Source organism: Haemaphysalis longicornis, unplaced genomic scaffold (assembly GCF_048455015.1).
Source record: "Haemaphysalis longicornis isolate Haplotype H1 unplaced genomic scaffold, Haemaphysalis longicornis Haplotype H1 scaffold_6, whole genome shotgun sequence".
NCBI lineage: Eukaryota > Metazoa > Arthropoda > Arachnida > Ixodida > Ixodidae > Haemaphysalis > Haemaphysalis longicornis.
The window spans coordinates 111708928-111781016 of NW_027526407.1; the positions used below are offsets into that span (position 1 = coordinate 111708928).

A 72089-nucleotide genomic window follows, 5' to 3' on the forward strand; every position below is an offset into this window, starting at 1 on the left:
CCGAGGTCAAATGCATTTTCTTTTACCCCCAATGGGGTGGATATATTGAGTTACATGCGGAACAAATTTCTGACGCGTGCTATAACTGAACCCCATGCGAAAAGTATGGGAGACACCCACAATTTCTTTCCAGCTCTCTTCGGACTCATCCTCTTCAGTGGTTTCCTTCGACGCATCCTTGAGGTGCAGTGCGATGTCACAGTGCAGTGTTTCAAAACGCCGAAAGCATTGGCATTATTGAACACTACAAAACAGATTTACTCTGGAGAGGGCCTCTGGTTTTTAATGGAAACAAGTTGGTTGTAGGATTCAAGCTTAGAATGGGAACGGCAGCTGGGGTATGTTTTAATTATCCTCGGCTTTGTACATTGCTCGTTACGCGTGCGCCCACAGTTGGGCTCCTCATATTACTACTATATGTATAGCTGCCGAAAAAAAAGTTTCTGTTTCTGCGCCACAAATGTAACACTGCCACCGCCATTGGTGAAAATATCTGCCTATTTAGCAATTGTTAGGCCACCATTAGAGAACGGTAGCATCACCTGGCATGCGTTTTATAATATATTAGTTAGTATTGAGCGATAAGCCTGAGAAAGTGAAAAGAAGGGCTGCTCGGTTTGCATTACCCCGTTACTCGCGCACTAACTATGTTTCAAATATATGATCGAAATTATTAACCAGCCAACCTTATCGGAGCGCCGTTCTGAAACGCGACTCAAGTTTTTCTTTTCACTTCCCTGGGATACCTGCAGGATTAGAACTACACAACACCAAATTTGAAGACAAAGCATAGACATCCGAGGTACAAATAGCCACGCTTACAGAGTGCCGGAATATTTGTACTATGTTATCTGATACTATAGTTCGTTCTCTGATCCAGGTAGCTCGTTCCCTGTCTCTGAGAGCAATTCCTAACATTATTCGTTCCATGGCCCGTTTTGCCGACCTAAGTTTGCTTTCTACTTGTTTGGTAAGGTGCCAAGTATCAGCTCCGTATGTCATCACCGGCAGTATGTACTGTTCGTACATTTTTCTGAAGAGTGACAGAGGTAGTTTACTTTTGCTTATTTGGGAGTGCTTGTCGAGTGCTCCCAACCCATGCCTATTCTGCGCCAGATTTATCTCTCGTGGTTGGGTCAGCACTAACTATCTGTCCGAGGTAGCTATATTCTTTAACTCCTTCTACCGTTTAGTTTCCTAAGCTGAAGAGGGCGTTTCTGGTATGCTTATTTCTTATTACTTTAGATTTATTCATATTTATTTTCAGCCCCACGGCCGTGCTTTCTGATTGTAGTTCATTAAGCATTGTTTGCAAGAGTTCTGCAGCCTTGCTAAGCAAGACTATGTCGTCCGCAAACCTCAAATGGCTCAAGTATTACTCGTTCATCCTTAATCCTTTGTTTTGCCAATCACGGTTTCAAAATACCCCCTGCAGACATGCTGTGAAAAGCTTTGGGCACATGGTAACTTACTTTCTTGTTCCCTCTCGGATAGAAAATTTTCCGCTTTATTTGTGGGGGGTAATCCTGCCCGTGCATTCCTTATATATGTCTTCTGGGAGTCTTATGTAGGTTTCTTCTATTGCCTGGTGTTTTAGTGCTTCTAGCACGGCTGTGGTGTGTACGGAATCAAACGCTTTCTAATAATTTATAAATGCCATGTAAATGAGTTTAGTGCACTATTTTTCTGTCCTTTATTGACGACATGAATGTGATCCGTACCCGTTCCTAAACCCCGCCTGCTAACTGGGTTGTTGGGAATGCAGCCTATCACCTATACGGTTCCCTTAACTTTTGGTAAACAGGTTGTAAACAAATGAGAGTAGGCTGATGGGTCTACAATTTTTGAGGCCTTTGGGATCACGCTTCTTATCAATCAGAATAATGCTGACATTTTTCCAGCCCATGGACACTTTTTGAGTTTTCAGCAAGCTTTTACAGCACAGTATCTCCTCCCTCTTTCTGTAGATACATATTCATATTGTCGCGACCTGCAACGTTTTCTATTTTCATGCTTCTGAGAGCCTTTACAACTTCCTTTTTAGTTACTAGTGGGGCATAGCAAGTTGAGCTTGTACTCTGAGTAATTTCCCCTGGTCTAACGTCGCTGGCATACAGCCTGGGGTAGATCTTTCTGCTACCTGATTATGTCGTCTGAGTTGTGCGTAATGTTACCTTGCTCGACTCTGAGTGCGTGCACCCGGTCTTTGATGATGGCTAGCACTGTGTTAGTTCTTTTCAAGCTTCCTATATTTGCAGAGTTTCGTCGATCACTGCCAAGTTATAGGCACGAATATCGTTTGCTTTGCTTCTGTTAATAAGTTTTGAAAGCCCGGTTATTTCAATAGGACCTGCTGTACTTGACAGTCATGTTCTTACGTTTGGCAATTATTTCCTTCGTTTTCCTATTTTTCCAATTTTATTTACTACATGTTGTTTTCCCACAGCGGCTGCCGATTCATCGAGTGCCGATGTTAGGTTGTCATTTAGCCTGCCTACACTGACCTCGCTCTGCTCGTTTCGAAGCTAAATTTGTTTTGAATAGTTTAGTTAAACTGCCGCTATCTGGCTGTCACTGACTTTATGCGGGGTTTCTTAGTTTTCGCGACTTGTTTTCTTTCTTTTTTGAGATACAGCCTTAGCTTGCATCTAACCTTTCCATGATCGCTGCTCCTAATCTTACTTAGAACATGTACGTCTTGCACGATATAGGTTGTCACTTAAAATTAATTCAATTTCGTTATTTATAGTATCATTGGGACTTTTTAATATCCATTTACTATTCCTTCCTTGGTAGAAGAACCTGTTCATCAACCTCAGGTTATTTCTCTCTGAAAATCCTACTTGTATCCCCTCGACTGTTGCGATTGTCTATTCCGAAGTGTCCCTCTGACCACTCTCCGATTTGCTTCGTACCTACCTTTGCGTTAAACTCTCCATTACAATCGTGAACTGCGTTGTTGCCTTCTGCATTGCTGCTCCGACGTTCTCAGAGAAGCTTTCTATGACATAATCATAGCTGGTTGTTGGCGCATAGGCCTGTACTATCTTTAACCTGTATCGCTTGTTTAGCTTGATAACGACAGTCACGACTCTCTCGCTAACGCTGAAAAACGCGCCCATGTTTTCTGCTATGTCTCTAAATTAACGCCCCCCCCCCATGTTCATTGTTCTCTTGGGGTCCAATGTAACATAGAATATGACCGCGAGTGAGCTCTATAAATCCCTTTCCTGCCCTTCTAATTTCGCTTAATCCTATAATATCCGACGTAATATCCGAGAGCTTCTCTAGTAGTACAGATAAGCTGACATCATTAGAAAAGGTGCGTAAGATGAACGTTGCCATGGCCAAGTTCCAACGGCGGCCTGTGCGGACCCAGAGATTCGTAGCACGCTCTGCGGTATCGCTGTTCTGACCACCGCTGCGGACAGGTGCTCTACAGATGCTGTGGGCTGAGGGCCGAGTGTTGAGTTGGTTAGTCACGGGAGGTGGCGGCCAACTACTACACCAGGGTGGCCACATCCTTCTCTGCTCAGGGATTGCTGCTTATGTCCCCAAGAACCTTCTTAGCACGGTTGAACCTTTTCTTGTAGCGTCTTAGGTATCTAGGATGATGGTTACGTCCGAAAAAGGCCGCAGTCCATGCCTGAGTGGGTTGCTCACAGAGAGCGCGCGAAAAAAGAGAGAGAAAGCCAGAGAATTTTTGTGCGGATGGCGTCGCCGCGCACGCCTGCGGTGCTATTGAGCCAGCGTTCGGGTTTGCTTTTTACATGCGTGGTTCTGAAGGAGTAAGCTGACACGCTGGCTTACTCATGATATTCACTGACGTCTGGCTGTTGGAAATGAAAGCCACTGCCTCGCTCAAATCTATAGCTACAAAAAAGAATGGGTAGTTTCAAGCTCAGTTGGCCAAAAAGGCCGCTGATGTTGTGTTACAGTCCTTCCTCGCCTTTTTGAGGCTGCATTATATCCGCCTGGACGCAGACACGCTGATATATGAGCATACCGACACCTAACCTTTGATGATGAGCTCTGTAATTGTTATAAAATAAAAAGTTGCCGAGGCGTCACAGCGAACGTAACAGGGAAAAATTCTCAAACAGCTGTGAATGCCACATGTGTGCCTCTTGCACTTGTTACATCAGATACATATTTTGTGGTGGAGTACAGGGGGATCACATATAAGCAACGCTAGCGAGTTGCGACCGATATGTGGTTGTACCTGTTCTTATTCCGAATATTTTTCTTGTGCTTTGTTTGTTTGCTTTCCTTAAGATCCTGCAATAGCATTTTGTAATTGTAGTTGTGGAACAAATGGACCGTAATAATTGAATTTCCGCTTTGCGTTTTGTTTCAGTGCGCTTCTCACACGTTTTACGCAGCCGTGGATTTTCAGTTCTATCTCATTTCACCCCCAATCCTGTACGCTCTGTACCGGTAAGGCTTCATCATTGCGTCTTTGTAATCGCTTAAAGCTTACCTCGAAAAATTTGCAAGAACTAGTTATGTTGACGACGTACATGTTGCGCCATCCGTTAAGGTTCGGCTATGGTTTACGCGTCGTTGAATGCGTGAGGCATATGTCCTGGTTACTACACATTTATCTGTAACTTTTTTACGACAATCTTATTGCAGGCGAAAGGGATGCCCTCAAACGATTTAGTGACAGCATATCCCGAAGGGTGTATGAGATTTCGGCCCTCGTTAGAGATTCCCAGGTGGTCAAATTAATCCGAAGCCCTCCACTACGGCTTCATCGCCTGCGTTGCGTTGGCATGTCAGACCCTACAATCAATCAATCAATCAATCAATCAATCAATCAATCAATCAATCAATCAATCAATCAATCAATCAATCAATCAATCAATCAATCAATCAATCAATCAATCAATCAATCAATCAATCAATCAATCAATCAATCAATCAATCAATCAATCAATCAATCAATACCGAGGGGTAAATTTAGCAAGCGAGGTTTAGTTGCAACAATAAACGCGTAAATCTTCTGCATACAGTTCAGCCTAAGCAGTGGTTCATGCTGGTTAAGAATTCAGGAGTTATCAAGAATGGATACGAGGCTCATCGGTCAGCTGGGCCTATTCATGAACGTTGCAGCTGGAAAAGAGGGAGGAGAGCAAAACTCACTGAAAGCTAAAGTTAATTGCGTACGCTTTCCCTGACACTCACTCTTGCCGCTGGCGTTATTAATTATTTTTCGTGCATTTAAGTATATATATATATATATATATATATATATATATATATATATATATATATATATATATATATATATATATATATATATATATATATATATATATATATATATATATATATATATATATATATATATATATATATATATATAGAAATACACTAGAGGGTAGACACACGTATGAAAACGATGATGGAACTAACGTTTCGACAGGGGTCCGGTCGAAACGTTAGTTCAATCATCGTTTTCATACGTGTGTCTACCCTCTCGTGTATATATATATATATATATATATATATATATATATATATATATATATATATATATATATATATATATATATATATATATATATATATATATATATATATATATATATATATATATATTTATATATACAAACATTACTTGAAAGTTTCAATGCGATTAATGTTCGTAAAACTAATGTTGCTTTCGAAGCGGTAGCAATAAGTGGCAATGCCGATATTTACGAACGACAGGCTCTATCCAACCAATTTAAATAAAACTGGCTTCATACATCCACCCGAAATAGTGCATACAGTAAACTTTACGCTAACAGATGGAGCAAAAAATGAAGCAATGCAAAAAAAGCCTCAAAATTTGCGCACAAAAACGACCTAACATTTGAGACGCTTTCCGCTTGCATCTCATCCATCTCTGAAGTAGCCATTTTCAAGTCAGTCATCAAGACGGATCCGCGACCCCTAACTGTATTAAGTTCACATCAGGTGTTCAGTTCATGTCACTCATTTCTTTAATGCGCTGCACAGAGAGATGATAAATAAATGAAAAATTACGCCCACCTCCCCTCGCGGTAACCCTGGTGTGATGCAACGCATCTCATGGGGGGTTCCATTGGCGTTTTCCATTGTATTGATTACGCTTATAGCAGGGATTCTCACGCGAAGGGGAGGTGGGCGGACGACCGTCGACTGAGACCGTCGGAGCGCGGCATGCCGCTTTATATTCACAGCGCCCGAAGGAGAGGAGAGCGCGGAGAGAGAGAGAGAGTACTGCACATGCGCAGCGCGCGCAGCGCCGAGCGCAGCGCCGCCCACCGGCGCCTAGCAACGGAGTGAGAGCGCGCTGCGCCAACCAGCAGCTGTTTGGGAGAGAGTGTTCGCTATCCGAGAAAGGAGAGGAAGAAAGGCGCAGCTGTGCGGACAACGCCGGACAGACGCAGGAAGGACAGAGGGGCGAGCATGAGATGTGTGGCATCTAATACATAGTGAATTATACAATGCCACAAGATGCAGTGCTTGGCGGCAGCGTTATTAAACGGGGAGCTGTAGACAGTCAATAGATGCTAGTTTATTCTAGGCCATACCGACTGATACATGCAGAAACTCTTTGGAGAACTTGTCAAGTTTTAATTCCCATCTTAAATTTTGAAATCGATATTAGCTATGAGAGTCAAAAATAAACTCACGAGGTTTGAATGTGGAATATCTTTTCAGTTAAATTACGGTAGCTGTTTATTGCCCTTACCAAAAAATAAATTAGCCCGCCAAAATGCACTGTGACAATTCGATGGCCTCATCACGGGAGAGACGTGTATCTCACTAGTTCAACCATCCGTACCTTCTCATCTTCTGGCCAACACAGTGCCGACGCACTCGTGGGTTGAAAAAAAGCAAAACCAAAGTTACGAGTTGCTGAATTCCGGATAAATTTAAGCATACATTGTCAAGTTTTACCGCTATTAGAAATTTAAACGATTCTCAAGTTCATCGGGGCTTAGAATAATTGAATTACCTTGAAAAATTGAAATGCCCTGTCAACTACGTTTTTTCGCATGGCCATGCGGACTGGAATGCAATTTAGTGCCGTGTTCCGTGAGAAAAAACACGCATGATCAATAGAGGCGAAACGTACGTTTTTATTAACCTGTTGTATGTTATTTATCTACCGTTCGGACGGAGATAGTCTGTAAGCGCGCAAATGTGTACACGAGGCTTGCAGAGACGTTCGGTCTGCATGGAAATAAATTGCGAGATGTGAATGCGGATGTGCTCTGAAAATGAATATATGTGGGACAAGCGCCTTTTAAAAATATTCGCAATTATGTTTTTCCTAACTTATTTATTTGACACATTGAAATAGCCAATTACTCGCACTGGTTCACCTTTGATTATACTATAAAAACTGAATTGCTCGGGCTGCCCTAGGGGGAAGTGTGTCCTAATTTATTTTTGATGCGAAATGGCCTAGTGCAGCCGCAACGCGTTTAGTAACGCACCTAATTACGTAGAAAAAAATGGCGGGTAAATGTTGGTTATATTGTAGCTGCTGCTAGCGAGGTAACCAGGACTGCTCACTGTAAAGTAACCTGCCACTCGTCCAGAGCTCAGCTTGTTTGATTCAGAAAACCTTACGTTCGTGTTTATGTCTTGGGGTGTGGTTGCTAAACTGTAATGTTGATGAATTGTCAGTAACATGCAAAATCTATTTTTTAGGATGCCTCGTCTGGGGCTTGGCATAATTGCTGTTTTGTTCATTCTGAGCACATCATATACGGCCGTCTACACTGGACTCAATGGACTACCTCCAACAGCACACCCCGCCTTTTACAGGTAACGTGGCCAACAGAATTTCGTCTGGTGGTTATTGTAGCATAGGTAGAAGCGTTTAGTTTGCGGTATAACTCGGTGAAACTGCGAATAATTTTAAAGCACTGAAACTGTGCTATGATCTGCGTTGCTGACAAGAAAGCTTAAGCGCCAATAATCCCTTCACCCTCCAAAAAAATCTCGCAGAGAGCTGTGTTTAGTGCAATATTTATGACAGCCCATGGTGTAAAGGTAGTTTGACCGAACTTGTGCTGTATATGCTCTGTAATGTTAAGCTAATCTAATTGCTATTGTGCCACAATAATCGTGAAAGTAAAAAATTCGGGGGGAAACCCCGATCAAAATACCAGTCTGCAGGTTATTTAGGCCAAATATTAGCCAAGCCCTTCTTTTTGGGTTCTTTGGAAAATTATCGACGTAAACATTACTTTTACAATCTCACCGACCCGACTTCCTTGTGTACACAAAGGTACAAACATCGGCCCTTTTAGAATAACAAAAATATTTTTGTTCTAAAAGAAAATTCGGGGAATACAGCCATTTACGAAATGCCCCTTCATTTTAACAAGACATCATTTCCTATGTTTATATTCTCTTTATGAACACTGTCCAAGCAAAGACATTGTTGTTATTAATTGGAACCGTCTAGGGAAAAATGAGATTGCCTATTTCTTGCACGGGCTTCATAACGCTTGCTAATAGGGCAATAAATTTCTCTTTTAGAGTGGTAGCTATAGTAGTGCTGAAAATGAAAGCTCCTCTCATTTGCGCGTATTGCTCAAGGTTGGTTGTTTTGACCGCAGACATTTTGTGATGGTCGTAAGAAAGCCAGCAGTTGCATAAATCGAAGTCGCGCACTATGACTGATAGGACCATGTGCATTGGACTGGGCTGGAGAGGAGAGGTGTTCGCAAAGCTTTTGGCCGGTAGGTTAAAAATGGGCACAGCTTGCAGTAATGGAGCACGTCTGGATAAACAACAGAGCTAGGGGTCGACCTAGCTTCTCCCCACCCTGACAGCGGATCTCAGGAGAGAGGGAGCATCTGAGCCCCAGCCGTGCAAACACGTTTGGAGGGAGGTTCTAGAAAGCAGAGACCGTTAAGGTATATACAGTGTTTTATTCAGTAGCAGTCGTCGTCATCCCTTTCGTCGTCTTCCGATGGCACAGAAGCCTAGGGCAATACGATGCCTAGCTTTTTGCAAATTAACCCCAGGAAATTTTGGCGCGTCGTTAACCCTACGGAATATTCTCGAATTACGCTAATTGACGCAAAGGGCAAACCAATGCTCGATAATGAGTGTGCTAGTGCGCTGAACAAAGTATTTTAATATGCTTTCTTCTCCATTTCCACCTCTTCTTTACCCAACTTTAAGGGTCGGGCCTATGTAGGGATGTACCCTTAGCAAATTGACGCAAATGTTATAATTAAGATTATTGACTCACTTAAAATTCCTTCTTCCGCTGGCGTTGATGGTATTAATTTCAAATTCCTTAAAAGTACCAAACACAACTGTTCTATTATCCTAGCAAACTTTTTGAGCAATCATTAGAGCAAAGTAATATTCCTGCTGATTGGGAAATAGGCAAAGTGGTACCCGTATTTAAATCTGGAGATAAACAGTCTCTCTTTAATTAGAGGCCAACATCTATCACTAGCATAACGTGTAAAATCTTTGAACATATAATTTATTCTCATGTTGCCAACTTTCTTGAATCTAATTCATTTTTTGTCCCCGCGCAGCACGGTTTTCGCAAGTCTTTTTCATGCGAAACCCAGTTAATTTTATTTACTAACAAGCTACACTCTATTCTTGACAACCGTTCCTTTGCCGACTGCATTTTTCTGATTTCGCGAAAGCGTTTGAAACAGTACCGCACCCGCTACTTCTTCACAAACTAAGAAATATAGGTCTCGACACTGGCATAATTAATTGGATTGAGTGTTTTCTCGTGCATTGCCAGAAATTTGTCACAGCCAATGACACCACTTCATCTCTAAGCCCGGTTATTTCAGGTGTACCCCAGGGAACCGTTCTAGGTCCCCTACTTTTTCTCATCTACATCAATGATTTGCCTGAGTGTGTCTCATCATCAGTGCATTTATTCGCTGACGATTGTGTCATTTTTAGGAAGATTGATAATGATATTGTCACGTGACAACGCAGAGATGGGTAGTCAGGAAGGAGGTGCATTTACAAAGGACACCGTAGCCACCGGGCGAAAAGACGGGTTGATGGCGCAAACCCAGCGGGAGCTCGGGCTTCGTCTACTTCATCTTCATTCTGTTGGACATCGCCCAGCGTCTTTCCACTGGAGCACATACCCCGATAGGGAGAGATTGCCCCGTGTACGTTTCTCGGGAATCTGTCCGAAGTCTGTGACACAACTCCCCCGCCGCAGAAGCACCGTCCCGGTGCCTGTTATGAGGGAGAAGCAGTAGCAGGTAGACTCCGTCGGTGGTACGGCTTGAGGCGGCTCACGTGAACGAGCTGAGGTACTGAGTGCCCAGACGAGGTCAGAGGCAAAACAGGCACGATTTCGTAGGTGACGGGGGTGACAGCACGCTCGACGCGGTAGGGGCCAGTGAAGGGGGACATGAGCTTCTCAGACAGACCAACTCGGCGAGAAGGGGTCCACAGAAGAACCAAGGAGCCAGGAGCAAAGTGTGCAGGGCGGTGACACTCATCGTATCGAGACTTCTGGGATGCTTGTGAGGCCAATAGTCGTTCTCGGGCAACCTGGCGCGCCAGTTCAGCGTGGGCGATGATGTCACGAGCATATGCAGTGGTCGGCTCACTTGAAGTCGGTAGGGTGGTGTCGAACGGTAAAGTAGGCTCACGACCAAAAAGAAGGAAGAAAGGAGAATATCCAGCCGTGTCGTGCCGGGAGGAATTATAAGCAAATGTGACATAAGGTAGTGTAACGTCCCAATCTCGATGGTCTGTGGAAACGTACATTGCAAGCATGTCAGTGAGCGTTTTGTTGAGCCGCTCAGTAAGGCCATTTGTTTGAGGATGGTAAGCAGTCGTCAGTTTGTGCTTTGTTTCACAAGAGAGGAGAAGGTCCTCGACAACCTGTGACAAAAAGTACCGGCCACGGTCCGTGAGCAACTGTCGCGGAGCACCATGACGCAGGATGACGTCCTCCAGGAGGAAATCGGCGACATCTGTAGCACAACTCGTTGGGAGCGCACGGGTGATAGCGTAGCGGGTAGTATAGTCTGTGGCTACCGCAATCCAACGATTCCCGGAGGAGGACAACGGAAAGGGGCCTAAAAGGTCTAAACCAACACGATAAAATGGTTCGGTGGGAATGTCCAAAGGTTGCAACTGGCCGGCGGGACGTAATGGAGGCGTCTTTCGACGTTGGCAAGGATCGCACGCCGCGACATAGCGACGCACAGTCCGGTAGAGCCCTGGCCAGTAAAATCGTCGGCGGACGCGGTCATAAGTGCGAGCAGCGCCAAGGTGGCCAGCCATCGGGACGTCGTGGAGCTGGCGGAGGACATCCGAGCGAAGTCGCTCGGGCACAGCCAGAAGCAGGTCAGGTCCATCAGCCCGGTAGTTGCGGTGGTATAGGATACCATTCCGCAGCACGAACGCGTTCAGAGAAGGGTGCGTTGGCTGTGATTGGAGACGGTCGATAATAGGCCGAAACGTCGGATCACGGCGCTGGTGGTCCCCGATGTCTTTGAAGTCCGACAAAGAATAGACGCAAATATCCGTGTCGAGCTCATCAGTGGGAGGCTCGCCGACGGGATAACGAGATAAACAGTCGGCATCTCTGTGCAGTTTACCGGACTTGTACACAACTGAATAATCAAAGTCTTGGAGGTATAGAGCCCAGCGAGCAAGCCGACCTGTGGGGTCTTTCAGAGAAGAAAGCCAGCATAAGGCGTGGTGGTCGGTTACAACGGTAAACGGCCTGCCGTACAGATATGGTCTAAATTTGCCGACGGCCCACACCAGAGCAAGGCATTCACGCTCGGTGATTGAGTAGTTGCGCTCGGATGGAGACAAGAGGCGGCTTGCGTAAGCTATCACCCGGTCGAGGCCCGCCTGTGTTTGGGCTAGCACTGCCCCTATTCCGTGGCCGCTGGCGTCCGTGCGGATTTCCGTCGGAGCAGAGCTGTCAAAGTGAGCCAGGACTGGCGGGTTCGACAGGTGGCCGATGAGCGCGGAAAAAGCCGACTCGTGCGCTTGGCCCCAAGAGAACGCTGCATCCTTCTTAAGAAGATCAGTGAGGGGGCGAGCGATGGCAGCGAAATCCTTGACAAAACGGCGGAAGTACGAGCACAGCCCTATAAAGCTGCGCACGTCGTGCACTGAACGCGGAATGGGGAAGTCTTTAACGGCGCGTATCTTCTCAGGATCGGGTTGAACACCGGTGGAGTCGACTAGGTGGCCGAGAATCTTGATTTGGCGGCAACCGAAATGGCACTTTTTGGAGTTCAGTTGCAGACCGGCTCTACGAAAAACACCCAGAATGTCCGAGAGACGTTGCAGGTGAGTCTCAAATGTGGGCGAATACACAACGACGTCGTCAAGGTAACAAAGGCAAGTTGTCCACTTGAACCCACGAAGAAGAGAGTCCATTATCCTTTCGAATGTGGCCGGCGCGTTACACAGTCCGAATGGCATGATTTTGAATTGGTACAAACCGTCAGGTGTTACGAAAGCGGTTTTTTCTCTGTCTTTTTCGTCAACAGCTATTTGCCAGTATCCGGACCGCAAATCGATGGATGAAAAGTAGGAGGCACCATGTAGGCAGTCGAGGGCGTCATCAATTCGAGGGAGCGGGTATACATCTTTCTTGGTAATTTTGTTCAAGTGCCTGTAATCAACACAGAAGCGCCATGAGCCGTCCTTCTTTTTCACCAAAACAACCGGTGATGCCCATGGGCTAGAGGAGGGTTCAATGACATCCCTTCTGAGCATTTCGTCAACTTCCCGCTGAATGACACCTCGCTCGGTCTGAGACATGCGATATGGGCGTCGACGTATCGGACTTGCATCCCCGGTGTTTATGTAATGCGTCACAACGGACGTCTGACCTAAGGGCCGGCCGTCGAAGTCAAAAATGTCACTATGGCTGGCAAGAAGGCAGCGAAGCTCGTGAGCATGGTGCGCTGGAAGGTCCGGGGAAATAATTCGTACAAACTCCTTTGATTTTGCGAGGTTGTGGTGGTCTTCTTTGTCAACTTGGGCTGATTCAAGGGCCATGGCAGAAATCTCGCAGTTATCCAATGGCGAAAGCAGGGTAAGCGCTATGTCTTGCGGAAGGACTTACGTCGAAAGTCCGAAATTTAGTAACGGCAGTGTGATCCGTTTTTGGGCACCCGTTACGACCGAAAACGGGAGAGCCACGAGGCGGTCGAGCAACACGTCTGTAACCAGTGAAACGATGTGCTCACCATCCGGCACGGGCGGAGACGAGGTCAGCGGAAGGTAGGTGACTGCCTTTGGGGCCAGGCGAATGTGCTCAGTGGAACGAAGCCGGGGCTAGTGTTCGACATCAGTAGCAAGGGGGCTCGGTAGCTCGAGCCGAAGAACACCTGAGGCACAATCGATTAAGGCTGCGTGGTCCGCGAGAAAGTCCAGGCCGATAATAACATCATGAGGGCACGTGTCCAGGACAGCAAACATAACAGGGATTTGGTGGCCGGCCAGTCCAACACGCGCAGTACACATTCCGGCTACGGTGGTCACCCCACCATCGGCAACTCTCAAAACACGGGACGGGGCAGGCGTGAGGACTTTCCGTAGGCAGCGGCGAAGGGACGAGCTCATGACGGACAACTGCGCACCTGTATCGACTAAAGCAGTTACCGGGACATCATCGACATGAAGGGCTAATAAGTTGTGCTTTCCAGAACGAGGAGGTAGAGGATTTTCGGGCCGGGTCGGGAATGCAGCAATATTGACATATGCACACTCCAGTCCGACATCAATTCTATATCCCATTGGTGCAGTACATGGCAGATGACATAAAATACAAATAAGTGCAAATCAATTCGAATTTCCCGCAGCGCTACTAACCCGCCACCGTGTTTACTTAATAGGAAAATCCTCGAAGCTGTTACCTCATATAAATTCTTGGGCGTTCATATCACTACTGACCTATCTTGGAATCTTCTTATCGATTATATCACCAATAAAGCCAATCGAATGTTTGGCTATGTAAGACGTAATTTTCATTCCGCTCCTTCTTCTGTAAATCTGCTCCTTTTCCAATCCCTTGTCCGTTCGCAACTTGACTATGCTTCATCTATATGGGACCCATGTACTGAAGTGCTCAGTAACCAGCTAGAAATGATTCAGAATAACTCCGCCCGATTTATTCTTTCTATCTACCAGCGAGCAGGGAGTGTCTCCAGAATGAAAACTAACTTGAATGTCCCATATCTGACGTCAGGACGCAAAATTGCACGTTTGTGCTTATTCCATAAAATATATTCACGCAGCATGCTTCACAACGCACTACTTACTCCCCCTTAATACGTATCTTCTCGTTTAGACCATGCTCACAAAGTTGACATTCCTACTTGCAACACTAAAGCCTTTTCTCATTCTTTCATTCCACGTACCTCTAGGGACTGGAATCATCTTCCTACTGATGTCGCTACGATTAGCAACTTGGACTTGTTTCGTTCCGCAGTGTGCAACGTCATCACCTAGATTTGTCTATTGTCTGTAGCGATACATTGGTTCCTGCCCATTAGTCTTGTTTTGCGGTTTTATTTTATTTTTATGAGTGTTGCCAGGAACTCCAAAACTGACACGAAATTGCAACTGACCTCCCGTATTACTCCATACAACATGTATACCTTAGCCGCATTTCTCACGTTGTGAAAGAATGATTACAACCTTATTTACTTGATTTATGTTTGTTTTTAGAGGTGATATGTACTCGTATTGTGTTCTTTGTACTGCATTTCTCTTATTTCTTGTTATGTATTTACCCACTCCCCTCTCCAATGCAATTGTGTTGATGGTAAATAAATAAAAAATGAAAATGATCTCGTAGCGTGTCCTCACCCCGGAAGACTTCGTCGGGTGGTCTGGTGTCTGTCCCCGCACAAGAATTGTAAAGAATGGCTCCAGAGATTTGTCATCTTCAGCGCGGCGGACCTGTGGCACGCCGGTGGCTACACGACGACGACGACGAACGCGGGAGCTCCTCACGCGCAAGCCTGGACGACGCCGGGCGGTCGCCGCAAGGCACGCGCTCACATGCTCTCGCGGTTTTCCGTCTACGCCGGACACATTTGGCCAGCCTAAACAGCACCGCAGTTAAAAGAAAACTACAAACAGCGGGCCGTAATTATTCCTTTGTACAATAGTTACAGGTTGGTGGCACTGTCAGCAGGGGAGCAATCGGCCCTTTATTCGCAGTATGAAGAACAGCGGCAAGCAAGAAGGCAGCAGGCAAGCGAAGCTGAATCGGCCACTTCAGATCAAAAATTACTTCGTCCTCCGGGATAGCGTGTGCCAAAATACCGAAAAAGAAGAGCTCTACACGGAAAGAAAGGGCATGACACTCCTGCTATTTCAGTTCAGTGTAATTTGGAGAAAAGCAAGCAGTAGCGCTCGTATGTTCTTTCCTACGTGGTCTGTGACTGTCTTATGTCCTTTAGAGGATGTGCTTTAGTAAGGTAAATACAGTCGCCAGGGTGTGCAAATATGCCGTTTGTTCCGTAATAGCCATTTATCCAACTTTATTTCGATGAAGAGGAGGCTAACGAATATGTTTCACCCCAAACATTCTACGACGCCAATTATGCAGCAATTATGCAGCAATTTAGTAGCGTAAGCTACACTGGCCGAGGTTGAGCAGTTTCGCGTGGACCCTGAAGGGTCGTGCTGCGCAAGCGCGAGGAGCATTGGATTGGTTTGGATCAGATGGGATCGGATTGGATTGGATAGGATTGCAATTGGATTGGGTAGGATTGTATTGGATTAAATTAGATTGTATTAGATTGGAAATCCAATTCAATTGTAGTACGGGTGCGTAAAAAATTGGGTCTGCACATTCTCCGGCCTGCGCATTCCAGAGGAGGGACGTCATAGCCGTGGCAGACGCACTGGCGCGTACGCGTGACCAGCAGTGCGCCTCCGTTGCTCAGTAGCGAAGTCTGACGTTGCGCGGGAGCCGCTTGATAGCCGTTTCGCGTGGCTCCTGGAGAGCCGTGCTGCGCATGCGCGAGGAGCAGTGACTGGACTGGACTGGACTGGATGACTGGATTGGATTGGACTGGACTGGACTGAAGTGGATTTAATTGGATTGGATTGGATTGCTGAACCTTAGCTCATGCTACGTGTATCCTGGCATAGCCGAGCTCAGCCACTGCTAATTTTTTTACTGTTTAAGATTATTGAAATGTTATCCAGCACTAAAAGGCATTGCATTCATTACATCTCTGCTCTCACGCGTAGAAAATAACGTTCGGCTACAGGACCTGTTGTACTTTGATTACAGAATCCGCCAACTGCCGCTCGTGTGAGGTCACGGAGCCCAGCGTCTAATGCGTTTGTGCAAGACCTAATGTGTGCTCTTGTTACTTAGAGATGTCAGACATCTGCTCATTTTCAGTAGTGAATGTGTCGTGAGGGCGTTGAATTTTCTTCAACAATTCCAGCCCAGAAGCCTTATTCATCAAGTATGGCCATGACGTTTACCTGATGCCTCACACTCGTATCGGACCTTTCCTGGTGGGAATGGCTGCAGGCTACTACTTGCACATCAGCCGTGGCGCCATTAGCATACGAAATGTACGTGGAAAAACATTTCGAAATGGTGGCATCGTAAAAAAAGAAAGTCCGCTATTGCGCGTATCAATGCATACTCAACATCAATCCAGCAAGTTGTGGTAAAGGCTAAATAAATATGAAAGTTATCGAACTCTAACAATGAAATCTTGAACAATTACAGAAAGTATTTGTTGGTGAGTAAGAGTTGGTGTAGATCCGCAATTATAATAAATAAAAATAACAATTTTGATAAATTTGTACCGCTGAATATACAGCACCTTGTTTTGTTAAGAACGTCACTGGAAATGAAGTTGCGTTAATTTAATGGAGGAAGAAACCGTTGAAAACACAAAAACAAATCACCCCACACGCTCAGTTTTTAATGTGTAAAGAATCCTATGTATGTATACGGCCACTTCAGAGAGATAAATTAAAAAGCATTCACAAATAATGCATTTTTATTACATTGTATTCGGGAACTGGTGAAGTAAATTTTAACCGACGCTCGAAGACCGAGTCATTGACAGGGTGATAGGCCGGTATTCCAGGAATGCTTAATCGTGTCAAATACACGGTAAATTTGACTCAGAATTTGTAGTTTTCATGCTGTTGTTGATTGGTATCATTGATGTTTGCGCGCAATGTTGATAAGCCACTGCGGAGGCCATTGTAAACGATTTAAGTGCATGTGTTCTTCGAGCTAAGGCTCCGGATAATGTGACATGAGCAGTAATACAGGGTTTATTGTTTCGAGGTAGCGCTCAAGTCCTGAGTAAAATTATGGTGAGGACGAGTTGTGTTCAAATAGCTTGGTTGGTTGACTCATTATTAAAAATAATTCAGCGAAGACGAGACCGTAAAAGATACGACAAACGCAGTGATAATACCTGTCGTCTTTTTGACACTCGCGTCTTCCGAATTTCTCTCGTCGTTGTCCGGCTTAGGGCAGACTATGTTAATGGGAAATTTAGGGTATTTACAGTTTTTGTGCGGGATTTGTGTTAGGTGAACTGAACACCATTCCAGGAGACTGGGTTTGGCTAAAAACAATTTGAGCGGCCAGTTACCTTAGTGACCGGTGCGTCATTTGCACGTCTCTGATTACAGCACTTCGTGTATATAGGGTGGACCATGTGCACCGTGCTGATGCTGGCTGTTCTTCTGGGCATGTGGCCCGTGGACGCGGCAGGAGGACGGATTCCTGTGTATGCGGCGGCCCTGTATGGTGGCTTTGCGCGGTCCATTTGGGCCGCCTGCGTGGCTTGGATAGTGATCGCCTGCATCGGAGGCCATGGAGGTGGGCATGAAAACGGATATGACTTATGGCGATTATTAACAATTGACTCAAACCTAGAAACGTGTAAAGAAAGTTAAGAAATCTTCCACTCTGTAAGGACAGCGATTGTCTGGCCAAGTCAAAAAATCAAAAGCTTGAATCCAAATAGAAGAAACGAAAATATTTTGGTTTGGGCATTTGGTTTCTCGTCTTCGGCTTCAGTTTCGGTGTCCACAGAGTGGAAGATCTTCAATCTTTCGTAGTTCTTCTAGGGCACGGATGACTCTACGGTGCCACACGGCTCCCTCGAAACTGTTCTTTGCCTTCCCGCCATAAGGCGGTTGGTTTTTTCATAGTAACGCTTCAACCGAAATGTCAAATGGCACAGCTGGCAGCACGCGCTGCCTCTGCGTTCACTTTCAAATTCATGCGTGGTCGCAAAGATGCAGCTGTTATCTGCGTTGCCTTTCTCGGAAACTAGGGCGCACAAAAGACGGAGTTGCCGCCGACCAACGAGCTGCGTAGTTTGCCAGAAAGAGTAAATCGTGATGCCCACCAGATGGCGAACCAAGTCTACGAGTTTTTGTTCTATATTGGTGCGAGAACTCAAGGGACTAGATATTTGCAGCTTCCGTCAACAAAATAAGAAGTTTCGGATCCCATACGGGAGCTTTGTTACCGTCTTCGTTTCCAAAAGGTTCTTGCTCAGTGTGAGATTTTAGTTAGGGTCATGTGTTTTCCCGACCAGACAGGATCCGATCACACTGTTTATTTTAGCCTCATACTTAATTTTTCGGTGTTGCTGCGTTATACTGCTGGTATACCAATACAAATATGGTCTAGGGTCAACGACATGCACATGCTGACTATTATAGCGTACCCTGCAGTTACAAAGTGTTCAAATGAATTCCCGAAAACTCGCGCGGATGGCCAGCATCCGATGTCGTCAACAAGATCACTCGACTTGATCGCCCAGCCTCTAAGAAGCATGGGAAGGTTTATGAATTGTGCTCTCATCGCAAATATAGCAGGTGGCGCACGTTGATTCTAGCATGGCCACAGGGGCGTATTTAGAATAGGTAAGTGTCGATATGAGTTACCAGGGTACACAAAGTAGCATACGCTTCCGCAGAAAACGGGAAGGCCTATATTATTGTAAAATTCATACAGGGTGTCCCAGCTATCATGAGCCAAGATTTAAAAAAAAGAGTAATGGCGTAACTCGAATAAAACCTAGTACATAATGTTTGCAGTGCTGTGGGGAAACTGGCAGTATTTTTTCGTTAATGAGAGCTAATTAATTAATTGTAATTATTATCTAACTCGAGAAGTACTGTCCTAATCACTAAAGTGTCAATGAGGCACTTGTAGGTATACCCACGAGGGGCATCTAACTGCGGTATTTTCAGCGGCGGACTAATTGCGAACACATTTATTCTGACTGATAAAGGAAACCCGAAAAATATGAAAAATACAACGTGACGGCGCCTCCGCGCGCATCCTAAAGCAACTCCCTCAAACAATCTGCCTCTGAGTTAGCCAGAATGAAATAAATAAAAGAAAGAAAGAAGATATCGCGACCGAGTTTGTGTCTTATTTGCACACGCGCCCCGCGAATCTTGCTGTTGCTGCTCCTTCCATGCATGCTTCGGGCGGGTAACACGCGAAGCAGTTGCTTTCAATCAGCTTATCTGGGGACGCTGCTTTACAATGCGCGCGGAGTGAGTGAAACACTTTATTAAAGACGAGAGTCCATAAGGCCCTGCGGGGAAGTGAGGATGGGAAGGGGGAGGAGAAAGCGAAAGGTCACAATTCACACAATGCACACAGTTCTAGTCTTGGGGTCCAATTCACAGAAGGCACAGTTCACCAAGTCATGAGTGGCAATGTCGCTGTTGACATCGGACGTGGATAATTAAGGTCAGTCCAAGAGAGTCTGTGAGACCGCTACACCAATTTGTAAAGACCGTTTTCAAGGGCGTACTGCGTTATTATTTCTAAAGTAGCGGGGTCGTCACGGACACGACTAACGTGCTCCAGTTCAGTCACAGGTGCAGGACCTACTGTTAGCAGCTGATTGCGGTTACGGGCGAATACAGGACAGAGCCAAATAAAGTGGAAGAGATTTAGTATGGCATCACTATTACAGTGGGGCAATCGGTGCAATTGAGAGCCTGCTGGGGCTGTCCACTTATGTATAATGTGTGGTGTATAATCTGCATTTGCATACTTTTTATTTCCGAATACCTCGCCCGGACGCGAGAAGGGCTTGAGCGGTGCAAGGATGCCAACCGGTGTTTCATCTTGCAAACGCTTCCTGCTTTCTTTCTTGAGGAGCCGTAGCTGAAGTAGCCAATCTGCTTGGAGGGGAGGGACCAGCGTGGCGGGCACCGTGGAAGGGGATTGAAGCCTCTTCTTGGCAGCGTCGTGAGCCATGTGGTTGCCTTGTGCGCCGGAAGTATGTACCGGAGTCCAAACAATGCGGATTTTGAATCCTTCCATTTGTAGGTCTCGTACTGTGGTCAGGATATTTGTCGCCGTAGTGTTCGGGGAAAACGGACGATTCAATTCACGGACAGCAACGTAAGAACCCGTGATAATGCGAAATTTCTTCGCGGTGAGGTGGGCGGAACGGTCATAAATTTGCCAGGTGGCTGCCAGAATGCCCAGAAGTTCTACTTCTTTACGAGGCCGTACGTGTTGGAAATTTGCCGGGATCCGTTCAATTCTGGCAAGTCAGTAGATGTCCAGGCAATAGCCGCCGTCATTCTATTCAAAGACGCGCCGGCGTAAATGTCAACTTCGTCGCCTGCCTTGTCATCTAGGAGCGTTCGAACGTAGTGTTCGCGTACTCTTCGGTTACTGCACCAAATTGGGCGGCGGCGTGGAATACCGATGGAGGGGCGCTGCCACGGAGGGATTTGTGGCGCCGAATCGGTGCTGTCAGAGTCGCCATTTAGGTGGTCACAGTTCTGCAGTATTTTTCCTTCGGGCGAATGGTCCAGATGATATTGAAAACGTAGTTTGGTCTCTTCGATGAGGTTAGTGAGAGGCGGAATAGGAACTGCTTCGTGGGGAGTATCTACCTGGATGTAGGAGGGGAGGCCGCTAATCGCACGGAGAAGGTGCCGATTCATCTTGTGAAGACCATTAATACGTGACTGTCGCAGTTCATAGATCAGGAAGCCGTAAGTGAAACGTCCTTGTGCCACGGCACGGGCGAGCATAGTATAGGCTGCTTGGTGCGCTCCTCCATATTTATTAGATAGCCGTGTAACTAGGTGTAAGGATGAACGCCAGGATTTCTGAAGTGAGGCTATCCACTGTTTTGGACTATTGCAGCTGCTGACTGGAACGCCCAGCAGTCGAATTGTACCGTTGCGAGAGTCAAGGAGTGTATCCCCCACTTAAAGGGAGATAATCTGTTCCTTATTTGTGCCACGTTTACCATCGACGCTGAGCAGTTCTGTCTTTGTCGGGGATAGCTGTAGCTGGAATTGGGACAGCGTATGCTCCAAGCCCAGGTCTGCTGCTTGCAATTCTGTTTGCATAGCTTCTTTCGTGTCATAGTCTGTGCTTCTGTCCATACCACAATATCGCCCGCATAAAGCGCAAACCGGGCGACAGTGTCCTGTTCAAGGGTTCGAGCCACTCGGTTCATTGCTAGCTTAAAGAAGAGAGGAGCCAAAATGGACCCCTGTGGCACTCCTCTATCCAGGTAGAACGTAGTGGGCTGGTGCGTTCGAGGGTTAAGACGGATCAGTCGATCATGAAGAAAGCTGCGTATCCAGGCTTGAGCTTTTTGGCTAGGGTAGGCGAGGGAAGGTTATTGAAGGATTCCTGATTAGCTGACATTGTCAAATGCCTTGTTCATGTCTAAAGCGAATACGTCGTCCGGCAAGGCCTTGCGCGAGGTCCAATTAATAACCGTCCGGAGCAGCCAGAGACATTCACGGGTAGCAAGGAGGGGGCGGAAACCCGTAAGGGAGGGATGAAACCAATTTGTACCCGCCAAGTGGTGTACGAGCCGATTGTTGAGCATACGCTTGATAAGCTTACATATTGATACGCGGTAGTCTGGTATCTACAGAAGGCACAGAAAGACTGACTAAGCGCCGTCCAAGCAAGAGGCCGAACTTCACGGGCGTCCCTCTCAGCGTCTTCTTCTTCTACCCTCCTTGATGATGATCCCGACTTGATGGTGATGTCTCGTAACAGAACCCCCCTCCCGTAAGAGCACCGTCTCGGTGTTGCTCAGGGCAAAACTGTAGGCTGTGGACGATAGGGCTTTAGACGGACGACATGGACGATGTCAGTCTTCGGAGGGCGCGATAAATCAGCCGGAACGACAGGGGTGATTTCATAGTTTACAGCAGTCACTTGGCGCAGGACACGGTAGGGGCCGTAGTAACGGGCGAGCAGTTTCCCAGAACGCCCTACTTGGCGCGCAGGACACCAGAGAAGCACGAGGGAACCTGGCTCAAAGTGACGGGTGCTGTGGCGTCGATCGTAACGGGACTTTTGAAAATCCTGGGATGACGTAGGCCTGGAATGCGCTATGCTGCGGGCAAAGTCAGCCAGGGCAATGGCATCTTGGGCATAACCAGAAGGCGGCGTGTTGTGTTCGATTAACGTGTCCAGGGGCAAGACCGGCTCTCGACCGAAGAGGAGGTAACAAGGCGAAAATCCGGCGGTATCATGACGGGACGAGTTGTATGCAAATGTAATGAAAGGTAAAGCAATGTCCCAGTCGCGATGGTCATCCGAAACATACATGGAAAGCATATCCGTTAGGGTTCTGTTAAGTCGCTCCGTAAGACCCTTGCTCTGCGGATGGTAGGAAGTAGTAAATTTGTGCGTGGTTGCGCAGGAGCGAAGGATGTCGTCGACTACTCGCGACAGGAAGTTTCGTCCGCGGTCAGTCAATAGCTGAAGAGGAGCACCATTATGGAGGATTACCTCGTAAAGGAGGAAATCTGCGACATCAGTAGCGCAGCTGGTTGGAAGGGCCCGTGTTATTGCGTAACGGGTCGCGTAATCAGTTGCAGGTTGGCCTGACGGAAAAGAGCAAGGATTTCACGCAGGTGCTGGAGATGAGTCTCGAAGGAGGGAGAAAACACGATGACGTCATCGAGATAGCAGAGGCAAGTGGGCCATTTAAATCCGCGCAGAAGAGAGTCCATCATGCGCTCAAAGGTGGCGGGCGCGTAGCACAAACCGAACGGCATACCCTTTAACTGATATAGGCCGTCAGGAGTGACGAAAGCGGTCTTTTCTCGGTCCAGCTCATCAACTGCAATCTGCCAATAACCCGAGCGAAGGTCTATGGAGGAGAAGTATTTCGCTCCATGAAGGCAATCTAGGGCATCGTCGATTCTGGGTAAAGGGTAGACATCTTTCTTGGTAACTTGGTTCAAGTGGCGGTAGTCCACACAGAAGCGCCAGGTGCCGTCTTTCTTTTTTACCACCACGACGGGTGAAGCCCATGGACTACCGGATGGTTCAATGATGCCCTTTGCGAGCATTTTTTCAACCTCCTGCTGAATGACTGCTCGTTCGGAAAGAGAAACACGGTACGGCCGGCGATGGATAGGCCTGGCATCTCCTGTATCGATGCGGTGCATCACAGTTGTGCTTTGCCCAAAAGGTCGGTCACCCAAGTCGAAAACGTCTTAAAATGATGACAAAAGGCACCGCAGTTTGCTTGATTGAGCTTGAGATAGGTCCGGGCTGATCAGGGGTGCAAATTTATCTGGCGAGGTAGGTCGATGGTTGGATCCATGTTGTTGCATTGGGTCACGGTGTAAAGCATATGCCGAAATTTCAGCTGCCGCTAAATGGGTGAGCGCGGCGGCGGTTATACTGTGGCGGCGCCCCAGCAGCTTGCGTCGTCTGCTGCCGCAAACGGGCACGCTCCAGGAACGATGACGCTGGGGCTGAGCCACGAGTGGCGAGTGCTGACCACGCGCTTGCGGTACGCGCTGGGCACGAGGTGGAATAAAGCGGGGCCTCCAGTTTGGGCCCACGGCGCTGTAGCGTGCAGACGTGTGTCCTCTCATCTCTCTGTCGCCGTCGCGACATTGGTGACCCGGACGTTGCAGCGGAGCCACGTACTCAGAATGGACCCTCCCCGCGACGCCAGCGATCCTTCTGTGTCCTCCGCTGCCTGTTCACCTGGCATCTCCGCCGTCGCTTGCCGTTTGCCCCCCTTCAGCGCTAAGCACCCCGACGTGTGGTTCCTTCAAGCCGAGGCAAGCTTCCGAGTGAGTCACATCACGTCGCAAGAGACCCGCTTCAACCATCTACAACAGTCACTGCCTATTGAGATCGCGGTTGAGGTTCGTGACATCCTTGCCAACCCGCCTACCACGAACCCTTACGACACGTTGAAGGCTGCCATCTTGAGCCGCACGAGCCCTTCGGAACGGCAGCGTTTCCAGGGGCTGCTTTCTGCAGAGGAGTTGGGTGACCGTCGACCTTCGCAGCTCCTTCACGAACTGCAAACCCTGCTCGGCGACGCACCTTCTGCCACGGACACCCGTTTGTTGAAGGAACTTTTCCTGCGACGACTCCCCTCTTCCGTGCAGATGATCCTCGCGACTGCTTCTGACCTTCCCTTATCCGCGTTGGCCGCGCATGCTGACAAGATAATGGAAGTCGCCACGTTGCATCCGCCTTTGTCCACGGTGGCATCCGCTCAATCTTCCGACCATACCACCGTGGCGGCGCCTGCTACTCCTTTGCCCTCACCGCTGTCCGACGACCTCGCCGCTCTCCGAGAGCGCATGCAAAACTTGGAGGAGCTTGTCGCCTCGGCTGGTTACAGCTCACCGCCGCCTCGCAACCCTCGAGCTCGCCGGTTTGGCCCTTCTCGCCGTACCCCGTCTCCGCAAGCATTTCGCCAGGAAGGCACAACGCGCCAGCCACCTCAACACCCTGATTCATTGTGCTGGTACCATCGCCGCTTCGGTGCAGCGGCGCAACGTTGCACCCGTCCTTGCGGCTGGCCGGGAAACGAGGCGAGGGATCGTTAGCGGCGGCGACCGATTCCCAAGCCAGCGACAGTCGCCTCTTCTACATCACAGATGCAACCAGTGGTCAACGTTTCCTAGTTGACACTGGTGCTGAAGTGAGTGTGCTCCCCGCTAATTCCTGTGACCGCACTCAAGCACCACTGTGCCATCTCCAAGCTATTAACAAGTCCAGCATTCCCGTGTACCGAAAAAAATCCCTGATGGTAAACATCGGCCTACGCCGTGCGTTCCGCTGGATTTTCCTCGTGGCCAACGTGAGTCGCGCCATTCTATGAGCCGATTTCCTTTCGAACTTCGGCCTCCTGGTTGACATGGCCCGAAAAAGAATCCTGGACGCCACAACCGGCCTTTCTGTCATAGGCAAATCGTCTCCAGTCCATCCGTTCGCATTCACGCTTCTTTGCGACCTACCTTCTCCGTACCGGGAATTGCTGAACGAGTTTCCTTCCCTGACTGCCCCTCCAGACTGGACAAAGCCAGTGAAGCATGACGTCGTTCATCAGATCATCACCACCGGTCCACCTACGCACGCCATGGCGCGTCGACTGGCTCCAGAGAAACATAAAATCGCGGAACAGGAATTTCACCACATGGTTGAAATCGGCATTGCTCGCCCGTCATCGAGCAACTGGTCCTCGTCGTTACACATGGTCCCGAAGAAATCAGGAGACTGGCGACCCTGTGGTGATTACCGCTCCCTGAACGTGGCCACTGTACCCGACAGGTACCCCCTACCTAATATACAGGACTTCACCAATAACCTCAGTGGATGTACCATCTTTTCAAAGCTTGACCTCCAAAAAGCCTACCACCAAATCCCTGTAGCCCCGGATGACGTCAAGAAAACTGCCATCATTACACCGTTTGGCCTCTTCGAATTCACTCGAATGCCTTTCGGGTTACGCAACGCAGCTCAGACTTTTCAGCGCTTCATAGACGTCGTCCTCCGTGGTCTACCTTTTGTTTTCGCCTACATAGATGACGTTCTTGTCGCCAGTTCATCGCTATCTGAGCACCTGCACCATCTGCGGATAGTTTTCGAACGCCTAGCAGAGCATGGCCTCATCCTTAATAGCGACAAGTGTGCGTTCGGGTTGCCGTCGTTGGAGTTTCTCGGTCACTTCGTTGACAGCAATGGAATTCGCCCTCTGCCAGACAAAGTGAAGGCCATAATCGACTTTCCCCGACCTGAGTCCTTGCGCCAACTGCGCCGTTTCCTAGGGCTGGTGAATTATTACCGACGGTTCATCCCGGAATGTGCGGCCATTGTTCAACCTCTCGAAACTTTCCTTCAAACTCCCAAGTCTCCCGAGTGCAGTCTTGAATGGTCTGAAGCCGCTGATCGCGCATTCACTACCATCAAGGAGCGCCTGGCCTCTTCTACCCTCCTCGTGCACCCGCACCACAACGCTCCCACAAGCCTGATGGTAGATGCTTCCCACTGTGCGATTGGAGGTGTACTTCAGCAGCACATCCGCGGCAGCTGGCACCCGCTCGGTTTCTTTTCGAAGAAGCTTTCTCCCACTGAGCAACGGTACAGCACTTTCGGACGGGAACTCCTGGCGGCATACCTCGCTGTGAAGCATTTCCGCTTTTTCCTCGAAGGCCGCAGCTTCGTGATCTTCACCGATCACAAGCCTCTTACGAACGCCTTCAAGTCATCGAAGACTACATATTCTCCCCGAGAGACGCGACATTTGGCTTATCTTGCAGAGTTTACGACGGACATTCGTCATGTCAAGGGAGTTAACAACATTCCAGCCGACGCCCTTAGCCGTATTTCCGCCATACAGCGCCCCGGTTTCAGTTCTCAGGAGTTGGCCCAAGCCCAAAGCGATGACGAGCAGCTCCGAACTCTACGTTCTTCAAACAGCTCCTCTCTGCAACTCGAGGACATTCTATGCCCTGATTCGGGAATCAGCATCGTTTGCGACATTGACCCGGTCTCAGGCCGCAGACGTCCGTACCTTCCTGCGTCTCTCAGGCGCATTGCCTTCAACTCTATTCACCGTCTCTCTCATCCTGGAGTTCGTGCCTCACGGCGTTTGATTGCCGAGAGATACGTCTGGCCGGGCATGAATACTGACGTACGCGCCTGGGCCCGTTCCTGCCTCGCCTGCCAACAATGCAAGGTCTCTCGGCATACCACATCGCCTCTGGCTACTTTCCCACTACCGGACTCAAGGTTCTCCACAATTCACGTGGACCTTGTTGGCCCACTACCACCATCTAAGGGCTGCCGCTACATCTTGACAGTGATCGACCGCTTTACCCGCTGGCCGGAGGCTTCTCCAATCGACGATATTACGGCTGAGACTGTTGCTTCCACGCTTATGTCGACGTGGATCGCCCGTTTTGGCGTGCCGTCGGAGATTATCACAGACCGTGGCCGCCAATTTGAGTCCACACTCTTTCGCCACTTGACATGCCTACTCGGTGTTACTCACCTAAAAACAACGGCCTATCATCCTCAAGCCAACGGCATGGTCGATAGGTTTCATCGTCAGCTCAAGGCCTCGCTGATGGCTCACGAATCACCTGAGCAGTGGGCAGTTCACCTTCCTCTTGTGCTGCTAGGATTGCGCACTGTCATCAAAGATGATCTTGGTTGTGCCGCATCCCAAATGGTCTACGGCACGTCTTTGCGATTACCGGCAGACTTCCTGGTCCCTCCACAGCCTCAAGATAACCCTTCCTCTCCTGGCCCATCCTACGTAAAGGATTTAACCCGGTTTTTCAGCTATATCCGTCCCCAACCGCCACGGCCGTGTTCCACAAAACCCACTTTTATTCACCCAAGTCTTTCTGTCAGCCAGTACGTTTTCATCCGTGTCGACAGTGCCCGCCGGCCACTTCAACCGCCCTACACCGGCCCTCATCTCGTCATTTCCCGCGGCGAAAAGACGTTTACAGTTCGCGTTAACAGCCGCGACACTGTCGTTTCCATCGATCGCCTCAAGCCCGCTTTCACCGAGGCTGAACCGCCTGCCTTCGACACCACCATCCACCACTCCACCCTGAACACCACCACTCTCCCCTCCATTCGCAGCCCCACCCGCGAACATCCCAGCGCAAAGACTGTCCGTTTTGCCGACACTCCGTCTGAAGAGGGGGGGGCTATGTGGCGGCGCCCCAGCAGCTTGCGTCGTCTGCTGCCGCAAACGGGCACGCTCCAGGAACGATGACGCTGGGGCTGAGCCACGAGTGGCGAGTGCTGACCACGCGCTTGCGGTGCGCGCTGGGCACGAGGTGGAATAAAGCGGGGCCTCCAGTTTGGGCCCACGGCGCTGTAGCGTGCAGACGTGTGTCCTCTCATCTCTCTGTCGCCGTCGCGACAATACCTTCTGGAAGTACTTGAGTATGGAGCGAAAAGTTGAGGAGAGGCAAGCAAACGCAGTTCTGTTTGATGGTGACCACAGTGTGGGGCAGTGCAACATTTCGCGTCAATAGAACGTCGACGATGGGAGTAGCCAGGTAGTCGCCGTCAGGAATGGCGGTAGACGTAGTAAGGGCGACATAAGTGGCGGCTTGACTTGGTAAGCGAATGTGTTTGGACGAGCGCAGGCGCGGCGGGGAGGAATCGGCAGTAGGCGGCAACTCCAGACGAAGAAGGCCCGTAGAGCAATCGATGAGTGCCGCATGCTCCGTTAAGAAATCGCGGCCAAGGATCACGTCGTGAGGACATTTGTCCAAAACAGAGAAAAGAACAGTGGTATCGTGGCCGGCGATGGTGACGCCACAGGTGCACATACCAGCGATCGCTGGTGTACCACCGTCGGCAATTTGAACATGCGAAAGGGCCGTTGTGAGGACTTTTCGCAAGCGGGTCCGTAGATTAGCACTCATAACGGAAATATGCGCCCCTGTATCAATCAATGCCCGAACAGGCACGCCATCAGCTTTCACGTCGAGAAAATTGTCCCTCGTCGGCAGCATCACCTCTGGGAGCTGCACTCGCTAGTTTCCCGAGTCGAGGCGTCCGTAGTGGGTCGGCGAGGTAGAGCGGCGGGGCTGCGGAGAGCGAGACTGTCGGCGCTGGGGTGACAGTGGTGGTGGTGGTAAAAACATTTATTTGAGCTTTAGGGGAGAGGGAAGGGGAAGTGGTCAGCCTCCCATGTCCAGGAGGCCGCGAGCCTGCGCCGATTCCAGAGCTCGTTTCACCAGGGCGAGCTGCTGCTCCGGTGCCGAGCTGGTCAGAGCGGACTCCCACTGCTCAAGGGTGGGGGGGTGAAGGGGGTTGGGTGCTGAGGGCAGGAGAAGACTAGGTGGAAGGTGGTAAGAGGAAGGTCATACGCTTGGCAGTTATGGGGGAAGAGGGATGGGGAGATGTGTGAGAGAATCGTGTGATTATAGAAAGTTTCTGTCTGAAGGCGGCGATAGACATAGGCTTCACGTGGGGTAAGGGAGGGTGGGGAGGAGGGTACCTTCTTCTGTTGTTTGTGTAGTGGGAAAGGATGGAGCTATAGGTAGAGTCCAGCGGTGTTAAGGTGGTGCTTGCGGAATCTGGACGTCCTGTGCTATCTAGCCTTGCAGAGGGGAGTGCCCGGTTGTGGAGAGCGCGGGCCGCGGCATGGGCCGCTTCATTCCCAGCGAGACAAGAGTGGCCAGGGGTCCAAACTATTGTTATCTCTATTCCTTCGGGGAGACAGTGAAAGATGGGAAGAGCTTTAGGGGGTGCTAGGCCAGCTTGATACCACCGGCATGCTTGCTGAGAATCGGTGATGATGGTTAGGTAGGGCTGTTTTTGGTGGGTGGTGGTCGCATGAGCGACGGCGAGTGCCTCTGCTGTGTGAACTGGTAGCTGCTTGTAGGTGGCTGCAGTGGCGAGATGGCCGGTAGAGTCCAGGGTGACGAGGGTGGTGTGTGAACCGTTGGGAGTATGGGCGATATCCGTGTAGCGCGTTTGGGCGTCAGTTTCATATCGCCTTGTGAGCGTTCTGACACGAGCTTCTCGCCTTCCCCTATTGAACGTCGGATGCATATGTTTCGGGATTGGGGCGACCCTAAGCCGCTGGCGAATGTGAAAAGGGATGCGTTGAAGTTCGTGAGTTGTAGACGGGGTGGACCGGCCAATGGTGCGAAGCACGTTCCTGCCAGTGGGAGTAAAGGCCAGCCGTTGTAGCTGTGAGGTTCGTTGGGCTTCCAGAATTTCGCTGATGGTATTATGCAGCCCAAGTTGGAGTAGACGGTCAGTAGAGGTAAATGTAGGGAGGCCCAAGGCAGCTTTGTAAGTTTTGCGGATTAGGGCGTCCAGCTTGGTGGTTTCTTGGGGTGACGGGGAACGGCCAAATCGTGGGGCGGAGTAGACGGCATCGGCGGCACTGCGTTGCTGGTAGCTGGCAGAAGTGCGGTTCGTCGCAGACTGCGGGATACGATCGTTCCAAGTGCTTCGAGCTGAAGAAAATCAGCGGCTCTGGCAATACCGGGCAACATGACCAACACGCCTGCAGTTAAAGGGGCCGGTCATCGGGTGTTCTCCATTGAGCCGGGTTCCTGTAAGATCATGGACAACAATCTTGGCGGAAAGGGGTCGGGGACGACTGAGCTGGCCCATAATGATTGCAGGAAGCGGCTTTGGCGGGAAATTGCCGACCGGCAGAATGGCTCATGTGGCAGGCTGGCTGCAAGCCCATGCAGGCAATTTCGTCGCGCACAACTGCCTGTATAATGGAAAGTGTCGGCAGATGAACGTCAGCGATGGAGTGTTGGGTGGTGACAGGCGTCATGGCGTCTATCTCACATCGGACGATACGGGTCACTGTATCTGCACCGGTTTCTGCCGGTGGTGCGCGCGGTGGCGAAACTGGGCCCTCAGATGAAGACGTTGCAGCGGTATTGGGAAGGCGCATGAATTTCTGAGTGATTCGACGGCTTTTCGCTTGTTCGAAGCGCTTGCACTCATCCAAAATTGAGCTTACAGTGGAGCAGTCTTTGCACACAAGCAAATTGAAGGCATCATCTGCTATGCCTTTCAAAATGTGGTCAACTTTACCCTGCTCGGACATGTGGTCGTCAACTTTGTGGCAAAGGGCCAGTACATCTAGGATGTAGGCTATGTACGGCTCAGTTGACATCTGCGCTCGCGACGCAAGCTGATTTTTGGCAGCGAGCTGGCGACCAGATGACTTGCCAAAGAGCTTAATTATCTCTGCCTTGCAGCTGTCCCAACTAGTAAGAGGTGCTCCGTCGGTATTGTACCACGTCTCAGCTGCACCTTTCAGGTGGAACGAAAGGTTAGCCAGCATAAGGGTGGGATCCCAGTGATTGTGGGCACTCAGACGCTCGTAGAGACTGACCCAGTCCTCCACGTCGACATCGTTGGTGCCGTAGAAGAAACCTGTGTCTCGGGGGTGGCTCACGATGACAAGCGGCGTAGCGGCACTGGGGGGTGCAGAAGGTGGTGCCATGGTGGCGCCTTGAAGATGACTTTCGCTTCGAAGATCCGTGATCAGGACCTGTGAGCTAGCGGTGTCCAGGTTTCACAGCCCAGGGAAGGGGTAAGTAGAGCAGGACGAGGCCGAAACAGCACTCTCCACCAAATGATACGCGGTAGTCTGGTATCTACAGAAGGCACAGAAAGACTGACTAAGCGCCGTCCAAGCAAGGGGCCGAACTTCACGCGCGTCCCTCTCAGCGTCTTCTTCTTCCCTCCTTGATGATGATCCCGACTTGATGGTGATGTCTCGTAACAATATTGCAGGGGTAAGAGCGATGGGATGAAGATTCTGAAGATGACGAGGATCTTTACCGGGTTTGGGTATTGGATGAATGACAGTTATCTTTAGAGAGTCAGGTATCTCGCCTGAGTGCCAGGAGTGGCTGGCCAGATGTAGTAGAGCATCCAGGCCGTGCGAGGGAAGGTTCCGGAGGTCTTGCAATTGAACTTTATCGTGACCAGGAGCAGATTTGGGCTTGCCTTGAGAAATGGCTACTTGTGGTTCACCCAAGGTGAAAGGGGAGTCGAGTTCCGGCAGGGGGTGATCAATGTCGGTAAAGGTGGGAGGGTTGAAGGACCTGTAACGGCGTGAGGGAACAACGCGTGAATGATGGCATCTTCTACTTGTGTGTATCCTATTTGAAGGGACATCTCATCCAGGATCGGCAGACGCACCTTTGCACGGCCGTTCACGGAACGGAAGACGCCCCAAAGACGCGAGAGACCAGATTCATGTCCAAGATCTTGACAGAAATTCTGCCAATTCTCATTCTGTAATGTGACCTGATATTCGCGAATAATGCGGTAATGACGTTTCAGCTGCATCACGGAAGCGCCGTCACGTGGTATTTTTAATATTTCGCGGGTTTTCTTTATCGGTCAGAATAAAGGAGTACGCAATTAGCTTGTCGCTGAAAATACCGTAGTTAGATGCCGCTCGTGGGTACCTACAAATGCCTCAGTGACACTGCAGTGATTAGGACAGTAATTCTAGAGTTAGATAATTAATTAAAATTAATTAGTAAAGTCTCATTAACGAAAAAAATACTCTCCGTTCCTCCACAGTACTGCAAACATTACGCACTAGGTTTTCTTCGAGATACGCCATTGCTCTTTCTTTAAATCTTGGTGCATGACAGCTGGGACACCCTGTATATGCGCAACTTAGCCGCATTTGGCATGCGAATTTCGCTGCAGTCTTGTACCGTTTCACAAGATTTCATGTAGGAACACGATGATTCAAAACAGTCCTACTAAACAGGAAAATTACAATACAGGGCGCTGCTTGCTTTCTTTCCTTGTGCTGTTTAGTAGCGCTTTTTTTAATGATCGGATCATGCACCAACTAACCGAAATCACCGCTTTATTTCACGTAGGAAGTGGTTGTCACCGCCCCAGATACCTGCACGAAGTGTGCCTAGTGTATGTAATGTGGTTTCATCGCAAAAGCCATTCAAGGGCTCACTAACGAAATATGCGCGGTGGATGAAACATTTGCCTTTCCGTTTGGCTTTTTGAGGCTAATGGCACTGCTGTAGTCATTGACGAAAGTAATTATGCCCCTGGCTCACTCGCGGGCACCTGCATTCCTAGAGCAATTGTGTCCAAACTTCGGATCGTAGGTAATATTGCGGGCTCTTCTCCGAAGACAAAAGACGGAAACGTGCACGCATATCCTTGCACCGTATTTGTTTCTCGAGAAAAAGCCATGTGTAATAATACATGAAATATTTGGAAATATACTTACATGAATATGTAAATATGCATACATTTATTTATTTATTACAGATACCCTCAGGGCCCATTGGGTATTATTTAGGGGAGTGGTAAAAAACTAATAAATAAATAAAAATACAAAAAGCAGGGAAACATTCGCGATGAATTGCAAAAGAACGTTGGCACAAATATACAACCGATTTGTGCAACAAGAGTAAGAGAAAAAAAACGTTTACGGCATATTGATTTGCACGTGTAAAATTTAGAACTTTGGTACAAATAACAATTGACTTCAATAAAAAAACCTAACGAAATACAAAATATTTCGAACGAAACACAAGGCCGAAAATTTGAAACTTAGCGCGGCACGTAGAAGTCAGTGAGATGCTTCTTAAACTGTTCAACTTTTGTTACAAGCATCAAGGAAGACGGCAGCTGGTTCCACTCCGCTGATGTTTTAGGGATGAATAAATTGAAGTAGGAAGCAGTACGACATTGAGGCACGCCAACTTTTCGCAAATGTTCTATGCGGGGTGAGATATAACTTGTTTGCGTGAATAATGCGTTCTTATATGAAGTAATAACCTCATACATTTTAAAGGAAAGGTAAATGCGCGAAATATTTCTGCGCAATGAAAGGGGCGGAAGTGATAAGGAGTTTTTCATGAAAGTTACGCTGAAAGACCGGTCGTAGTTCGAAAGAACAAAACGGGCTGCGCGGTTTCGCCCTGCTTCAAGGGTGTCGCTGAGTGATTTAGAAAAAAGGGTCCCAAACTGAAGCAGCGTATTCGAGTTTGGTACGGATTAGTGACGTATACAAAAGAAGTTTAATGGATGCATAAGTTTTAGGGGCGAAGCTCCTCTTGCTCGGACCCTGTCCCGTCCCTCGTTGCTGCTGTAGACGGCATGGCACCACGAAGATGATTGTGGCAGGATCCCCCAGGGATTGGCCAACCAAAGATTGGTCGAGGATTGATTGATTGATTGATTGTAGGGTTTAACGCGCCGACGCAACGCAGGCGATGAGGCGCGCCGTAGTGGAGGGCTCCGGATTAATTTTGACCACCTGGGGATCTTTATCGTGCGCCGCAATCTCGTACACACGGGCGTTTTTGCTTTTCGCCTCCATCAGAAAAGCGGCCGCCGCGGCCGGGAATCGAACCCGCGACCTCGTGCTCAGCAGCGCAACGCCTTAGCCACTGAGGATTGGTCGAGGAGGTCAAAACGTTCAACGCGTTCGTTGCTACTCAAGAAGGAGGAGAGGAAGAAGAAGAGGTTGTCGTTCGTCGCCTGCGAGCTCAAGACGCGTACCGGGGGTACGCGACACAAGAACCTCTGCAGAAGGCGACGGCCAAGGTGGCTAAAACGTCACACACCGAATTCGCCAACTTACCCATGGAGATTCTCACCGTCCCAAACAAGCCCTACATAATCACCACAAACATCGACGTCGTCGACGGGCTCGTCAATGTAGCGGTGTGAAGTGTCAAGCTTTGCAAGCGAGGAGTGGTGGAATTGACGGGGTGGCGCCTGGTTTCGATCCCGTGACTCTGTGACCACGATGGGAAGTAGGTAGCGCAATTCCCACTGTGCTACAAACCGAGAGGCGAACATGGCTACGAACGCGCTTTATGTCCTTCAATCATTCAGATGGTGCGCGCCGTCAAGAAGACCTATAACAATGTTTCACGGTTTCACCGATAAGCATTTTAGCTTCGCCCCTCTCATCATCATTCACTTCGTGCAGATGACGGGATTTTTTTTGAAAATTGTCTTTTGATATACCCAAGCATGCGGTTAGCGCTAGCCGTGATAGTAGTGACGTGCATATTCCATGACAAGTTTGATGTCAGAATGACGCCAAGGTATTTATACGACGTTACCGATTGTAAAAGAAAATTGTTAATACTGTAGGAAGAGCGGCAAGAGGATTCACGGCGATAAAAGCGCATTACTTTACATTTACTCAAATTTAGGGTCATTTGCCACGGCGAGCACCAGTTAGACACCACGTTAAGGTCTTTCTGCAGCAACAGAACATCGTTAGGGCCGTTTATTTCACGTAGCAAACATGAATGCGTAGCCACGTAGGTCGGGTGCCACCTTTTTCATTATCTTATCGAAATGAGTGATGTGGTTGATCTTCACGCCCTTGAATGATCTAAACACAACAGGCAACCCCTATAGGAGTACTACAGTGTTAAGCCGGTATAGTTGGTTCGCGCTTACAAAAAGACTTTGCATAGAACACAGCATAGGATACGACGATGAAAATGACACACATGGTCGACAAGCAGCTCCCTTGCTCATCGTTTTTATTGTACTTTCGTCTTATTCTTAGCGACGGTTTTTCTAACGCTGTAGGGGAATCGTATGGGTGACACCATATTGTTACGTGGCACAGGACATGAACCATGAGATGCGGATGATGTATTTGACAGTATTTACATGGCGGCTATCACCTAGCTCACACCGGCTGCTCGTCAGCCACTTCCTCGTCTTCGCCTATGGTTGGACATCGGGGATTGTCCGCTTGTTCGTAACAATATGCATATGTAGCAATGTAGGAAGTTCATTATGCAATGTCGATTCCGCGCAGGCTTTGTAACCACTCTTCTGTCACTGAAGGCGCTGGTTCCACTAAGCCGGCTCACGTTCGCCGCGTACCTGTTCCACACGATTCCCATCACTATCTTCTATGCTTCACGGCAGCACAGTTTCGACCTTTCCGCCAGCCTCGTGGTAAGTTTATAGTTCTATGTTTTTAGTCACTTGGGAATATTTTAGGCTTTTCGGGGAGCTGTGCTTTCGGCATGAAATGCAAAAGTTTTAATGGTGCAAGACGAAAAATTCTCAGTAGACCTACCGCTACTGACCGATCCCAGAAGTGGAGAAGGAGGAGAAAAAAAGTGAAGCTTCTTTCCCAAGATAAATATGATTAAAACGCGGAGCTGCTTCGACGGTGTCGGAATGGCGCCGTGGCAGATTTAGTTCCAACCTAGTGAAGCCTGTTTTTTCTTGAGGCGCTTGAAGTGCGTTGGCATAACAACATAGTTTGTGAAACCCACTGTGAAAATTTGATTGATTTGATTTGATTGATTGATAGATTCTGGGGTTTAACGCGCCGACGCAACGCAGGCGATGAGGCGTGCCGTAGTGGAGGGCTCCGGATTAATTTTGACCACCTGGGGATCTTTATCGTGCGCCGAAATCGCGTACACACGGGCGTTTTTGCTTTTCGCCTCCATCAGAAAAGCGGCCGCCGCGGCCGGGAATCGAACCCGCGACCTCGTGCTCAGCAGCGCAACGCCTTAGCCACTGAGCCACCGCGGCGGGTCACTGTGAAAATTTGGGTTTCCTGAAGGGTGTTTTGGTGACGGAAGGGTTTATATCAGTGAGACATGGAAAGGCTCTCTTTAGGAAGACGTTATTTACCCGAAGAGATAATAGGTGGACGGGGTGCTTAGTGCAGGAATTCGTTAGTTCTACCCGTCCTCTCGCACTTTCGCTGAGTCATTGCTTCCTATTTAAGGCCGAGCCGGTACGTCCCCTCTCCCATTGCTGGTAGGTACAAGTGTGAATTTAAATTTAGGACGTTTTCTCTGGTACACCAAGACAATGTGATAGAGTATCGCGTTGGTCGCAGTGTGTGCATAGGGGGTTGTAGGGTTCGAAGGGATGTACAGGATGCCGTCACAATATACAGTAACTCAAATATCTCAAGATTGAGTTCACGCTCAGTTCTAAAAATAAATGTCCCCTAACAGAAAATGTACGTCAAATATAATGTGATTGCTGTTTTTCGATCAGTCCTAACAATATTTGTCCCTTACTAAACGCGCACGTCAACAATATCCATAGTACTGTTTTTCGATGAATATTTTGGTTCAAAACTTGAAAGAGCAATAGTTCCCCGCACCTATGGCAGAATGGCATAACACCTCATTTCAGAAAACTTTTGATTTTAATTCTTTATGGGCGTATACACCTACAGCATTACGCCATTTCTTGGATGAGAGCGTTGGTACAGTCGAGTTCAATCTACAGTTTTCTTTTGGTCTTGTTTGTTGTTTATGGCCCCCATCTACTTTACAGTGCACCTGTTGTAATGCTTGTGTGCAGATGATTTAAGAGAAGCTTCCCGTCTAGGAAGCCGGGTTGGGGGAGAGCACATTGTCTTGGACAATTAGGTTCGGAATTCAATATGATCTGCTCGACAATGTATTGATCGAAACACCATACCTCAGTTGAGTTTAGAAGTCGAACACGAGCAGTCCTCAGAGTTACACTTCTACAGGGTGCAATTAGCGTTGATTGGAGATTTTTGAAATGTCGGGGTGGTCGTTATTACCGCGCGTAATGTTTTTGCGTTGTCCCAATACCGAACTACTGTCTTTAAAGCGTCAGCTAGTTCTTTACAGTGCACACGCAGGTATAATTCTCGAAGAAAAGCTACAGACAACAAAAGCCAACATTTTAAGCCAAAACGAGGGATATAACAAGAACAAACCTTGCTAATTACGGATGTTTTGTCGCCCTTTCAGTATTACTTCTACGTGGGAAATTTGGTTCTGGCCTACGCGTGTGCTCTTGTCGTCAGTGTGCTGTTCGAAGCTCCCATCCTGGCCCTTGAGAAGCTGCTGCTTGCCGGACGCATGTGAAAGATTTGGCGAATTGCTCAAACACAGCGTTTGCGATTGGAGGAGCAGAATCACGGACGATTTTATTAAAAGCATTGTGTTCATTTGTTACCACTGTCAAACATCAGCTGAGAATAAAGTGTTTGACGAAGAAAAACACGAGTGCTTGGCTTGGCCATGAACAACGCTAAAATGGGCCATGGATATGAGTAGGCTACTCAGCGTGTGGAATGTAACTGTGTTTTCCAATACGTACGGGATTCAAAGTTTTACTCATTATAACGTTACACCGGTTTTAATGCGAAGTGCATAGTGGAAGCAGAAAAATCTTAAGATCAACGCACACTTTTATGAATTTTCAACGGCCACTTTAAGTAAAGTATCATTCAAAGAACCAGTGATTTTCGTTTCTTTCCTTACCAATTCACTTGCGTGTGCTCATATATTATTTCCTTTATTTTGCCTCCTTTGACACAAGGGAGACAAGAAGAAAAAAACTGTATGAGGAAAGTGGCTAGCTTCCGCTCCCCTGAAATAAACTACAATATGAGGTGTTCACGTTCTAAGCAGCGTAGAGTAGAAACATGGAACAGAACAGATAAATAAAAAAAAAACATCTCAAATAAGAGGAAAACCAACAATCAGTATATGCTCAATGCAGCCGTTTATCAAAAAGACACTTGCCGCAGAGCGCTCCTCCTAGATTAGACTTTGGGAAGTTGATTGAATGAGTACAATGTATAACACACCCACGCTACACAGGCGATGACGAGCGCCGTAGTGGGGGGCTCCAGCATAATTTTGACCACCTGTGGATTTTTATTACGTGCGCCAAAATATGGAACACACAGGCGATTTCGCTTTTCGCCTCCAACAGCAAAGCGGCCGCTGAGGCCGCGAATCGAACCCGTGACCTTAGATTTAGCAGTAAAACGCCTTAGCCACTGAACCACCGTGGCTAGTAAACGCTGGTAAGTTCAGCGAAGAGAGTGTTGTGTGGCACTGTATGCAGCCGTTGGTTTTCCAGAAGCAACGAAAGCAAGTGTGCGTTCTAAGGCCCAGTTGCATTTGTAAACGGATTGGGGGATGGTCGTGTGAGCTGCTCAGAATACCCCGAAACTGGGGTGGATTGTTTAGCCAAACAAAGATTCAACGGTTCAGCGACGTTATGTAGAGTCCCGAAATCAAGATTATAAGGTCTGCAGTTTACTGCGCAGCTGCAGCAGTCATACTGTAACCATCGTGTTCGATGTCAACATTCCCAGTGGTTGCATTTAGCTAATAATGTCGCTTAGGAAAAGTGTTTGCGTTCCGATGCCCTCTCTGCAGTGTGTTTGCACTGCAAGATTGCCTTGTATGGGAGATTAATGTATCATACAGAAAGTCCCTGTTAAGGAGTATAAGCACGACAAAGGGACATACAAAGTACTGGTTACTTGTAGCTGTGGCTAGCCACTCATGTAAACGATCTTGTAACCCAGCCAATCTAGTAATGCTACTGGCGATTGTAAAACTTGCGAGGTTAAATTACCGTTTGTGCTAAGGCTGAACTTAGAGTATGAAGTCATGAAACTGTAATAAAACCGGAGACGTCCAAACGACGATCGTTGAAAAGTTCCTTTTTAACAAGAATTGTCTTCCTAATGCATAGTTAGCTATTGTATGTTATGGTACCATAGAGTAAAAGGTTTGAATACTCACTTTCGTCCCCATTGTCACGCTCACCATGAGGTAAGCAAAGAAACGACACTACTGATACAAGCTCCTTGGCACGCGAAAGCAAACACCATTTAAACCGAGGTGTCAAAGACCACCGCACGGGGCACCTTGAGCAATCTTGGTGACGCTATTGGCGACACCTCGGACCCCGAGCCCCCATACATAAGTTGTGATCAACCGTGACGATATGTTTTAAGGTGAAGGGTAGAAACCTCAAACGGTGGCCGTCGGAGTCCAGGTCAAGCTGCGCCGGATAGGCTCCCTGTCTGTTTACCAGGCAGAGAGCTCTGGGACCTCTCTAGCTAACCGGGTAAGGCTCGAGAAGAAAGTGCCCCGTTCCCTGCTTTATACAATAGCGTATGGTATATTCTAAACTCCCCCAACCAAAAGATCCAGCCTCAAAGAGGGCTCGCACCGAAGTAATCGCTTTCCCACCACTTTCTGCTCAATTGTTTACAAGACCTGACAACTTCCCTTGTTTCCTGGTAATACAGTCCGTTGAGAAAGATGCACCAATCACCAGTAAATCAGTCTTTTTAGTAGGTAAGTTCATAGAGAGTGTAAGTTACGCAAACTACAAGGCGAAAAAGCTAACATCAGGCGACATTCTTGTTGAAGCACAAACGAAAGAACAATCCCATAAACTCTTGAATCAGACTGAGATGCATGATATCAAAGTATCTGTCACTGCACACCTAAGCTTAAACAGCTCTCAAGGTGTAATTTCTGAACGTGAATTCTTGAAAGAGACCGATTCTGACATCCTAGATGGCATGTGTGACCAAGGGGCTACAGCAGTCAGGAGAATAATGATAAGGCGTTATGGAAATGAAATACACACGAAGCATGTGATCCTAACTTTTGATTGGAGAACTCTTCCCCAGTTAGTCACTGCAGGATTCTTGCATTGCGAAGTTCGACAATACATCCCCAACCCACGCGGATGCTTCAAGTACCAACGGTATGGGCTCAGTACAACCTCCAGCTGCGGACGTCTGGCGTGCCCCAAGTGTACAGCGCATGATCACTCGTCCGAAAACTGTACGTCTGATGAGCTGAAATGTCCCAACAGTGAACAACCGCACACAGCGTATTCCCGAAAATGTGAAAAGTCTAAAGCAGAAAAAGAAATAATCAATCTCAAAGTGACACAAAACATCTCTTACCAGGAAGCGTGGAGAAAACATGCTGTTTTCTCCTAGGTATGGCAACGCGGCTTGCCGGGGGCGGAGCCGCGTCTGGTGTCGGTGGCGACCCAGTACAGCAGTGCTGACTTGGTCCCATCCTCGCCCCCACTGTGCTGCCCTCGACAGCCCAAAACGTCGTCACACTGCCCGTGACTGCAGCAGCAGTGGGGACAAAGACGTCTGGAGATGGTGCGGCCACTCCGGTGTCTGATGCACCCCTCCTCAGCGTTCCTTAGAGGTTGGGGGACATAGACTCGGGGGGGGGGGGGGCGGCTCCACCCTGCACGTTTGCCGGGCCGCGTTCTGCGCCTCCAGCGCGTGCGGCCAACAAAGACACCAACCCTCTCGGAGCACGCCCGAAAGAGCCTGACCAAATATTCTTACACCGTGGCCCGACCCATCAGCTGCTCATGGGGCACCCGTTGAGGAAATGGACGTAACTCCATCCCCGGTAGCACCAGAGCCGTCGAGGGAGCGGCGCCTCTCAGTTGAGCGTAGAAAACAAATTACAAGAGTAACAGGTCCACCACGCAATAAATAACAAACCTGCAGTAAACAAACAAGCATAATCTTCCCAAAAACAAAATCGATGTTGCAAAACCTTATACAGTGGAATTGTAGGGGACTGTTGAAAAATCTTCGCGACTGTTAGGAAATATTGTCAGAACACAAGCCAGAGGTAATTTGTCTGCAGGAAAAACATCTGAACGCAAAACACACACACTTTCTGACACTGTACACGGTTTTTCAAAAGGATAGAGATGGCTGCACTCACTCCTCTGGAGGTGTTGCCTTAGTCGCTCAAAAGTCGATTGGTTGTCATCAAATAGCCTGCAAACTAAGCTTGAAGCAGTTGCCATGAGGGCGATTATCTTTAATAAGCTAATACTGTTTGTTCTTTGTATATACCCCCAGATTACAATCTCCAAGCTAATGAATTGAATACTTTAGTTGACCAACTCCCGCAGCCTTTCATAGTGATGGGTAATTTTAATGCTCATCACCAACTCTGGGGTTCGGCACGTGCCGATACACGGGAAAGACTTACAGAAAAATTCTTGCTCTCTTCTGGCAACTGCTTATTTACAAAAAACAGCCGAATTATTACAACAGAACCAACAACAATTACTCCGCGATCGATCTCGCAATAGGCTCCCCAACTCTCTTTCCATTAGTAGAGTGGCGTGTAACACGAAACCCCGACGGTAGTGACCATTTTCCTGTTGCATTAACCGGAATAGATAGCCCCACAATTCTAACACACACACACCGATTTTGTGAAGAGGAAGCCGACTGGAAAAATTCAGGGTGATGTCCCAACTATCGTAAGCCTCAAAAGAAAAGTTAGATATTGATGAAGCGACAGATATAATTACTGCACACATAATAGAGGCAGTACATTCCGCGATTCCCCAAACCTCTGGTAGAAACAACAACAAACGGAGGCCTTGGTGGAACGAGACGTGCAAGATAGCTCGCAAACACCAAAATAAAGCCTGGCCAGTCCTCAGAAGGTATACAGCTACTGAAAATCTCATTGCCTTCAAGCGCGCAAAGGCCGCCGAATTAGACGAGAGGCGAAAACTGACAGCTGGAAAATATTTCTTTCTTCCATAAACTCGTACACTGATACTCACAATCTGAACCTGACAACGTTTAACGGGAGAACTTTATCTAGCGAGGCCAGTCTCGAGTTGTTGTTCGAAGAATTAGAGGGCTTTAAATGGAATGTCATAAAGCTTAGTGAGGTTAGGACGACAGGTGAATCCTTTACGTTGCGGAAAAATGGGCACGTGCTTTGTTACCGTGGCCTAGCTGACAGAAAGAGAAGTGGGAGTGGGATTTCTAGTCAAGAAAACCATGGCTGGAAACATAGATGAATGCTCTAGCATTAACGAAAGGGTAGCCAGGTCTTGTGATTAGGCTTAATAAGAGGCACAAGCTCAAGGTGGTACAGTGCTACGCGCCAACATCCAGCCATGACGACCAGCTAGTTGAAAGCTTCTATGAAGATGTGGAATCGGAATGGCTAAAGTAAAAACCCAGTATACCGTAGTAATGGGACACTGCACTATAGCCCACAAAACATTTCTAAATGTAATTTAAAGAAAGATGTGTGCGGAGTGTGTTTGCCTCAATTTATAAACCTGCACCTGGGTAGAGTTGGCCAGAGATAGAATATACAACGATGTTTGCCTTTTTATCATTTAAAATTACCGTATTTTTTGCGTTTCTAAGCACCCCCTCGATTCTAAACACCCTCCCCTACTTTCAGGGAGGAAAATTGGAAAAAAAGTTGGCATGTGAATCTGAGCACCCCCTTTTTGAGCAACCATCGCAAGCTGGATTTTACACGTTTATAAGCGAACCTAAGTGGGCGTTGTGGCTGAGTAATTTATGAAGTTTTCAATTAAAACCACTTGAACAGAACAGAAGAAGACCTGCCGGGAGATACTGAAAGCGGTGGCCCAAGCGGCACAATGAACTCAAATGGTATAGTGAGAGGGTGACTGATGAGTATCAGGCGTAAGTGGTGGTTAACTGTCTGTACATATTTTTCTTTTCAATGCTTGCCAAAATAATCATTATTCCCAGAGCCCGTCTCGTCGAGATACGCTGCCAAAAAAAGTGGTAGGGGGAGGGCAGTAAGTTAGGTGTTTCAAATAAAAGACCCCCGTCACTTTGGGCATGGCGATCGTGAAAAAAGGAAGTGGTTAATCGAGTAAATGCGGTATATATCAATTACCTTTATAGCCACTTATGTATGCGTATTTTTGGGCCATGCGTTAGGATTTAAAATCAATGAGTCTAAGAAAGGCCAGTCGAATCGTTTGAAAGAGAACACTTTACTTGAATGCGCGCGTGGCCACAAAATATTTGTACGTGGGTTGACAAATCGTGTGAATGTCTTGCGAGTAGTTCAAACAGTGCGTCAATCTCGTCGAGAGGGCACAGTCGGTGTGGTGGAATCGACCATAGTCTGTGTTTGCCCCCTGCGGGGACAGCCTGTAACAGCACAGTGCCGCTCGCGTGGTTTGGTCGTGGGAAATCTCTCGCGAAAGTTGAAGAGATTATGCTGACCGATGTCGCCTGCCGTCGTAAACGCGACACTTTTTTTGGGAAATTTGACGGGAGATGCTCTGTGGAACCACTTGCCCAATTAAGTTTACAAAATGAAGGCGTGCACGAGTTCGGGAGTGGTTCACAAGGCCTCAAGCAAATGCCAGGAAGGACCTCGGACGGAACAGCGGCTGGCCTGAGCGGAGCAAGCGACGACACTGAAAGGAATGAAGAAAGGACACAACAGAATGTTTACCTCAATAACATGGTAACAACAAGTCTAAAGGTTGAGAGTTTTCCACAAGAAGCCCATGGCTGTGGTGTCCCCTAGCCTTTCTTAAAGCCTGCAGCCTTCAAAGGTTGCTTATCTAGCTATAAGACATGATATAACCCTGGTTCAAGGGAGGTACACGAAGAAAAATATTGTTACGGTGTAGCTTTCCTTAGCGAAGTGGTGAAGCCACTGCTATGGAGAGAAATCCCCCTGCACGCCATGAGTCCAATCGTGGAGGACGAGAAAGACGACGATCGGTGTGGCGCCCAGCAAGAGCTAGAGTGGTCATCTGCTGTGTATCTCATTTTCCCCTTTTGTAAATAGCGTAAAAACATCTCATTCTAACCGCGTCTACCCCGTCTCATTATGGTGGGGGTGCTACAACGATCCCTTGAGACGACGGAGCTTCGGAGCGGACGCCAGCTCTCTCTGGGCAGCACCATCAACCGACCATACCACCGTCGATTGTGTTGACCCACCCCCGGGATCCTGGATTTTTCTACGGCACCGGCGACGCCGACGTCAACGACTGGCTCACCATGTATGAGCGTGTAAGTCACCATAACAACTGGGATCCCACGTTCATCTTGGCAAACTTCGTGTTATATATCAAGGGGACGGCCCTCACTTGGTATACCTTTGAACATGAGCTCACTAGCTGGGATATCTGCAAAGAGAGGCTGAAGAGGGTATTTGGGAAGGCCCTCGGACGTCAGCTCGCTGCCAAGGAAGAACTTTCGACGCGTGCTCAGACGGCCAAGGAGGCGTATTTAGCGTACATTTAAGATGTCCTTTTCCTTTGCGACAAGGTCGACTCCACAATGTCTGAGTCCGACAAGATCGGCCATATCTCGAAAGGCATTGCCGATGACGCCTTCAACCTACTTGTTATCAAGAACTGCCCGACCGTGGATGAAGTCCTTGCTGAATGCCGACGCTTCGAGGAAGCAAAATGCCGCCGCTTTGTGCAAAACTTCACTAGGCTCCCTAACACAACGGCCACTTCGTCCTGCGAGAGCTCACCACCTCCTCCGCGCGACTCTTCTTCTCCCGAAAATGTGGTACGCATTGTGCGCCGAGAGCTGGAATCAATGGCTCCACCAACTCTCATTTCCTCACCAGACCACGTAACACCCACGCTATCCCTGATCCAGACCGTAGTACGCCAGGAACTTGATAATCGCAGCCTCTGTTCGTTGTGCTCCCTAAGTCGCCCTTGCACCCACGATCTCCCCCCCGCCACTGCTCTCCGTGCCCCGTACATGCTTCCTCGATATCGCAACCTGGATAAATGGCGTACACCTGAAGACAAACCAATTTGCTTCGCCTCTCACCGCGTCGGTCATGTTTCTCGCTACTGTCCAAGCCGCTGGCCACCACGACCCCGTTCCGGGTTTTATAGCTACCAACACCCAATGACGACCCGACCTTTTGTCCCTCGCCGAACCCAGGAAGCCCTGGATTCCCGCTCGCCTGTCGAACAACCTATTGGCCGCCACAGTCGCTAACCGTCCCCTCGCCGTTGCCTATCGCCGTCTCCCCAGCCCCGCCGTTTCTCTTCTCCTCCCTATCCTGGACGCCCCATTCCGGAAAACTAGACGATGCAGCGCTTAGAGGTGACGCTGCATTGACGACTCGGCCCGAAAATCCTCTTCTGACTGTTTCGCCCCGTCCTAACATTCTGGAGATCACTGTCGATGGTGCATGTATTCAGGCGTTACTGGACACTGGTGCGCAAATGTCTGAATAAGTTAGGACCTTTGCCGACGGCTCAAAAAAGGTCGCACTGCTTCCCTTCCTGTGTAGGGCGAGTCGCCGATGGGGGCACGCCACCCATTCTTGGCACGTGCACCGCTCGTGTCACCATCGCAAATCACCACATCCCTGTATTGTTTCATGTCCTACCGCACTGCCCTCACGATGTCATCCTTGGACTCGACTTCCTTACAGAAACTTCTGCGCTCATCGACTGCTCCACGGGTGAAGTTCGACTTGGACTGCCAGTTTCTCCCCATATCACTGATGAAGTAGAATGTCGCCTTCGGTGGGTGAAGTTCACCCGCTTGCCACCAAAAACTGTCAAATACGTCAATTTGTTTTCTACTCCTGCCGTACCCGATGGTTCGCACGTCCTTTCCCCGATCACTGACTTTCTGCTGCTCCGACAGGTGACTCTTCCTCATTCCCTCATTACAGTCACCAACAATCACTCCACCCTTCCACTTTTGAATTTTGGTTCTTCCCCACAAGTCGTCTACGAAGGAATGTCCTTGGCGAACTTGCGTTTCCTTCAAGACTGCCACATTCTGAGCTTAACAACTTAAGGGCATTCCAATTTTCTAAATAATACGCTCAACCGCGAGGTCAAATGTGATGAATTTGTTAACATGATTGGCCCTGATCTAACACCAGAGCAAATTAACGACCTTTGGGCCCTTTTAAGCTCCTTTGGAGACATTTTTGACCTCGACGACCGCCCTTTAGGTCGAACAATCTTGGTGAAACACCGAATAAACAATGGCGAAGCGAGCCCTCTCCATCGGCGGCTATATCGTGTTTCCGCCGCTGAACGCCAGGTCATTCAAAAGGAGTTCGATAAGATGCTTCAAAAAGACATCATCGAGCCTTCGTCCAGCCCTTGGGCATCGCTAGTGGTCCTGGGCAAGAATAAAGACTACACCTGGAGATTTTGTGTCGACAATCGTTATCTCAACAACATTACTAAGAAAGACGTTTATCCATTACCCCGAGTAGACGATGCCCTCGACTGTCTCCACGGAGCCAAGTACTTCTCCTCTATCGACCTTCGCTCAGGCTACTGGCAAATCGCCGTCGACGACATGGACAGAGAAAAAACTGCTTTCACTACACCGGACAGACTTTACCAGTTCAAGGTCATGCCGTTCGGCCTTTGCAATGCGCCAGCGACATTCGAGCGCATGATGGACTCACTCCTTCACAGCTTCAAGTGGTCCACCTGCCTTTGCTACCTTGACAATGTGATCGTTTTCTCCCCTACTTTTGCGACTCATCTTTCCCGTCTATCGGCCATCCTTGCCGTTTTCCGCAAAGCCGGTCTCCAGCTAAACGCCTCCAAGTGCCACTTCGGACTCAAGAAAATTACAATCCTCGGCCATCGTGTCGACGCGCGGGGCGTACAACCTGACCCCGAAAAGCTCAAGGCAGTTGAAAGCTTTCCTGTCCCTACTTGTTCCAAAGACGTACGCAGCCTTCTTGGGTTATGCTCATACTTTCGACGCTTTATTCAAGGTTTTGCCGACATCGCACGCCCTTTGACACAGCTTCTTAAGAAGAATGTGCCTTTTACCTGGGAGCCTGATCAAGAACGTGCCTTGTGGAGCTTAAAAACTCGACTGGCAACACTTCCATCCTTGGTTATTTTGATGTTTCCGCGCCTACAGAACTTCGCACGGATGCGAGCGGCCATGAGATTGGAGTGGTTCTGGCGCAAGGCCAACATGGCCAAGATCGCGTGATCGCTTATGCAAGCTGTCTCTTGTCCCCAGCCGAACGGAACTACTCCATTACTGAACGTGAGTGCTTGGCACTGGTATGGGCAGTCACCAATTTTCGACCGTATCTTTATGGACGGCCCTTCTCAGTGGTCACAGACCACCACGCCCTTTGCTGGCTCTCATCATTGAATGACCCCACTGAAAGGCTTGGCTGCTGGGCTCTCCGACTTCAAGAATACTCATTTACTGTTGTCCATAAGTCCGGATGGTTACACCAGGACGCCGACTCTTTGTCGCGCTATCCCGTCGACAGCCCAGATGGAAATGATATTGAAGACCAAGTCTGTTCTATCTCATGCCTGCTCAACATCGGGGTCGAACAACGACGCGATGAATGCTTGCGGCACATCATCGAACGCCTACAATCTCCCCAGCAGGATGCTTTCCTTCGTCACTATCTCCTCAAGGACGGGACTTTATACCGTCGAAATCTTCGTACAGATGGCCCCGATCTTTTGCTCGTCGTTCCTGAACACTTGCGACTGTCCGTCCTTCAGCAACTTCATGACAAACCAACTGCAGGCCACCTAGGCATCGCGCGGGCCTACGACCGCCTTCGCCGCCGGTTCTTCTGGCCGAAGATGTACCGATCGGTGAAGCGCTGTGTAACATCATGTGATCCCTGCTAACGACGGAAGACCCCTACCGTGGCCCCCGCCGGCCTCCTGCAGCCCATCTACGTCCCTATTGAACCCTTTTACCGTGTCGGCCTAGATTTGCTCGGACCTTTTCCTACTTCCACTCTTGGAAACAAGTGGGTTGCCGTTGCCATCGACTATGCAACTCGCTTTGCAATCACCAGGGCCTTTCCAACCTCCTGTGCTACCGAAGTGGCGGACTTCCTTTTACATGACGTCATTCTACACCATGGAGCCCCTCACAAACTTTTCACCGATAGAGGGCGGTCCTTTTTAGCCCAAGTTATCGAAGACATCCTGCGTTCGTGCGGCACTAAGCACAAGTTCTCTACTGCGTATCATCCTCAAACGAATGGGCTCAATGAACGCCTTAAGCATACGATTATCAACATGATAGCCATGTATGTTTCACCGGACCATCGCGACTGGGATGTAATGTTACCGTTTGTGACATTTGCTTACAACTCGTCACGGCATGACACCGCTACATATTCCCCATTTTTCCTTTTCTACGGAAGGGAACCTTCCTTCCCGCTGGATACCTTACTTCCTTCGTCCAACGTTTCTGTGACAGAATACGCGACCGATGCCATCGCCCGTGCTGACTACGCCCGACAGATTGCCCGTGCCCGCAATAACCAGTCCCAAGCTCACCAAAAGGCTGCTTACGACAAGCGCCACCGTCACGCAGACTATGCCCCAGGATTCCTCGTCCTTCTGTGGTCTCTTCGCCGCCACGTGGGTCTATCATCAAAACTACTTTCACGCTACACCGGCCCTTACAAGGTGTTACGCCGGGTAACAAACGTGACGTGCGAGATCACCCCGATTCAGCCTTCCTCTTCCGTCGCTACGACAGACATTGCCCATGTCGCTCGGCTCAATCCTTACACCTCTACGTTGTCGGCTCCTTCATAGAACACGCCGGGACGGCGTTTCCGCCGCCGGGGGTTATGTTACGGTGTAGCCTTCCTTAGCGAAGTGGTGAAGCCACTGCTATGGAGAGAAATCTCCCTGCACGCCATGAGTCGAATCGTGGAGGACGAGAAAGACGACGATCGGTGTGGCGCCCAGCAAGACTAGAACGGTCATCTGCTGTGTATCTCATTTTCCCCTTTTGTAAATAGCGTAAATACATCTAATTATAACCGCGTCTACACCGTCTCAATAATTTTACTGTACAAGAACGAGCCAAGTAGAGGGAGTTTCTAGGAGTTTTAGAGCGGTAGTGGAGGAGGGACGTCGCCGCAAATGGTCACCCTGGTGGTTGTTTGATGTTCCTACAAATCATACATCAAAAGAGTGACAAAACGGTTTTGCGCCATCATGCGTTTGTCCAAACAAAAACAATGTGGCAGGTTGCGAGTTTGTTGTGGCCATAGCTCGGCAAAACCGAAAGAACTCACTCAAACTCAATCACAATTTTTTTCATTCACGCTGTACTCAATCAAACTCAGACTCAAAAAGCTGGTCTGTTCACAAAATCACTCGTACTCACTCATCAAATACTCATTTGTAATCATACTCACTTGTACTCAAACTCATTTGTCCTCACGAGTATTCGTACTCAATCTGTACTCATGAGCATAGGTCGGCAAAACAGAAAGAACTCACTCAAACTCAATCACAATTTTTTCATTCACGCTGTACTCAATCAAACTCAGACTCAAAAAGCTGGTCTGTTCACAAAATCACTCGTACTCACTCATCAAATACTCATTTGTAATCATACTCACTTGTACTCAAACTCATTTGTCCTCACGAGTATTCGTACTCAATCTGTACTCATGAGTACTCACCCAGTACTCATGAGTACTCAATCTTCTGTACTCATGAGTACTACTCATTCTGCAATCATGAGTACTACTCATTCTGCAATCATGAGTACTACTCATTCTGCAATCACGAGTACTACTCATTCTGCAATCTTGAGTACTACTCATTATGCACTCATAGTACTCAATCTGTACTCATGAGTACTTAATTTGTATTACTCACGAATAATCAACTTATCTGCACTGTTAGCTAGGTCATATCTCGAATGAAAGACTAAATAGAAAAAAATAAAATGTTTAATTGATAAGAAAAATACAGGATCGGGCTCAGGGGAGCTCGGGGCTTGTCAATGCGGCGGTGGCCGTAAACTGCTGTTTTCTGCGTGTCTTCGGGTGGCAGCTTTTGTCGTCCGTTTTCGTTTCCAGGCGCGCTGATACTCTCCTAATCGTGCTCCAAACCAGAATTGTGCCTTCCCCCAGGCACAATGAAGCGTTTCTGTAGATTAAGGTCCGTTCGTATCGAGATCACTGTCCGCTTATTCACAGATGCTCGATGCTGGCGTTTGTTTTTCATTGTTCCGGATACAAGAAACTTCATTAGGAGGGTGTTCGTCTCATTGAGCTTCGGTGAATTTCAAATCGGCTTTCTTTTATTGTGTGTGCCGTGGGATTCACTTCGTCAAAGCTGAACTTGACAGTGTTTACGGCGTTGCATTAGTCGCGCCGCTTCCGTCGGCGATTGTGTTCGTGTAACTCGTCGCGTGCTTGATGCATGTGGGGGCGTAGACGTCCGGTGGCGAGCTGCGCTGTGTAGGGATGGCATAGTTCGGCGTGTTGGGGACGTTGCTTGAATTGACGTGTGCGTTGCGTATGATGCGGGAGCCGATTGGCTTTTCGTTTAGTGTGCGGTAGCGTGGCGTATTCGTAGGGTGGCATGGCTGATCGGTCAAAGTCTTTGCGGCTCCGTGCTCGCAGTTGCCGTGGTTGTTTCGGAAGTGGAACCGTTGTTGTGGGGAAGCGGGGGTAGTTCGTGCCGTCCGTTCGGTCCCACATTCCTTGGCGTCGCAAGCGTGACTTCATTGTTAGGGCATTCGATGCCTTCGTCTGGATCGGGTTCATTCGTTGTCGTTTTTGTTGTGTCCGTGTCGTCGCTCAAGCCCTCGTCTTTTGCCCGTTGTTTCGAGAATGCTATAATCGCTATCTCTCCCATACAAGCAGGCTCCGTTCGTCCCGAGTCCGCTTGCTCGCGGTTGCGTCCTCTTGTACGAAATAGTGTTTATCGTGTGAGTCTCGGTCGGAGCGCGGATGCCGTAGATCTTGTTCGTTCTGGCTCGGACATGCCGCATGTGCTGGCCGTGTCGTTGCTCGTCGACGGACCTACCTGCACGAGTGTGATGTCGTTCGTCCGCTGGACTCAGGCTGAAGCAGCGGGTGTCGGAGAGCTCGTGCGTTCCGGTAGGGTTGAACCGCGTGCGCTGGGTCTTTTGTTGCTTGTGGCCATGTGATTTCTGAGGTTGTAACATTCGCTGGCCAAGTCGGGATAGCAGCAGCACGAGCGGAGGATGTCGCGAATAGCAGTTTCTTCTGTGTGTGCTGGCTTGGCGGCGTTCCATGCGCTGTGCATTTCGTTCGCCGTGGTCAGCTCGACTGGTTCAAGTTGGATGTCGTTCGTCACCTCTGGTGCGTTTCGTGCGCTGTGCGCCTCGTTTTATCTAGGACACTCCACTATAATTGGTGTGCGGTCGTTCGGCACGTATGGTGCATTTCGGGCGCCGTGCGTCTTGCTCGCTTGTCGGGGCCATATCTAAAAATCCGGATGCGATGTCGTTGGTTGCGTGGACCGGCGCCGGGACAGCACGAAAGAGGAACGGGCGAAAGAGGAACGGACGACACTGCAATACCTCGCGCTACGCAGCGCGAAGTTGCAAGTTTCACGGCGCAACCGCCACAAGTACTCCCTCGCTGATGTGTTTACCTCTTGGCTAAGGCTTGCGTGTTCGCCGATCTACACGGCGGACCAAAACGATTATTTGGACCGTGGTCCGCGCATCCTGTGATAAGACGTCACCAGTTCACGCGCCGCCGTTGGACCGCGCAGGACCGCGGCCTTCCCGGTCCAAATATTCGCCGAGGCTTTTCGGCCCGCAGTCTCGACGGCGGACCACGACATCATAACAGCGGCCGCGTCGCGTGGGCGGAGCCGCATCCAGTTGCGCAAATAGAGAATAGCGCGGGCAGCGCGGCTGTTTCGAAGCGCTCGAAGGAGCCTGTCAATCACCCGCGCTTGGATAAGCGACGGGCTAGGCTTGCAATCGCGACGCATACTTCATTCGCGCTTTTTCTTGCGAGTCCTGACTCTTACTAGTGCGATGTTAGCTATGGTTATCACTTTGTTTCACGGATGTGGACCTCAATTTAGGGAAGAGTTCGGTTCCAGCGAGCGGTGACGAGCAGTATGCAGCCCGGATCGCCCCGCCGTCGCCGCTCGTCGTGTCGCCTTCATGCGAACGTCGGCGGCGGCTGCGTGAGCACGCCCGCCCGGCTTGCATGCGGGTGGCCGTTATTGTGGGGATGAAAGGTTTCGTGCAGGCTCGTGCTTTACAACATGTTGTCGCGGCCAAACGGCGCCTGTGTTCACCCTTCTGGCTTGTGAGTTGAGACGGTCGGCCATTAGCAGTCCGCTCAGCCGGCCCGCCGTGTGGATGCGCTCTGCTTAGGATCGGACCGCGGCGGACCGTGACGTCTCATCACGTGACCGATTGGACGGCGGACTCGGTCCGTTGTGTGTTCGGGACGCAGGGAAAGGCGTCAGGGTGACGCGTCGCTTCTTTCTTTCTCTCCAGGGATGCTATCACGGTGCCAGGAAAGGAGCTGAGGGCAACAGGCAATGGGATGCCTCTCATTGGTCGATGGCGTGGGTTAACCGAGGTCAGCAAAACAAACAAACAAAAAAGCGGATTTTTCGCCGCCTTGTACCACCGGTTGCACACTCTTTCTTTGTACTTTCACGCTCGCGCTCCCGGTGCCGGCGCGCCAACGAGGCGGCTCAGCGAAGAGGGAAAAAAATCGCCCTTCAGATGCATTTCTGACTCCGTGCTCTGGTGTTTATTCATTTTTCTTAGTTTCATGACGTACAGTTCCCGTAATAGCCCGAAAGCGCGGCAACGTTTAGTCGTTGTGTGCTCCATTGTACATATAAATAATGCACTGTCGACGCCCGTAGCATCAGAAAGCTTACGGCTGTTAGCCAAGCTTGTATGGCTACGGTTCCGTTCATAATTCATGTCTGTAAATAAGAACTCCCGAGACTCCATGTGTCTTCGAAGCGCGCGGGGTTGTAGCCTGAGACTTTCACTTTCATATCACTTTCGTATTTATGTCTGGGTTCAAATATCCCTGTTTTATTTTTGTTGAACAAAGCTGATAAATAGGAAGCATGGTACCAGCTTTAGTAGCGAGGGAATATTTTGCCAATATGAAGCCCTCGATTAAGGATTCTTTTAACTTTTGGCCGAGCGGCTGAATCGCGGGTCAGTTGGCCAGTTGTAGAGAGGGCACATTATGTACATAAAGCTACTTAACGGTGACCCCAGTAGCTCCCATGTATACAGCGGGGCGTGATATTAAGTTGCAATAATAAATTATCTTTATGACAGACACAGACAGAACGACTGCCAGGCCAACATTGTCGCGCTCAAGTGACCAAAGAAAGGCTATCGTCTTTAAAACCAGCTGGAAAGAGACGCTGCCGCCACTGTTCCGCATTCTGCGAACATTGCGCAACCGTACCCCTCGCAACCCCCGCCAGCCCGCAATGTAACAGATAAACAGAAAGACGAAAACCGGCTACCGCGCGAAAAGCCAAAGAGGGAAGTCCCGCCGCGAGAAAGGGACAGGACAGGGGCGCTACGCGTCGTTGTGTCTATTTCCGTTAACAGCACGGTCAAAACCCCCACGGGTCTGACCTTAATCACTAATTTTTGTGTGCGTGTGTGTGCGGTTAACCAGAGCGCCCGACACAAATTTGCTGCACCTGGCGACACGCCGACGGTGGGCCAGATTCGCGCCTCGGTCAAACAGCTCGCGGCAGACGTGCCGCGACTTGGCGGCACACAGCGCCGCCGAGTCTACTCTCCTTTTCCCATCGAGACGGCCGCACCAAATCATGCCTGGGACGACCGGCCCGAAAAAGACATGCAGCAAGTAGACCCTGGAGACGGCGCCGCTGAGTAGCCTTCCCTTTCTTGTCGTGGCTCGGCTGACGCAATCCCTTCGCTTTCAAACTGCGGCCAGTGATAGTCCTGATTGGAAAGATTCGAACTGCACGCGGCTGCGGCGGCACCCAGGGGGATAAAACCAGCCCTGAAGCAGCGGCTGTGCAGCGGCATTTCATTGGAGGCACGGAGTTGCGAAGTGCTATCGCCTTTGTGCGAGCCATGTAACACTCTTGCTACCTTTGTATATAGTGTATATAAATGCAGCTTAAAATCGCTGTCGGCTCGACAACTTCATCGCTCTGCTCTGCGCCGCGTCGATGACGGACTGAGCAGGGCAACGTCGCAACAGTGGTGACTGAGTAGGAATGGCCCAGTCCAAACAGTGTGCGGGTGTGTTCGGGGGGGGGGGAGGGGGGGCGTGGAGGGGGTATCGCTTGCAGTCGAGGGCCGCAGGGCACCCAGTTGCTGCCGGTGCTTGGCAGCCGTTCCAGCAGTGTCGAACTGCGCTGCCGTGCTTCGTGCACTCGAGAACAAAGTTTGCAGACGCGTTTTTCGGAGGCGTGATAGCTTGAACTGACGTCACTGTATTGCCGTGTTGGTTGGTTGATTGCACCGTGGAAATCTGCAGCTCTTATCTCGAGCAGTGCGGATGAAGCTGACAGCGATCGATCAAAAAAAGCGGTGGCGTCGTTATGTGCAATCCACATGTTTTACAAGATGTTCCAAGACGTGAGCTTAAGCGACAATCCCAGCGTCTGGCGTTGGCGTTCATCACTCCAAAACGATTCCTTCACGAGGCCTCCCACAGTGCGAGCTTAAACTCGACAGTAGCTGCTAGCGAGGGGTGTGCGCCCGCCTGTAAACAGTAGTGAAGGGTAGGGGAGTAACAACCACCGAAATTCATCATCATCATCGTCAGCGTCGTCATTACACGGTGGCATAAACGAGAAGCGGCGAATGGGGTTGCCACTCGAAAGTAAAGCCATTCGAAAGCAAAACGCTCCTCCAGCGGCAAGATGCCAGAGCTCTGCGACAAAATATGTGAGGCTAAACAAGGCGTCTCACGCGTTCAACTGGATATTATGATGTCCGATTCACAACTCACAAACGTACTTAGGTGTACCCGGATATTTTATTTCCATTGCTGGGGCAAATTCCACCGCCGCGGTTGCACGGTGGGGCTGTATGCTCACTTGTAAATGGCACTACACGAGACCATATTACTAGCGAACCTGAGCAAAATGTTTCAAAACGGGAACCTAATAAAACCATATGAGCGCACGTACAACAGCCAAATTGTCGCTTCAATACACACAGCGCAATGGTGCGGACAATTTCGGTGAGACAACCATGTAGTCGGTTTGACGCGAGTTACGTAAACTAACTGCGACTGTTGAAATGAGCGGTTCGGTTCACAAAACGACTACACAGCGCGACATGCGTCTACGGAAACTTCTGAAAGCCGAAAAAGAGGGATTTCAGTACGCCTAATGCGTCCATTGTTAGCAGCCTCCACCACCTCTCCCATAAAACAACTGGAAGGAGCACGCGCAATGAAGCCGCCATGCGTTCACAGGCCACGTCAACAAAAATAACTGCGGCAGTCAACAAGTGCCGTAGAAGAGCAACTGCGGCCGCGTTTCCCGCCGGGCCCTCACCCCCTCGTTGTTCCCTCTTCACCGTGACCCCTTTGCAAGCGACCGCCGCGAAACGCTTACAGCGCCAAACATGGACCGGGAAAGGGGGGAGGTGCAGTTTTCGTTGTCTAATTTTGACATCCTTGACAGTTAAGCTGCACAGCGGCACTGCTAATGTTTGCGACTCGTACACGCGCTTCCAAACTTGAGCTCATGATAAAACTTGTTTGCAGTACTGTACTCACGAGTGCACATAATCAAGAGTGCAAGCGCTCGCAAAACCAGTATTCATGAATATTGTACTCATGAGTACTGTGTACTCATGAGTACTATGTACTCATGAGTACTGTGTATTCACGAGTAGTGTGTACTCATGAATACTGTGTACTCATGAGTACTATGTACTCATGAGTACTATGTACTCATGAGTACTGTGTACTCATGAGTAATGTGTACTCATGAGTACTCATACTCATTAGTACTCAAACTCGTGAGTACTCGTACTCATGAATGCTGTACTCATGAGTACTCATACTCATGAGTAGTGTACTCATGAGTACTGTACTCACGAGTAGTTGACTTACCTCTGTACTCACTCGTCATCATACTCACTTTTTTTTTCTGGGTGTGTACTCACTCATCATCGTACTCACTCGTGAGTTTGAGTACAAATGAGTACAAATGAGTGTACTCACGAGTGAGTACGCCGACCTATGGTTGTGGCGACGTGGACAAAGTCATGCACATTGCTCCGTAGCTCTACCAGATGGAAATATGTAACACATAGACCATGTTCTGACTTTTGTAAGCTTGTTTCTAATTTATAAACTCTTGCCATCAACTTCCATGCTTATAGGGCGCGTTCCGCTTAAAAATCACCGAAAATTCGCTGACGCTATAGCACTTATCAGTTGTGAACCCTGGAAATGGTTATGGCCAATTTAACGTCACTGAGTACTCCTTCCTGTTTTGTACAGAGCGTAGTGGGTGTAGCACACCTGTGACAGGCCAGCTGGGCGCGTGCTTGATAAGCCGTGCGAAACTGCTCTCACAGCCTTAGCTCGGGCTCCCCGCTCACGGCTTGGCTTTGAGTTCCCTATCAGCACCGGTATTAAGGTGTGTTTTAATTATTTTGAAAAGATCGCATTTTTCATGGCTTAGGACGTGACCGAAGTCCATATGCGCTTTCTCTGCCAATGTTCTCAGCTTTTTCATCGCTGTTCGAGATAAGAGTGGCAGATATGTGCACAGCCTTCCACCGTGCATGCCCTATATCAACATGGTTGCTTAGTATCATAGCGTGCTATGTGTCAGTGTATCTAAGATACGGGTGTGTTTTGTAAAGTCACAATATTTTTGGACGCGTTAATGTCGGAACCATGTAATGGCTTGTGCAGACTCATCAAGGTGCTACTGCCATGTCTGATAGAATGGCCCCGTGAGAGGGTACTTTGGTATTAAGGTACATTAAATAACTGATTGGTTGACGTCCCGCATCTACAGGCTAGGACATGCTTGCATAAAGCATGCATCGTATATTCGACGAGGGGAAAATTGCAAGATGTACAAGAAAATTTAAGCATGCTGAAATATGCCTGAAGGGTATTAAACTGCTGAAAAAAACAGCCTCCACATACATCTTCTTGATAAGAATCTTGCCTGTGGTTACACCACGTATCTTCACTTATAGGACTTCTCATACACGACTTCTCACACTTGTCACTTTGAGTACCAGTTTCACCATCCTTAAAGGCCGTGTTAACTTGTTTGTGCATTTTACAATGCAGAGCTTTTGTGTTCTTGAGCCACATCTGGAAAGGCAGACAGGTGCACAAAATGTAAACTAAACAAAAGAAGTAACGCTGGTGGAGCAGACTAGCCGCGAATATCGTAACTAGAGGTAATATCCCTGTCGAAAGTTTATCAGACAGGCGGCAGAACATCTTTTCAAGCCTATATAAACGTACAGAAAAATCCGACAGCAGGCCAGAACGCACGCGGATTGCTTCAGTTGCTCACGCACGTAGTGGTAAATTCTCAACAGATAGATGCATTTCCACATCGAAAAGCAATGCTCCATATGCACTTGGCGTACTTTTTTTTTCTTATGTCGGCACTTGTCTTGTTTCTGTGCTAAATCATCATGTTCTGTGCCTAAATCATCATGGGTTCTTACAAACTGCACCAGCCGACCATTCGTCGGCAGTGTTTTACACTAGCATGCATAAATGGGGTATATAAAAGCTCCGCCCTCAGTCCGAATTGTACAAGGGGAAGTCTATTCGGGCGCCTTTTTTGTAGTGTTTTTATGACGGAGGAGTTATCAAACAATAATGTTTCGGACAGAAGGTTCAAAGGAAACCGTAGGTTCTTATAGATTTTTAAAGCACTTGTTACCCATTTAAAGTGTCACCCAACCTCCTGTGTATGCACAAATACATATCTTTGTAGGCAATCTGTGAGCGTCGCTGTTTAGAAATTTTTATTTTAACCCTACATTTTCTTGGGATGGCGTGCAGCTACAAATCAACCAAAATGCCCACACAAAAGAATTCTGAACAGGTGTTTTTGCCTTCACATACCGTATACCTACATACTTTTTACCACAGTAACGACATGTGTGTCTCTGTTATGGAACTTTGCATTCTTCAAGTATTCTTAGACTGCTCAGAAAGAGTATTATTGTACCACGCGGCATTAGGCAAGCAAATGTCGATCGCAAGCAATGCGTTCTTATAAAACAAACTGGACTAAAATGCAAGTGTGTGAACTAAACATGGTGCTCTGCTTGTTCTTTAAATCTTCATGACTTTTGTAGCGTAAGCAACACTGGCCGAGGTTGAGCAGTTTCGCGTGTGCAGTGAAGGGCCGTTCTGCGCAAGCGCGAGGGGCATTGAACTGGGTTCGATTGGATTGGATTGGCTTGACTTGGCTTGGCTTGGCTTGGATTTGGATTGGATTGGATTAAAGTGGATTGTGTTGGATTGTGTTGCGTCATAGCCGTGGCAGACGCACTGTCGCCAGCGCGTGCCCAGGTGTGCGCCTCAATTGCGCAGTAGCCAAGTTTGACGCTGCGTCAGAGCCGCTTGATTGCCGTTTCATGTGGCTCGTGAAGAGCCGTGCAGAGCATGCGCGATGAGCAGTGACTGGACAGGACTGTACTGGACTGGATTAAACTGAATTCGACTGGACTAGACTGGACTCGACTGGACTGGATTGGACTGGATTGCTGAACCTTCGCTCACGCTACGTATATCCTGTCATAGCAGAGCTAAGCCACTACTAATTTTTTGAACTAGTTTTGTTGCCAAAATTGCCACAGAGTTTCTGTGCAGCTTCGACACATGCTGACGCTCTCTTGCCTTTCTTTTCGTTCATATACATGAATAGTCCTGACAAAAGAAAAGTGAACAGTAAATATGAACGAAAACATAGAATAAAAAATGCGTTTATTGAAGGTCACATAATGATGTGGTTGTGGTGTGTTTAGAAGGTCAGATCTCCACACTTTGTTACTCTGACGAAGTCATGCGAATATTTGATTTGAGTTGAAAGTAATTGCGCCAGTAGTGTGTTCCGGTTCGTAATTTTGCTGTCTCTTTTCTTTTGTACATGATTGTACAAGTGCCGTATAAGCAACAAATGCGCCCATGCTAGTTTTTAGTTTATTTGACCACACAAAACTATACGTTCACATACTGTGCTATACTATGCAATAAACAATGAAATCAAACAACAGAGTAACATCAACCCAAAATTCACTTGGAGCCATGCAAAATAAACAGGCCAAGGTGAAATTTAAATTCAAGTATCGGCATAACAGGGTTTACAATAAAAAAATGAAAGCCGCTGTAATCAAGGACTAAGTGAAGCCTCGTTAAAATCGCAATCGTAAGCATTCCTCGGCAAAGTGGGCGCGACTCACTCAAACTCACTCACAATTTTTTTTTCGAATCACCACTCACTCAAACTCAGACTCAATGCTGAGCAGCACATCTGCGCTCACTCAAACTCAAACTCACATTGAGCGCAAAACTCAGAACTCACTCGGACTCAAAACTCAAAATGTACTCAGAACTCAAAATGTACTCAAAACTCAAAATGGACTCAAAACCCAAAATATACTCAAAAGTCAGAATGTATGCAGAACTCAAAACGTACTTAAACTCAAAATTTGCTCAAAACTCAAAATGTACTCTACACTCAAAATGTACTCAAACTCAAAATGGACTCAAAACTCAAAATTTAAAACCCCAAATGTACTCGAAACTCAAAATGAACTTAGAACTCAAAATGGGCTGAGAACTCAAAATGAATTCAGAACTCAAATGGCCTTCCAACTCTCTCGTGCTAGGAATTTACTCGGGCTCAGATGGACTCTGATTTCATTAGCATTCAGTGTTTTGAAATTCACGCGTGGTAAGAATATTACGGGTGCAAATTCGTGAGCTCAAAGTCTTGCATTCCGCACGACAGACACCGAGCTCCTGTGAGGCCGGAAACAATTTTCGTTGCAGATTTAATGCAGCTATACCTGCTGCCCATGATGACTAGCGCTCGTTGCAAGCAATTGCACGTATGTATTGGATACCAAACTCTTGATGTAGGCTCCGTGTTCGTGTTCATGACAGACGCGGTCCAGACCCGATGGTGTGCTGGGTCGAAACAAGCAAGATTGGGCGAAGGGACGTGCGCTCACTGCTCCGTTCATTTACGTTGAAGCTGTTTAGGGTTACGGTTCCATGCATTCTTGCTCTGCATTCTGAAAGAACGCCTTGTGTCAAAGCGAACTGTCCCCGCGAATCTCTGAAGCGCGAGGCGTTCTTGGATATGCCTTTGTTTTTTTTAAGGCGTAGCATTGTTTGCCGAGTACCCCTTCCGCTTCCTCCTCCCTCTGCCAGGATCATGTAACGCCCTGCATTTACACAAAAAATCACGCCTATCTTCCCGCGAGGGAACCTTGATGTGATGTGACGCATCGGGGGGTTCAATTGGCGTTTCCATTGGGTTGATTCTCTAAATCGGGTTAAACGTGTTGTGAACGCAAGCAAGTCACGCGGAGTCGAACGAGAGCGAGCGCTGACTGCACCGCCGCAGCGCGCTACCCACTTAATATTCACAGCGCCTGAAGGAGAGGAAACAGCGGAGGAGAGTCGCGCATACGCGCACTTGCGCGACTGGAGCGGAGCGAAGCGAGCGAAGCGCGCACACGCAGCTGTTGTTTATGATAATGAGACGGAGTGAGAGTGTTGCGCACAGCTGTCGAAGAGAAAAGCGGAGGAGAGTCGCGCATGCGCAGGTGGCGTGCGGACGCCGCCGACGCCGACGTAGGAGGGACATGCCTCAGAGCAAGAGATGCGTCGCATCTAAAATACATATATCACGGAAGTTCAACCTGTAATCATCATAAAAGCGTAAACGTAGAAAATTGATGAAACTAAATGTTAAAAACTAAAAAAAAGAAATAATAAGAAAAAATATCGGAAATGGCAAACCGTGTAACACGGGAGTCGTGGATAGTCTCAGATTGGGTTAAAATTCAGAGAGATGTGGCGCTAAAGAATGTGCGGTATCAAATTGAGGGTCTCAAGGAGCGAAATCAAGTCGGACAAACAAAAAAGTGCCTCGTTGTTTGCTGAGCCACTTGCATTAGTTTTTATTAGCATTTGCTGGGTGGGATGATCTCTCGTAGCTCGGAAAAGCACCACGCTATCGTTGTAAGCAATTACCGCCACCGCACCCGGCTAATAACTTCCAGCATGTACGCGTTTGCGTGTGCGAGTGCGAGTGCGTGTGCGGGTGCGTGTGCGCGTGCGTTTGCGTGTGTGTTTGTGTGTGTGTGTGTGTGTGTGTTGCGTCAGTCATCTGTTCTTTCATTGTGTTTGACATGTAGTCGTTGGAGAACTGCATAGCTCGAGTTAATTCTTTTCTTTTACATTGTTATGATGTGCTAGTGTTGATATCTTGCGCTGATTTCTTATTGTAATAAAAGCAGTTCGATGGCACACAGAAACTGCGCTTGCTTATTTTTCTGAAGTGTCTTCCTTCTGTCGCAATGTCTTTTTATGTCTTGGTGGCTCTGTTGCCTCTCTATCTCCTACACTTTAACAAGGAGTTAATGTTTCTCATGCAATAGGCCAATTCTGGATTCGAGTGCACGTTGGTACACCGTGGGAAGGAAATTAAGGACACGAAACGCAGCCGCAAAGATTATTGATAAACAAATGTGAAATTCGCCTTACTGATAAGCTCTGATGCCCCCGGTTAATGCAAGTGCCCCGGTGGTCCACAATTTCCACGACACCATATGTCGAAGGATTTGCTTGTTTGTTAGGACACGGGGAAATGGAGGAAGTAATGTTTGAATGGCAGATATTAGCAGAGCGTTTTTGAGTCTGGTGATTTAAGTTCGAGAGCTTGACATGGCTTTTGTTTTTACCCCATGCCATCCTGCCTCGATGATTCAACAATTAGACGCCAATATTTTTATTACTGTAAACCGCATTGATGGACATCTCTGGACAAACCTTCGCATGTACCGTAAAAACCCGCGTATAATATGGACACGCGTTTAATACCAGGTGTAATTCCGGGAGAGCAAAATCAGAAAAAACGTTTTCATCCGCATATAATGCGAGGTAAAGAGCACAGAAAACATTTATTTGCACTGCAGTTACCCTTCAGTCATTGACAGTTTTCGCTGGCACTGTCTCCCGATGTCGCCCTGTCGGAAATGTCTTCCCACAGAAAGTGGTCCTCAGTGCCATCAAGGGCGTTCGAGATGCTGCATTTCTTAAAAGAGCGACTGACGAGCTCCTCTGGGATGCTGCGATCCGCGATCCAGCCACAAAGCACCGCTGAAGAAGCCCGCGTCAGCCATCCAGTAGCTGTCACTTACGGGTCTCCTGACCTCATCCACTCTTGGTAGCAGGACCTGTTGCAGTCTTTGAAAGGCTTGTTCATGCAAATGTCTAGCGGTTGCAGCTGGGATGTCATTCCTCCTGGAATGACAATGAGTTCGGTGCGGGTTCGCGCAACAACTTCTTCACGGAATCGGCCAGGTGGCAGCAAAAGGCCCCCAACACGAGCACTGATGGGAACCCCCAACAGTGCTCCAGGCCGCCCACACCACACAGACTTTATCCAGTCAAGCACCAGTTGCTTTCTCCAACCGCGAATGCTGCCTTCGGTGACGCCGAACTGCCGTCCTGTGGCGCAATTCCTGATGGTCTCGGCATATAAAATAACTTTTCTTTTAATTACAGCCGAATACTGCCTTCGTGAATGCGACATCGTGATAGACTTGCGGTGAACGTGCCGATCCTTCGCGTAGTCAAAACAATCAAAATGGCGCCGGCTGAGACAAGCAGCAGCCAGCTACATAGGTCGGCGTACTCACTCGTGAGTAGACTCATTTGTACTCAAACTCACGAGTGAGTACGATGATGAGTGAGTACACACCCAGCAAAAAAAAGTGAGTATGATGACGAGTGAGTACAGGGGTAAGTCAACTACTCGTGAGTACAGTACTCATGAGTACACTACTCATGAGTATGAGTACTCATGAGTACAGCATTCATGAGTACGAGTACTCACGAGTTTGAGTACTAATGAGTATGAGTACTCATGAGTACACATTACTCATGAGTACACAGTACTCATGAGTACATAGTACTCATGAGTACATAGTACTCATGAGTACACAGTATTCATGAGTACACACTACTCGTGAATACACAGTACTCATGAGTACATAGTACTCATGAGTACACAGTACTCATGAGTACAATACTCATGAATACTGGTTTTGCGAGCGCTTGCACTCTTGATTATGTGCACTCGTGAGTACAGTACTGCAAACAAGTTTTATCATGAGCTCAAGTTTGGACGCGCGTGTACGAGTCGCAAACATTAGCAGTGCCGCTGTGCAGCTTAACTGTCAAGGATGTCAAAATTAGACAACGAAAACTGCACCTCCCCCCTTTCCCGGTCCATGTTTGGCGCTGTAAGCGATTCGCGGCGGTCGCTTGCAAAGGGGTCACGGTGAAGAGGGAACAACGAGGGGGTGAGGGCCCGGCGGGAAACGCGGCCGCAGTTGCTCTTCTACGGCACTTGTTGACTGCCGCAGTTATTTTTGTTGACGTGGCCTGTGAACGCATGGCTGCTTCATTGCGCGTGCTCCCTTCCAGTTGTTTTAGGGGAGAGGTGGTGGAGGCTGCTAACAATGGACGCATTAGGCGTACTGAAATCCCTCTTTTTCGGCTTTCAGAAGTTTCCGTAGACGCATGTCGCGCTGTGTAGTCGTTTTGTGAACCGAACCGCTCATTTCAACAGTCGCAGTTAGTTTACGTAACTCGCGTCAAACCGACTACATGGTTGTCTCACCGAAATTGTCCGCACCATTTTGCTGTGTGTATTGAAGCGACAATTTGGCTGTTGTACGTGCGCTCATATGGTTTTATTAGGTTCCCGTTTTGAAACATTTTGCTCAGGTTCGCTAGTAATATGGTCTCGTGTAGTGCCATTTACAAGTGAGCATACAGCCCCACCGTGCAACCGCGGCGGTGGAATTTGCCCCAGCAATGGAAATAAAATATCTGGGTACACCTAAGTACGTTTGTGAGTTGTGAATCGGACATCATAATATCCAGTTGAACGCGTGAGACGCCTTGTTTAGCCTCACATATTTTGTCGCAGAGCTCTGGCATCTTGCCGCTGGAGGAGCGTTTTGCTTTCGAATGGCTTTACTTTCGAGTGGCAACCCCATTCGCCGCTTCTCGTTTATGCCACCGTGTAATGACGACGCTGACGATGATGATGATGAATTTCGGTGGTTGTTACTCCCCTACCCTTCACTACTGTTTACAGGCGGGCGCACACCCCTCGCTAGCAGCTACTGTCGAGTTTAAGCTCGCACTGTGGGAGGCCTCGTGAAGGAATCGTTTTGAAGTGATGAACGCCAACGCCAGACGCTGGGATTGTCGCTTAAGCTCACGTCTTGGAACATCTTGTAAAACATGTGGATTGCACATAACGACGCCACCGCTTTTTTTGATCGATCGCTGTCAGCTTCATCCGCACTGCTCGAGATAAGAGCTGCAGATTTCCACGGTGCAATCAACCAACCAACACGGCAATACAGTGACGTCAGTTCAAGCTATCACGCCTCCGAAAAACGCGTCTGCAAACTTTGTTCTCGAGTGCACGAAGCACGGCAGCGCAGTTCGACACTGCTGGAACGGCTGCCAAGCACCGGCAGCAACTGGGTGCCCTGCGGCCCTCGACTGCGAGCGATACCCCCTCCACGCCCCCCCTGCCCCCCCCCCCGAACACACCCGCACACTGTTTGGACTGGGCCATTCCTACTCAGTCACCACTGTTGCGACGTTGCCCTGCTCAGTCCGTCATCGACGCGGCGCAGAGCAGAGCGATGAAGTTGTCGAGCCGACAGCGATTTTAAGCTGCATTTATATACACTATATACAAAGGTAGCAAGAGTGTTACATGGCTCGCACAAAGGCGATAGCACTTCGCAACTCCGTGCCTCCAATGAAATGCCGCTGCACAGCCGCTGCTTCAGGGCTGGTTTTATCCCCCGGGGTGCCGCCGCAGCCGCGTGCAGTTCGAATCTTTACAATCAGGACTATCACTGGCCGCAGTTTGAAAGCGAAGGGATTGCGTCAGCCGAGCCACGACAAGAAAGGGAAGGCTACTAAGCGGCGCCGTCTCCAGGGTCTACTTGCTGCATGTCTTTTTCGGGCCGGTCGTCCCAGGCATGATTTGGTGCGGCCGTCTCGATGGGAAAAGGAGACTAGACTCGGCGGCGCTGTGTGCCGCCAAGTCGCGGCACGTCTGCCGCGAGCTGTTTGACCGAGGCGCGAATCTGGCCCACCGTCGGCGTGTCGCCAGGTGCAGCAAATTTGTGTCGGGCGCTCTGGTTAACCGCACACACACGCACACAAAAATTAGTGATTAAGGTCAGACCCGTGGGGGTTTTGACCGTGCTGTTAACGGAAATAGACACAACGACGCGTAGCGCCCCTGTCCTGTCCCTTTCTCGCGGCGGGACTTCCCTCTTTGGCTTTTCGCGCGGTAGCCGGTTTTCGTCTTTCTGTTTATCTGTTACATTGCGGGCTGGCGGGGGTTGCGAGGGGTACGGTTGCGCAATGTTCGCAGAATGCGGAACAGTGGCGGCAGCGTCTCTTTCCAGCTGGTTTTAAAGACGATAGCCTTTCTTTGGTCACTTGAGCGCGACAATGTTGGCCTGGCAGTCGTTCTGTCTGTGTCTGTCATAAAGATAATTTATTATTGCAACTTAATATCACGCCCCGCTGTATACATGGGAGCTACTGGGGTCACCGTTAAGTAGCTTTATGTACATAATGTGCCCTCTCTACAACTGGCCAACTGACCCGCGATTCAGCCGCTCGGCCAAAAGTTAAAAGAATCCTTAATCGAGGGCTTCATATTGGCAAAATATTCCCTCGCTACTAAAGCTGGTACCATGCTTCCTATTTATCAGCTTTGTTCAACAAAAATAAAACAGGGATATTTGAACCCAGACATAAATACGAAAGTGATATGAAAGTGAAAGTCTCAGGCTACAACCCCGCGCGCTTCGAAGACACATGGAGTCTCGGGAGTTCTTATTTACAGACATGAATTATAAACGGAACCGTAGCCATACAAGCTTGGCTAACAGCCGTAAGCTTTCTGATGCTACGGGCGTCGACAGTGCATTATTTATATGTACAATGGAGCACACAACGACTAAACGTTGCCGCGCTTTCGGGCTATTACGGGAACTGTACGTCATGAAACTAAGAAAAATGAATAAACACCAGAGCACGGAGTCAGAAATGCATCTGAAGGGCGATTTTTTTCCCTCTTCGCTGAGCCGCCTCGTTGGCGCGCCGGCACCGGGAGCGCGAGCGTGAAAGTACAAAGAAAGAGTGTGCAACCGGTGGTACAAGGCGGCGAAAAATCCGCTTTTTTGTTTGTTTGTTTTGCTGACCTCGGTTAACCCACGCCATCGACCAATGAGAGGCATCCCATTGCCTGTTGCCCTCAGCTCCTTTCCTGGCACCGTGATAGCATCCCTGGAGAGAAAGAAAGAAGCGACGCGTCACCCTGACGCCTTTCCCTGCGTCCCGAACACACAACGGACCGAGTCCGCCGTCCAATCGGTCACGTGATGAGACGTCACGGTCCGCCGCGGTCCGATCCTAAGCAGAGCGCATCCACACGGCGGGCCGGCTGAGCGGACTGCTAATGGCCGACCGTCTCAACTCACAAGCCAGAAGGGTGAACACAGGCGCCGTTTGGCCGCGACAACATGTTGTAAAGCACGAGCCTGCACGAAACCTTTCATCCCCACAATAACGGCCACCCGCATGCAAGCCGGGCGGGCGTGCTCACGCAGCCGCCGCCGACGTTCGCATGAAGGCGACACGACGAGCGGCGACGGCGGGGCGATCCGGGCTGCATACTGCTCGTCACCGCTCGCTGGAACCGAACTCTTCCCTAAATTGAGGTCCACATCCGTGAAACAAAGTGATAACCATAGCTAACATCGCACTAGTAAGAGTCAGGACTCGCAAGAAAAAGCGCGAATGAAGTATGCGTCGCGATTGCAAGCCTAGCCCGTCGCTTATCCAAGCGCGGGTGATTGACAGGCTCCTTCGAGCGCTTCGAAACAGCCGCGCTGCCCGCGCTATTCTCTATTTGCGCAACTGGATGCGGCTCCGCCCACGCGACGCGGCCGCTGTTATGATGTCGTGGTCCGCCGTCGAGACTGCGGGCCGAAAAGCCTCGGCGAATATTTGGACCGCGAAGGCCGCGGTCCTGCGCAGTCCAACGGCGGCGCGTGAACTGGTGACGTCTTATCACAGGATGCGCGGACCACGGTCCAAATAATCGTTTTGGTCCGCCGTGTGGATCGGCGAACACGCAAGCCTTAGCCAAGAGGTAAACACATCAGCGAGGGAGTACTTGTGGCGGTTGCGCCGTGAAACTTGCAACTTCGCGCTGCGTAGCGCGAGGTATTGCAGTGTCGTCCGTTCCTCTTTCGCCCGTTCCTCTTTCGTGCTGTCCCGGCGCCGGTCCACGCAACCAACGACATCGCATCCGGATTTTTAGATATGGCCCCGACAAGCGAGCAAGACGCACGGCGCCCGAAATGCACCATACGTGCCGAACGACCGCACACCAATTATAGTGGAGTGTCCTAGATAAAACGAGGCGCACAGCGCACGAAACGCACCAGAGGTGACGAACGACATCCAACTTGAACCAGTCGAGCTGACCACGGCGAACGAAATGCACAGCGCATGGAACGCCGCCAAGCCAGCACACACAGAAGAAACTGCTATTCGCGACATCCTCCGCTCGTGCTGCTGCTATTCCGACTTGGCCAGCGAATGTTACAACCTCAGAAATCACATGGCCACAAGCAACAAAAGACCCAGCGCACGCGGTTCAACCCTACCGGAACGTACGAGCTCTCCGACACCCGCGGCTTCAGCCTGAGTCCAGCGGACGAACGACATCACACTCGTGCAGGTAGGTCCGTCGACGAGCAACGACACGGCCAGCGCATGCGGCATGTCCGAGCCAGAACGACAAGATCCCCGGCATCCGCGCTCCGACCGAGACTCACACGATAAACACTATTTCGTACAAGAGGACGCAACCGCGAGCAAGCGGACTCGGGACGAACGGAGCCTGCTTGTATGGGAGAGATAGCGATTATAGCATTCTCGAAACAACGGGCAAAAGACGAGGGCTTGAGCGACGACACGGACACAACAAAAACGACAACGAATGAACCCGATCCAGACGAAGGCATCGAATGCCCTAACAATGAAGTCACGCTTGCGACGCCAAGGAATGTGGGACTGAACGGGCGGCACGAACTACCCCCGCTTCCCCACAACAACGGTTCCACTTCCGAAACAACCACGGCAACTGCGAGCACGGAGCCGCAAAGACTTTGACCGATCAGCCATGCCACCCTACGAATACGCCACGCTACCGCACACTAAACGAAAAGCCAATCGGCTCCCGCATCATACGCAACGCACACGTCAATTCAAGCAACGTCCCCAACACGCCGAACTATGCCATCCCTACACAGCGCAGCTCGCCACCGGACGTCTACGCCCCCACATGCATCAAGCACGCGACGAGTTACACGAACACAATCGCCGACGGAAGCGGCGCGACTAACGCAACGCCGTAAACACTGTCAAGTTCAGCTTTGACGAAGTGAATCCCACGGCACACACAATAAAAGAAAGCCGATTTGAAATTCACCGAAGCTCAATGAGACGAACACCCTCCTAATGAAGTTTCTAGTATCCGGAACAATGAAAAACAAACGCCAGCATCGAGCATCTGTGAATAAGCGGACAGTGATCTCGATACGAACGGACGTTAATCTACAGAAACGCTTCATTGTGCCAGGGGGAAGGCACAATTCTGGTTTGGAGCACGATTAGGAGAGTATCAGCGCGCCTGGAAACGAAAACGGACGACAAAAGCTGCCACCCGAAGACACGCAGAAAACAGCAGTTTACGGCCACGGCCGCACCGACAAGCCCCGAGCTCCCCTGAGCCCGATCCTGTGTTTTTCTTATCAATTAAACATTTTATTTTTTTTTTAGTCTTTCATTCGAGATATGACCTAGCTAACAGTGCAGATAAGTTGATTATTCGTGAGTAATACAAATTAAGTACTCATGAGTACAGATTGAGTACTATGAGTGCATAATGAGTAGTACTCATGATTGCAGAATGAGTAGTACTCGTGATTGCAGAATGAGTAGTGCAGAATGAGTAGTACTCATGATTGCAGAATGAGTAGTACTCATGAGTACAGAAGATTGAGTACTCATGAGTACTGGGTGAGTACTCATGAGTACAGATTGAGTACGAATACTCGTGAGGACAAATGAGTTTGAGTACAAGTGAGTATGATTACAAATGAGTATTTGATGAGTGAGTACGAGTGATTTTGTGAACAGACCAGCTTTTTGAGTCTGAGTTTGATTGAGTACAGCGTGAATGAAAAAAATTGTGATTGAGTTTGAGTGAGTTCTTTCTGTTTTGCCGACCTATGGCCAGCTAACGCCACCGCAAGATGGCGCACCCTCTGCTGAAACCGAAATCGAAAGGGCAAATTTTCGGCTGAAAACTTTGGGATCCGCATATAATACGAGGCACAAATTTTACATAGTTAAATTTGGAAAAAAAACCTCGTATTATACGCGGGTTTTTACGGTATATAGCACGACTGCCTTACGGGTTGGCAAGGAAGTTTGGTCAAACCCGACCCAGCAATTAAGGAAACATACCTTTTGCTATATCCTCAACACTATAACCAGAAAGCATTTTTTATTTGTCCCACGTGATCCCCCTCGACGAGACCTTTAATTTGATACCCACACACCCTAGCAGGAGCATATGAAAATCATACCACTCAAACTAACCATGACTGTCATGACTGTAACCAGGATGCATTATTTAAATGTCCTACGTGATTCCCCTAACTGAAACCTTCAATTTGACACACTACATGCTTTAGCGGCCTCACCTTGAATATAACCTAATCTATGACTCATAATGACTCTCTCATGATTAGAACCACGACGCCTTTTTTATTTGTACCACGTGATTCCCCTCGTCAAGACCGTAAATTTGATACCCTACACGCCTTAGCCGGGTCACTTCGAATTTTAACCCAATATAGGACTCGCCATGACTATCTCAAGGTTATAACCAGGAAGCATTTTTGTATTTCTCCCACGTGATTCCGCTCATCAAATCATTAATTTGATACCCATCACACACAAGCGGAATCAATTTGAATGTTAGACCAAACAATGACTAACCATGGCGATCTCATGATATAGCCATACCGCATTTTCTTCCAAGGTGATTTCTCTCATCGGAACCTTCAGTTTGATGCCCTGCACACCCAGTGGCGTCATTGTGAATTTTAACCTAATTTATGACCCACCTTGACTATGTCATGATAATAATCAAGAAGCACGTGATAACCCTCGTCGAGACCTTTTATTTGATACGCCACACGCCCTAGCTTCATGAACTTGAATTTTAACTGAATCTTAGACTAACCCTGACTACGTCATGATATAACCATAACGCATTTTTGTCCCGAATGATTACCCACATCGAGACCTTGAATTTGATTCCCCACATGCCCTCGCAGCATCATTTTGAATTTTAACCCAATCTATGACTCATTATGACTGCCTGATGACTACAATGAGGAAGCATTTTTTATTTACCCCGCGTGATTCCGTTAATCAGGACCTTTCATTTGATACCTTACACGCCTTAGCCTCATCAGTTTCACTTTTCACCCAATCTAATGTGGTCATTATTCTGTCTATAGGGGCAATGCCCAGTAATACAGCTAATTCATTTGAAACAGTAGAAGGGACAGCCCCCGCCCCCATTCCCCCCATCCGCTCTCAGCTTTTTCTTTGGGACCCCTTGTATATCAAGCCGTTAGCAGGCGAACAACCAGCAAGCAAGTGCCGCCGTGTGCTTTCCCACCACCCTTCCCCATCCTCTTAGTGCATCCATGAGGAGGAACAGTTAAGACAACCATTTTTTATGACCTCACAAGTCAATTATAACTCACGCGCCCAGCCGCGAAAACTTGGTATACAGCAAGTGCTGAGGGTCATGAAAATTCAACAAGAAACTAAAAAAAATCAGACACCCCTTCCCTCCCAACCGATCATGCGGATCGCGAATGGTGCCGTACCCGCAGGTAACCTGAATTCCGAGCCCACAGCGACGCATGAAACTTAACAGCCAACCATAGCTGCCTACTAGGCTACTCATATGTACTCAAACTCGAAATGGACTCAAACTCAAAATGTACTCAGAACTCAAAATGGACTCAAACTCAAAATGTACTCAGAACTCAAAATGGACTCAAACTCACAATGTACTCAGAACTCAAAATTGACTCAAACTCATAATGTACTCAGAACTCAAAATGGACTCAAACTCAAAATGTACTCAGAACTCAAAATGTACTCAGAACTCAAAATGTAATCAGAACTCAAAATGTACTCAGAACTCAAAATTGACTCAAACTCACAATGTACTCAAACTCAAAATGTACTCATAACTTAAAATGGACTCAGAATTCACTAGGTCACAGGCGTACTCAAACTCAATCGGACTCAAACTCAGTCGGGCTCACTCGGCTCAAACTCACTCAAGCTCAATCTCACCATGCCACACTAGCCTCGCGCTCACTCAAACTTAAACTCACGCGTGAGTTTCAGTACAAATGAGTCTGAGTGAGTGGACTCATCAGTGAGTTCGCCGACCTGTGGTCGTGAGT

The 72089-nt window shown here is 48.7% G+C and overlaps 1 protein-coding gene across 1 annotated transcript; it reads left to right on the forward strand.

Annotated features, from left to right (window-relative positions):
* Positions 1-7697: 7697 nt before the first annotated feature.
* LOC144141890 (nose resistant to fluoxetine protein 6-like) lies at positions 7698-37768 on the forward strand. The gene is made up of 5 exons (XM_077673361.1): positions 7698-7809; positions 16446-16578; positions 17665-17854; positions 35619-35761; positions 37564-37768. The coding sequence occupies exons 2-5, from the start codon at positions 16489-16491 to the stop codon at positions 37678-37680; spliced, it is 540 nt and encodes a 179-aa protein (XP_077529487.1). The 5' UTR covers positions 7698-7809; positions 16446-16488; the 3' UTR covers positions 37681-37768.
* Positions 37769-72089: the final 34321 nt, after the last annotated feature.

Bases quoted from the DNA above. Each gene is read 5' to 3' on its own strand.
- LOC144141890 (XM_077673361.1), top strand. From the start codon at position 16,489: ATGCCTCACACTCGTATCGGACCTTTCCTGGTGGGAATGGCTGCAGGC. The intron at 16,579-17,664 runs GTACGTGGAAAA...CTCTGATTACAG, and splicing joins GCGCCATTAGCATACGAAAT to CACTTCGTGTATATAGGGTG. The intron at 17,855-35,618 runs GTGGGCATGAAA...GATTCCGCGCAG, and splicing joins CTGCATCGGAGGCCATGGAG to GCTTTGTAACCACTCTTCTG.